This window comes from Chenopodium album, chromosome 1 (assembly GCF_948465745.1).
Source record: "Chenopodium album chromosome 1, dcCheAlbu1.1, whole genome shotgun sequence".
Taxonomy (NCBI): Eukaryota; Viridiplantae; Streptophyta; class Magnoliopsida; order Caryophyllales; family Amaranthaceae; genus Chenopodium; species Chenopodium album.
Window position 1 is genome coordinate 80,781,282 of NC_137834.1, and position 72,089 is coordinate 80,853,370.

At 34.0% G+C, this 72,089-nt stretch overlaps 3 protein-coding genes and 2 long non-coding RNA genes across 6 annotated transcripts; 2 read left to right on the top strand and 3 right to left on the bottom strand.

Moving 5' to 3' along the window:
- Positions 1–18,292: 18,292 nt before the first annotated feature.
- LOC145612074 (F-box/FBD/LRR-repeat protein At1g13570-like) lies at positions 18,293–23,062 on the bottom strand. Of its 2 annotated transcripts, none has more exons than XM_081667548.1 (4): positions 22,936–23,062; positions 19,801–20,659; positions 19,544–19,702; positions 18,293–19,064 (listed from the first exon to the last, which is right to left on the bottom strand). In XM_081667548.1, the coding sequence occupies exons 2-4, from the start codon at positions 20,647–20,649 to the stop codon at positions 18,759–18,761; spliced, it is 1,314 nt and encodes a 437-aa protein (XP_081523674.1). In that variant the 5' UTR covers positions 20,650–20,659; positions 22,936–23,062; the 3' UTR covers positions 18,293–18,758. The 2 variants fall into 2 exon arrangements, with proteins under 2 accessions (XP_081523674.1, XP_081523604.1); XM_081667478.1 differs by having other exon boundaries at positions 22,924–23,057.
- Positions 23,063–25,944: 2,882 nt separating this feature from the next.
- On the bottom strand, positions 25,945–26,475 carry LOC145636640 (F-box/FBD/LRR-repeat protein At1g13570-like). Its single transcript, XM_081688209.1, has one exon. It carries the CDS (start codon positions 26,473–26,475, stop codon positions 25,945–25,947), a length of 531 nt encoding a protein of 176 aa, XP_081544335.1.
- A 10,050-nt stretch (positions 26,476–36,525) lies between these two features.
- Positions 36,526–38,357, bottom strand: LOC145636650 (F-box/FBD/LRR-repeat protein At1g13570-like). Its single transcript, XM_081688217.1, has 4 exons — positions 38,336–38,357; positions 37,195–38,045; positions 36,924–37,094; positions 36,526–36,786 (listed from the first exon to the last, which is right to left on the bottom strand). Exons 1-4 carry the CDS (start codon positions 38,355–38,357, stop codon positions 36,526–36,528), a joined length of 1,305 nt encoding a protein of 434 aa, XP_081544343.1.
- A 9,353-nt stretch (positions 38,358–47,710) lies between these two features.
- LOC145558423 (uncharacterized) lies at positions 47,711–49,977 on the top strand. The gene is made up of 2 exons (XR_014092467.1): positions 47,711–48,606; positions 49,805–49,977. It is a non-coding gene; the product is annotated as an uncharacterized LOC145558423 (long non-coding RNA).
- Positions 49,978–65,378: 15,401 nt separating this feature from the next.
- Positions 65,379–67,000, top strand: LOC145612238 (uncharacterized). Its single transcript, XR_014106563.1, has 3 exons — positions 65,379–65,534; positions 65,886–66,397; positions 66,501–67,000. It is a non-coding gene; the product is annotated as an uncharacterized LOC145612238 (long non-coding RNA).
- The last annotated feature ends 5,089 nt before the right edge of the window (positions 67,001–72,089 follow it).

The window sequence follows — 72,089 nt, forward strand, 5'->3', positions numbered from 1 at the left end:
GATGATGTTTTTTGCAATGAGTCTAGTTTAATTCTCAAAATGGGGGAGGATTGTTGAATAATTTTGAGAATTGGAGACAAAATGACAAGTTAATAACTAATTTACTTAGGCAAAGGTGTTGCATTTTAATTATATAAGAATATTAAAGCAAATAATAGGAAGCTTAGAGTTCTCGGCAACGAGAAACCTCTGTTTATAGAAGACAAAGTTGCTACCCCTGTTTTACGGAAATCTGATTTCTGGAATTTGGGGTTGCTGCCCGATCGGGCCACCACCACCCGATCGGGCGCGAGAGGTTGCGTTTTCTGAAGATTCCCTCAGCCCGGTCGGGCGGTGGCCGGCCCGATCGGGCGCGGTATGGGAAGGAGAAGTTGCGAACGGTTTTCTCTTCGTAAATGCTGTTGGTTCGCTTGCTTTTATGCTTTAATATAAATATGTTCTATGAACATATATTGTCAGTACTTTTAGAAGAAAAAATCAGAAACCTTCTTCTCTTGAAAGAATTTTGCAAGTTTTAATTATCATCATCTCAAATCGAAAGGCTTACTTACATTGATTTGTAATCATCCTACTTGTGATTGCAAATGTTCTTCGTTGTATCTCCTAAGTAAATTTCCGTGAAAACCCGATTGTAGTATAGGGTCGGAATTATACTTTTGGGAAAGTGATTCTGTTCACGCCTCGAAGATTTTCCGGTCTAATTTGTTTGCTATTTTTGTGACCCTTGTTTAAATATACAAAATCCCCAACAGTGGTGAAGCAACCAGCTTCGCTGATGGAGTCGGTGTGGAAGGCCCCTAGTAATGGCTTGTATAAAATTAACACAGATGCTGCCTTTTTTGGTCAGCAGAAGACTGGGTATGGGGGTGTATGTTCTGCGTGACTGCATAGGTGATGTTGTGTTGGCCTGCTGTGCGTGCTCCCATGGGGATTTCGAGGTTGATGTTGGCGAAGCTATGGCGATTAGGCAATGCTTTATGTTGGCTATTGAAGCAGGCTTTCGAGATTTTGTGTTATAAACCGATAACATCAAGCTTTTTCATCATATGAAGAAGAGATTTACTCCCCCAAATGAGTTTGGCATGGTGGTCAAGGATATATTAAAGCTCTCGAAAGAATTTCGAAGGGTATCCTTCTCTTTTGTGATGAGAGCGGGTAATGAAAAAGCGCATTGTTTAGAAAATTTAAGTTGCAATTTAAGTGAGTACCATGTTTGACTCGAAGAGTACCCACTTGAATTACAAGAGGTCATTTGTAATGATATTGCAAACTTGATGCCTTAATAACATTCTACGCTTTTGGTTTGTTTTTTTTATTATTTTTATCTCTTACTAACAATACTTTATATTATAAGTCTAATCTATAATTTTCTTAAACTATAAGCCAAGTGGCCCAAGTCTGCTATTGCAACTAATACGAAACAAAGGGAATATTAACATGCAACTTAACTATTTATAACAATAATTTAAGGGGGACCAGCTTTTTACAATAAAGAAACTTGCATTTGGGCCACGGGGGCTGGGCCTTGCTCCACCCCTCCGGTGGTTTCGCCCTTGGGTCAGGGATTAATTGGTTGGTTAAGAGTTGCTCAGTCAGGGGTTACTAAGTCGGTTATAGGATACTAAGTTGGTCATGGGTTACTTAATCAAGGGTTACTCGGTCTATCAAGGATTACTTAGTAGATTAAGGGTTACACGATTAGAGGTTATTCTTTGATCAAAGTTTACTTGGTGTGTGTTAGCCGCACAAAAAGTTGATGTTTAATAATATATTATTGTATCATTTATAATGTGCAACTAATTTAGAGGTGATCAAGTCCAGGGGCGGATCCAACGAGGTTAGGGGGTTCAACTGAACCCCATTATTAGATCTGGAAAAAAGATGGGAGTTTTACTTACAAAAAAAAATACAAATGCATTCTTAGTTTTACTTTAAAATGGGAGTTTTACTAAAAAAAAAATAGAAACACATTATATTATTGTACAATTTATAATGTGTAGCTAATAAAGAATTTTCAAAACAAATATATACAACGTTAGGCGCGCAGCTCAGTTGGATAAGTTAGTAATTTTTAAACAAAAGGTCCCGGGTTTGAGTACATAGATGCATTCTTAGTTTTTTTTTTTTTTTTTTTTCTTTTTAATTTTATCTGTTTTTCCCCTATCCTTAGGGCCTCTCTTTCTCTTTTATTTTTCACATAGATAAAATTAAAAACCATAGGCAAGTAGTCATCCTCTTAGCGACTTCACTCTTCTCTAAATCTCTGGCCGCCGCACTTAGGGGTGTCCATTATTCGGAGTCTAGTCCGAAATCCAATCTAATCCAATCCAAATAAGCTATTTGGATTGGACTTTTTTTTTTATTTGGATTGGATTTGGACTCTAATTGTTTAAGTCCAAAAAGTCCAATCCATATAGACCGAAATAATAATAATAATAATAATAATAATAATAATAATAATAATAATAATAATAATAATAATAATAATAATAATAATAATAATAATAATAATAATAATAATAATAATAATAATAATAATAATAATAATAATAATAATAATAATAATAATAATAATAATAATAATAATAATAATAACCTCAACCCATATAACATTAGTAAGCCCAAACCCAATAGCCCAAATCCGCTAAATCCCCTAATAAGTCTATTGTAGACCCTGGTCCTTCTAGAGTAGATGGACCACTGGCCCATATGCACTACAAACCTCAAATCTCGCGGCCCAAACACTCTCAAAATTTCTTCATTTTTTTTTTTTTTTTTTTTTTTTTGGCTCCAACAAACATATCTCTCTCCTATGCAATTACTTTCATTTCATTTTGCAATTGCTCAATACTTGTCTATCTCCTCAGCAATTGACGAATCACCATGGAAGAAAACAAGAAAAAGGTCCAGAAAGGTAATTAAATATTTGAACAACTTAAAATTTCTTTAGATTTCTTTAAATTCGTTAATTGATTTCCTTCGAACTTGTTGTAATTTGTTAATATTATTTAAATTTTGGTAATTTGTGTATGATTTCTAAACATTTTTCACATTTTTTCAACAAATTATTCTACAAGTAATGATGAAGATGAATTGTTGAAGCTAATCCGATTGATTTCAAGGCATGCAATGGTGCCTTGCGATTGTTCGGATATATTTACCAATTGTTAAAAATTTGCGATGTTCATATTTTTTTACGAAAAATTCAAAATTTGAAATTGTTAAGATTTTTTTATTAAATGTTCAAAAGTAAAGTCGTGGTACATTGCAATTGTTCAGATATTTTTGCTAAATGTTCAAAATTTACGATGTTCGGATTATTTTACTAAATGTTCAAAATATGCAATCGTTCAAATTTTTTATTAAATATTCAAAAGTATAGGCGTGGTACATTGCGATTTTTCAGATTTTTTTTACTAAATGTTGAAAATTTCCGATGTTCAGTTTGGATTTTTTATACCTAATGTTCAAAATTTGCAATTGTTCAGATTTTTTTACTAAATGTTTAAAAGTATAGGTGTGGTATTGTTCAGATACTTTACTAAATAGTCAAAATTTTTGATGTTTAGTTCATATTTTTTTTACTAAATGTTCAAAATTTGCAGTTGTTCATATTTTTTTTACTAAATGTTCAAAGGTATAGGCGTGGTACATTGCGATTGTTCAGATATTTTTACTAAATGTTCAAAAATTTTAATGTTCAATTCGGATTTTTTTACTAAATGTTCAAAATTTGCAATCGTTCATATTTTTTTAATAAATGTTCAAAAGTATAGGTACATTGCGATTGTTCAGATATTTTTATTAAATGTTCAAAATTTTCGATGTTCAGTTCAGATTTTTTTCTTTTTTACTAAATGTTCAAAATTTGCAATCGTTCAGTTTTTTTTACTAAATGTTCTAAAGTATAGACGTGTTACATTGCGATTGTTCATATATTTTTACTAAAAGTTCAAAATTTTTGATGTCTAGTTTGGAATCTTTTTACTAAATGTTCAAAATTTGCAATCGTTCATATTTTTTTACTAAATGTTCAAAATTTGCAATGTCCAATTTTTTTTTTACTAAATTAATCGATCAAATTAATGATAACAATAAATAATATCAATTAATCGATCGTAATAGATTATGATTGAAATCGATCAGATTAGTTGCAACTAATTCAATTGATATTAAACAATAATTTCATCCACAAATTCATTGCAAAATCAAAAAATTAATTAATATATTTTTTTTTGAATAGAAAAATTAACTAATATTGATCACAGTAAATTCATAATAACTAACATGGATTGATCTATTTAGGAATATCGACAATTTTCATCACGTTAAATGCAGAAAATTAATGAAAAAAATTAATAAAAAAAAATCAAAGAATAGAGGAGAGAGAATATAAGAATTTGAAAAAAAAAAGGAATGAATTAAAATCGAGAAAGAAATAAAAAGAGATCAATTTTTTTTAAATAGAGAGAGAGAGAGGGGGTAGATTTGAGTTGTGTTTTATTTGTAAAGTAGTGTGTTTTAGGAGGTGGTCCATCTAAAATAGATGGACTAGGGTTCACACAATTACAATTTAAGTTTGTTTTGTTTATTAGAGTAATGATTCTTGTGAATTTTTTTGGAATTTTTTTTTTTATTAATAATTCGAATAGGATCGGACTGGATTCGGAGTATAAGATTTTAATTTGGATTGGATTGGATTGGATTGAAAACTTTGAATTTGGATTTGGACTATAAAATGAGAGTCCAAATATATTTCGGATTGGATTGGACTAGGCTTCACTTCAATCCAAAGTCCGAACAGACACCCCTAGCCACACAACCACGACCGACGACTCTGCTACAGCGTCATTGCCGCGGGGCTGTCGGACCCTTACTCGGCTACTCCCCTAGGTAAAGGAAGTCTGCTACTCTCTCTCTCACTCTCTCAATTTCTTAAATATTTTGATATGTTTTTTACTTGTTTAAATCGTAGATTGTTAGTCGTTTTTCTTTTAAGTGATTTTTTTTTCAATCTGTTTTTAAGTTTTTCAATTTCTTAATTGTTAATATGTTGATTGTTTTGTTGTGTTGTTAACTGTTAAATGGGCAGTAGAGTAGTGTAACACTGATTAATTTATTTTAGTTATTGTAGTGTGTGACCACGAAAAGTTTGGAGCATTTTTGGAACAAAATCTTAAAAATCATCAAACTTTTCCTCTCCAAACTCTTAACCTATTAGTGAAGACATAGAGGATGAAGAAGACATCGAGTCAACTAATGTCATTCAACCTCCACTTGAAACCAATCCACAAGCACATGGAGCAAGTACTCAAATGTTGGTATTTATTTCAACACTTTATTTTATACTTCAATACCCGATTTATATCTGTGCATTCAGATATTGGGGGCTTGATGAATTGAAGTTCGAACCCCCTAGATACAATTCCTGGATCCGCCACTAAATCAACATCGGTCTACCCCGATCCGACCCGAAAAAAGGCGGGTTTGGGCAAGTCTAAAAACACATTTTTGTTTAAAAAAACCCAAACCCAACCCGGGTTAAGTCTGCTTTGACCCAACTAGCCCGTTATGTTTTGGTGAGTTTGAGCATGAGGAATTATGTTAAGGCCCGACCCGGCCCGATTTTTTTTTTTTATCACCTCTAAGCTAATTATATTCATGGTTAAAATATAGAGCATTTAGGATTTTAGGAACACAACATTTGAACAAATTTTAAGATTCACCATGGTGCACCTAGAAATAGGTGCACCACGTCTATACTTTTGAACATTTAGTAAAAAAATTTGAACAATTGCAAATTTTGAACATGTATTAAAAATATCTGAACATCACAAATTTTGAACATTTAGTTTAAAAATCTGAACAATCGTAATGCATCACACCTATACTTTTGAACATTTAAAAAAAAAATCTGAACAATCGCGAATTTTGAACATTTAGTAAAAAAATCTGAACATCGCAAATTTTGAACATTTAGTAAAAAAAATCTGAACAATCGCAATGCACCACACATATACTTTTGAACATTTAGTAAAAAAAATATGAACAATAACAAATTTTGACCGTTTAGTAAAAAAATATGAACAATCACAAATTTTGAATTATTGCAAGTCAAACAAATTTTGAAAGAAGTTTGTCTAACTCGTAATAATTCAATAGTTTTGTAATATAAACTGAACATTTACTGTATACAAGTTGAACATTTCTTTATAAAATATGAACATAAAAATTGCATGTTTATGTTCATTTTTTGTGACGTGTTCATATTTTTTTTTAGATGTTCATATCTTTGTAAAATGTTCAAATTTTTTTCACTAAATATTCAAAAGTATAGGAGTGGTGCACCAATACTAATTGGTATTGAAGTCATGTCAATCATGCATCCAATTGGGTTCAATTCGAGTTCAAGTCATGTTAAGTTCGAATCAATTGGCCAGCTTAATTAGTCTAGATTTGATACAGGTTTGTAGCAGGAGGATATTTCATATGTGAGTAAACTTTTAGTTGGGTAGGTTTTGATAAAGTCTTCCCGGATTAGGGCCACTTTGGGTAGAATCATTGTCAAATTGGAGAAAGTTTGGGTTAGGTAAAGTTCACGCTATACTTTTTTCGTCCCAAATGAAAACTCAAGCCATGGATTTCGCCGATAATTAGGAATATGTAAGATTCTTTCTTTTCAATTTTATCTTTTTCCTTTTCATTAACCCTATCTATCCTTTGACTAATTTATTTACCCACAACACATTGACACATAAACTGAGGCCAATTGACCAGATTGGTAAATAAAAAAAACCCTTAGCGACAAGTTGGTAAAAAAACTTACTCCAGCGACAATTTGGTAAAAAAACTTACTCCGGCGACAAATTGGTAAAAAAAACTAACCTTAAGCGACAATTTGGTAAATAAAATAATCTCAGGCGACACTTAACCCAAAAAATACAAAAAAATTCGATAAATTACTCGCGAATCATATAACTAATATATAAAGCTAAACTTTTAGCCAGGTCACGAAATAACGACACTTGGCGTTCCAACTTTTTGCCAAGTGTCACGCCACCTTGAACAGATTTAAATAGACTTCATATAATTAAAAAAAAAAACCGTAAAGTGTTGCGCCACCTTGGATAGATTTCATAAAATAAAAAAAAATTAGGTGAGAATTCTACTTTCAATCAAATTAGGATAGAATTTTAGAATAAGATTATTAGTTTAGAGTTATTTCTTCGATAAAATACAAATAATAAATTTATAATTAGGCCACAAGACAACATCATTTAGTGTTTTAGTTTTTCGCCAAGTATCAATATAGATTGACTTTGTAGCAAAAATAGTTAATTTAGAATTCTATTTTCAATCAAATTGAATCATAATAGTATAATTTTATCTTAAAAGTCCATAAACTACTTGGGCATCGCCGGGGCACAAAACTAGTGCTTAATATAGTTTGTTTTTCTTGTTATTTTACCAACCCTTTTATACGGAAATTACAATTTGCAGAAAAAAAAAACGTTAAGTATCAATTTTCACTTAATTTTCATACCCCTTATTAACGAAATTTTTTTAAAAAGGGGTTAGAAATAAAAAGGGATGACATGTAAATTCAATATTTTAAATGGAAAAAATAAATTTAAGAATACAAAAACAAATTAAAATAGGATTTTTAAAGAGTTTGTCGGGAAAAAAAAATAGATTTTCTGGTCAAAATGTCGCCGGAGTTTATTATTCTTACCAAATTGTCGCACATTGTTAGCTTTTTTTACCAAACTGTCGCCGGATTAAGTTTTTTTTACCAAATTGTCGCTAGAAGTCTTTTTTATTTACCAATCTGGTCAACTGGCCCAAAAACTGATATTACTAACTCCATTTTAAATAAACTGCTTTAGCAATGATTAGTCTCTAACTTATTCATGGTCAGGAATACTACTATTGAGGAATAATCCATGAGTAGTAGGCATCACCTCTACCCCAAGAAAATAAGAGAGCGTACCCAAGTCTTTTAATGAAAATCGACTTGCGAAGTGTGTAATAAACTGATCAATATAAGCAACATCCGGCCCCGTAATAATAATGTCATCCACATACACTATGAGATAAATAGGTGTAGTAGGATGATGTAGAATAAAAAGTGATGTGTCGGAGACACAACGCTTGAAGCTTTTTCCAATCAAGAAATTTGTGAGCTCGGTGTACCATGCCCGTGGTGCTTGCTTTAGACCATAAATTGCCTTCTTAAGCTTGCAAACATGAGTAGGAAATGTTGCATCAACAAAACCGGGAGGTTGAGCCATGTAAACCTCCTCATGTAATGTTCCCTGCAGAAAAGCATTGTTAATGTCAAGTTGACGAAGATGCCAATGTTGAGTGACAGCTAGGCTTAATAAAGTACGGATTGTAGCCGGTTTAACCACCGGGCTAAAAGTCTCTGAATAATCAATGCCCGGACGTTATTGAAAGCCCTTTGCTACCAAACGAGCCTTATAACGTTCTATTGAACCATCTTTGTAATATTTAATTCGAAAAACCCATTTGCACTTGACAATGTTACGAACATCATTGGAGGAAGTTAAATCCCAAGTACCAAGTTTGTGCAAGGAAGCTAGTTCCTCTTCCATGGCTTTTCTCCAAAGAGGATCTTGCAATGCTTGCTTAACAGTAGTAGGTGTTACGGGTTTAGAGGAGACAGTAGTAGAATGTGCATATTTTGGGTTTGGTTTAATAATATTATTCTTGGATCTAGTAATGATGCCAGGAATTGGGTTTGAAGTGGACTGCATATTTTGTGAGTCATATGTGGATGAAATGGGCTGCCCATTTTGTGGGTTTAATGTGGAAGAAGTGGGCTTCCCATTGTGTGGGCCTAATGTGGTATTTTGTGGGTCACATTTAGGTAAAGTGGGTTGCACATTTTGTGGGTCTAATGTGGGATGGTGGGCTTGGTGTATCGTAGGTATAGGAGTGGAATTAATGGAGGATGTTTCATGTGAAGAGTTAGTGGTAGGAGATGAAGAAATTTGTTGGGAGTTGGGTTGGGCAGAAGAAGTGGAAGAGGAGGGAGTGTTTGGGATAGATGTTGGGCCTGGGGAATCAATTTGATCAGGAGTAGGCCTGTGAATTGGATGTTGAAGGATTGGTAAACTAATTGCACACCAAGAATCGGGATGAGGAATGGAAGTAGGCGAGTCGTCTTTGACGATGAGGGAGTAAGGGAATTCAGTTTCAATAAACCGAACATGCCTAGAAACATAAACACGATTAGTGGTAGGATCCAAACAATAATAAGCACTTTGAGTCTTTGAATAACCAATAAATATGCATGGTTTGGATTTTGGATCCAATTTATGAGAATTATATGGCTTAAGCCATGGATAACATAAACACCCAAAACTTCGTAATTTTAGGTAATTAGGAGGAGATCCGAATAAGCAATGATATGGTGATTTATTCGATAAAGTAGGTGTGGGTAGCCTATTTATCAAATAAGAAGCAGTAGAAAAGGCATATGACCAAAAAGTAAGAGGTAATTGAGCATGAGATAAGAGAGATAAACCGGTTTCAACAATGTGTTTGTGACGACGTTCGGCAAAACCGTTATGTTCCGGAGTATGAGGTGGAGTTGTAAGATGAGATACTCCATCAATAGTAAGAAAAGATTCTAAGGACTCATATTCTCCCCCATTATCAGAGTAAAGAATTTTAATCAATCTCCCAAAGAATTTCTCAACTAGAGATTTGAATCTTATAAAAACGGGTTTAGTGTCGGATTTTTTTTAAGAGGATAAAACCATATGTATCTAGTGTAATGATCAACAAAGATCACATAGTATTTGAAACCATCAAGAGAGTGAACCGGAGAGGTCCATAAATCAGTGTAAACAATATCAAGAGGGGATTGTGAGATCAAAGTAGAATGATGAAAAGGAAGTTTGTGACTTTTATTGCATTGACAAGCATTACAATTAAAAGACAACGAACTAGAAACATCAATATTAAACTCCGAAATAATTTTTTTAAATATAGCTAAAGATGGATGGCCAAGTTTGTGATGCCAATTTTCTTGCCGGAGATTTGATAGTGGAAAAAGCTAGAATGGTGGAAGAAGATGGCAACTCATATATCCCATGTCTAGTTGGACCCTTGATAAGATGTGCCCCCGTGAGGCGATCCTTCACATGAAAAGAATCAGAAGAGAATTCAATGAGTATATTATTTTCACAGCATAGTTGAGAAATAGAAATGATATTACGAGCCATAGAAGGAGCACATAAAACATTAGATAGAAGAATATTTTTGGAGGGAGTGGGTATAGAAACAGAGCCTGTATGAGTAATGGGTATACCCATCCCATTACCTATGACAATTTCCTCGGTGCCATCATACGGATGGTGAAGAGAGAGGTTAGATAAATCACGAGTGACATGATGAGAAGCTCCTGTGTCCAAGAGCCAAGGTTCTTGCTGGCCGGTTGCAGCGGATGTAGCCATATGTGCTTGAGGAGGATGTTGAGAGTTGGATGTTGGTGGTAGGGTAGGCTTAGCATTAGGAAACTTTTCTTGAAAAATTGGGCAGCGGTATAGAGAATGTCCAAAGGCATGACACCATTGACACTTGCCTTGATAACCTTGGGGCTTGGTAGTGTTATTTGTGGATTTCTTATAGGGTTGGCCAGATTTATTGTGGTGGTAAGAATTTCGGTTATTGGTGTCATTAGAATAAGTTTGTTGTGGATGAGAACGTGTGGTGGTGGCGTGGGCAGTGACGGGTAGTGGAGTGGGTGTGATAGTCTTGCGTAATTGCACCTCCTTAATAAGGAGTTTCTCATGCAAGTCATCAAAGCTAATCACCGAATCACGAGCATTCACAGAGTCAATTACAGATTGATATTTATCATCCTCTAAGCCTTCAAGTACTCTTTCAATAAGATCATCAGGTTTGTATGGCTCACCAAGAATAGCTAATTGATCTGCACAAATGCGGATCGCATTCATGTAATCAGTAATTGATTGAGAGCCCTTGGTTATAGCCTTCATGTTGGCTTTAATGAGTTTGGCATGACCACGAGAATGACGGGCAAAGGTGTGAGCAAGAATATCCCATGCTTTCTTGGTAGTAGTGGCTCGTGAGACAAGAGGGACAATGTTTGAATGCAAAGTGCCTATGAAAGAACCAAACAAGAGTTTGTCTTGTCTGACCCATGTAGTATGAGCCGGGTTTGGGGAAGATGCACCTTCCTTGGTGATGGTGGCGGGAGGTGCGGGGTGTGAACCATCAAGGAATTTGAAGAGTCCGTAACCGATCAAAGTGGATTCAAGCTGCAACTTCCATGAGAGATAGTTGGCATTGGTGAGTTTGAGGATATTGGTAAGATTAACAACAATCAAAGGTTGGGAGGGCTCAATATCATTGGGAATAGTATTGGCTGCCATAGTGAATGATAGGCGTGTCGCGTACCTAACAAAAATAACCTAACAAGACCACTACTATGTAGACGGGCAAGTAAGGGTCGGATCCCAAGAGACTATGGTTCAACTAATTAAATAGACTCAAATAAATACTAAGCGAGTAACCAATCAATATCAATAGATCAAAACTAGAACAATATTAACTAATAAGCAATAAATAATAATAATATGAAATTAATCAAGAACTAAAAACATCTAAGATTAAGTATCCCCACTAATATGAATCAATGCAATAGAACAATCCCTTTCCCTCAATTAAATCAATAGATATTCCACAGGACAGATGCTCCCTAAAACAATACTAAGAGTTTCTTTCAATCAACTAATAGCTTCCCTAACATGCAATCATACCTATTTTCATGGAATCATGCATATTAAAGACATTGAGAACGACATCCTATAAGTCCTAGCAAGAACAATTAGCTATTTTCATGCATAAAAGCTCCAACTTTTAATTAGGGTTCTAATATCAATTAAGAATCAACTTTCGTTGTAAACCTAATCACATTCAATAATACTATTTCTAGTTAATCATTGATAATAAAAACCAACCCTAACAAAGAGGAATTATAAATTAATTAAATTGGGAATTGGGAAATTAAATAACACATTAATCCATATTAGGGTTCAACCTAACCCTAGATTATGAAACTACTCACACATGATAATAGAAATAACAAGACAAGTAATTAAAGAAAACATAATAACAATAATAAAATAAGAGAATTGAGAAAAGAAATCAATACTTGGAATTAATTATGAAATCTTGAATCTTGAAAGTAGAACCCTAGAAAATAATCCTCAAGAACGTAATACTAAAAAGCTCTAAAATAATGTATGTAAAAGTGTTAGATAAAAGACTATCTAAAACCTATTTATATGCTAGGAAAGTAGTAGCAGTCTTTACATAAGATTAGGACTCCTAATATCCCAAAAATTGGGCTAAATTCGTTGGTAAATAAGTGGCCGCAACTGAGCTGCGGTACAAGGCTGCGAGCCGCAGTGTGGCTGCGGAGTAGGCTGCCAGCCTTGTGTTTCTTGCTCCCTTGAAGTGCGCCACAGGCAAGCTGCGGTAAATCGTGGTGAGCCGCAATCAAGCTGCGGATTAGGCTGCCGTGAAGCTTCGTGGATGCTAGAAACGCTCCATATGAAGATTATCTCGCGTCCAAATTGAATTCCACACAAATCGAGCCCTATTCCTATAAAAACAAAAACAAACAAACCGAGAAGAGCAATATAGAAATAGGAAGAATAATAACTCTAAAAGATTAGGAAAAATGAAGAAAACACAATCAAATATGACCAAATATCACATATAAATCATGTATAATATCGTGTTATTAGTGAAGATGAAGGAAAAAAAAAATTTTTGTTTAGGAATCTTCCTGCTCTGATACCATGAAAGGTTTAAGAGTATATTGCATATATGATAAGAGGCAAGATACAATTATATATACTACACAATTAGAATCACGTAGGACTAGCTAATTAGTAAAGAAATAATATCTTTGACTCAAAGATATTATGTACAATAGTGAGATAATAATTACACAAAAATAGAAGATTACAACTTATATACAAGATCAGTAATTGATATAGTCTAGCTGTTCATGGCATATATGCAGCAAGGATAATATCAAGATATATCTTTGATATTATCTCTAATAAAAGCTAGTACAGAACAAAAATATCTATAGAAGACCTTACATAGTCTTGATTTTTATCTCAGCATTTGGTGAGGATCGACGATATCGCATTGCCTCCGTTGCGAAATTAAACTTTTCTTCAGCTCCTCCTATATTCGTACTGAGCTCAATAGTCATTTCCTCAAGGACTGGAGCATGGGCTAGAATATATTCCAATAGCCGTAGCTCCCTTCTCCAACCTGATATACGACTGAGTTGGACTTTTCTAAGGCTTTGAAAAATGAAAGAGCATTCGATTTGAACATCTTTGTCATTTTTAGTTTCATCAACCTGGATATAAGAGGCGAATCCAATTTGTCACCGAAAAATTAAGTAATAGGACATGGCAATGAACTTGGAAGAGTTGAACTGTTGAAATAGTGTGACTGAGTAGATAAATATTAAAACTTACTTGAATGAATAGGCTCTCTAACTTTGGGGAGCTCGCGAACAAGTATAGAAGAAAAGAAATTTGGGATTGAGTATGTAGATGTATATCTACAATATTCAAAGTTCGTAATAGTCCAAATTCTTTCGGAAAATTTCTTGGAAATTTTTTGCGATAGAAGTTCTGCGGCAAATCCAACATAAAAAAGTGAAGAAAAGTTTGCCTGCTGTACGCTGAAACAAACAAATCAGTTCACTTACCATCCAAATTAATTTTTTTAGAACGAGCATCTCAACATTTGCTAAGGAACTGATGATCTTGTTCATGCTATCAGGATAAACCAAATAAAGATTCAAGACCGATGATTTTATGGGAGTCATCCCTCCTTTTATACATACGCTATTAAGGTAGCCTATCAGGATGAGATCCTTAAGTTTTGGAGCATGTATTGTCAAATTCGCCGGCTCATAAATTTTTAGATTGAGGCTCTCTAGCTGTGGGCATCTTGAAATAACAGATTCCAACATTTTTGTGTCAATACAATTCTCTATACTTTCCAATTCAAGATGGATAAGGCATGGAAAGCCAAACAGATCGTATCCACATGAATGTTTCTCCCGGGAACCAAGAGGGAACATAAAGCACGAACTTAGATATCGGACCAACATGACTAAGAAGAATATTCGAGTAAATCAATGAGATATGTGCAGAATCATTTCTTCCCTCTTGGATGCTCTCACAGAATGATTCATCAAGTCTGTGGAATGGAAGCCCATTGAAACCTCCAATGTTGCGACAACACGCTTGTCTTAGCGGCTTCTTTTAGTGGTAAACGTTCTAGGATTTTATGTGTTAAATTTGGTGGCAAGTTGCTGATTAGTTTAAGCTGATGGTTGAGACCCAGGAATATGTTTTATACTCTATCACGCCCTCTCACACGAGAGCCCGTTTGGGCTAGAAGTGTGGATGCAGCATGGGCCCTCCTCATACCCAGCGCTTAATATTCCACCTGAAAGTGGGGGGTGGATGAGATTCGAACCCGTGACCTTTATGTCACGCTGGCTCCGATACCATGTTAGTGGACCATCTCAACCAAAAGTTTAAGCTGATGGTTGAGACCCAGGAATATGTTTTATACTCTATCATTAATGATATTTAACTAGATAAATAGTCACAGCGTTAGTTTGTCTTGATTCATGTACTAGCCATGAAAATGTGTGATCAATTAATGGAGAACTCCGTATTAAATTAGAGGATGAATGTTTGGTTGATTACATAGTACAGACTACAGAGTAAGTTTGACTCATACTTGCATCATTCGAAAATTACTACGGAGTAGCCATTGCTAAATACTCCGTATTTTGCAACGTTTAATTTTTCATTTCATATGTATAGTACTCTGTATTAAATGGCTAGCTGTAGATTTGGCTAATTTTTTTTTGAAGTTGAAGGGACTACAATAATGTATGTATGTTACTCCGTAAATAGACACTACTCTCTCTGTCCCTTTATTAAAGTCCCTTATTCCTTTTTCGGCAAATCAAAATTAAAGTCCAATTTTTAGAATCTTTTCCTTTTTAGTAAGTGATTTTTTACCATTTTAACCTCATTTTTCTAATTTAATCCCCAAAATATTCTCAACTACTACTAATTTTTTGTGCCAAATTTTTTTTGCATTTAATGTATTGTAAATAACAGCATCTGATTGGTCCTTTTTTTTCTCTCATGCATTGATGTATTCTCTTTTTCTTTTTTCTCACTAATTATTTAATGTAATTTGGACTTTCAATCACATGGTTTAATGAATCAATAATATAATTATATTAATTCCCGTGAAATATGAGAAAAGGGACTTTAAAAAAGATACGAAGGGAGTACTTATCATCGTCTTTAACATAATTCACTCCTCAATTTACATTGATTCTTTTGATACATGGCTTGAAAATGAAAGGATAAAACTTTTGACATTAGATTGTCTGGAGGGAACGAAGAGACCCTCAAACCTGCAAATGAATTACTTTTTTCCTGAGATCGTGGTCGCGATGTTTGTGTAGATTTGACAGGATCTTCTCCTTTGACTCAGTCAGAGCTAGCTATCCGACTTTATTCTTGGACGGGTTGTGGCTGATGCGGCTCATCGGAAGCGGGTTAAGTATGAAGCTTGTTGTTAAACAATTGGATATGGTTTCATTCCCTTCTCATTTTCTTCGCTTAGGGAGTTAGAGAAGGAGACTGTTGCGTTGCTGAAGTGAGTTCAGAGATTCTCGACGACGCAAGACATTAAAGCACGTGCTGCAGCTCATATATTTACTAGGGTAGGTTGTATGACTTTTGTTTTTGAGATATAATAATAATAATAATAATAATAATAATAATAATAATAATAATAATAATAATAATAATAATAATAATAATAATAATAATAATAATAATAATAATAATAATAATAATAATAATAATAATAATAATAATAATAATAATAATAATAATAATAATAATAATAATAATAATAATCCTAGTGAGTCTGTTTTTGAGGATGCGTTGAGTCTGTTTAATGGAACAGTGGAGTCTGACATTTTGAGTAATCCTAGTGAGGTCGCTGCCCCTAAACTCATGAAGAAATTGGCAGATATATATTTCACAAAGATTACCGCTTCTGCAGAATCTGCTTATTCTTTAACTCCTCGACAATCAGCATTATGGAAATCACAGCAGGGTGATCACACCTCTGCTTGGCTTCGGGCGGTTCCTATTTCAGGGTTGGGTCAGACGTTGAACGCCAAGACTTATTGCTATGTGTTGTCCTATCGGTTGGGTGTTCTATTGTTCTCTATCTCGACGTTGTGCTCTACATCTTCGAGGGTTTTTGCTGGAGATATTTTCGGTGATCACGCGGTGTCTTGTGCCGGTATTGTGGGTATTAAACATCGGCATAATGTTGTTCGGGATACCCTTGTTGATGTTTGCTATAGTTCTGGGATTTCAGCAAGAAAAGAGGTTGACATTGGGTTGGCCGGAGGGAACGACGAGGCCCTCAGACCCGCGGATGTGTTACTTTATTCATGGGATCGTGGTCGCGATGTCTGTGTTGATTTGACAGGGTCTTCTCCTTTGACACAGTCAGGGCTATCTGACTTCATTCCTGGGCGGGTTGTGGCTGATGCAGCTCATCGAAAGCGGGTTAAGTATGAAGCTCGATATCAGACGATTGGATATGGTTTCATTCCCTTCTCCTTTTCTTCGCTTGGGGAATTAGAGAAAGAGGTTGTTGCGTTACTGAAGCGGATTCAGAGGTTCTCGACGACGCAAGACATTGGGGCTCGTGATGCAGCTCATATCTTCACTAGGGTAGGATTTACAATAGCTAGAGGAGTGGGGGGCCAGATTGTATTTCGGCTTCCCACTAATTTATTGTAGGTTGTATGACTTTTATAATAATAATAATAATAATAATAATAATAATGTACATTTTACTGTATTATAATGTACATTGTATTATATTCTAATGAACACATATGTTATAATGTTGGTTACATATTTTATGTACATTGTATTATTTGCATCATATAAGTATATGAAAAAAGAACATTTTACTATATTTTAATGTACATTGTATTATTTGGATCTACAACTTTTTCTAAATTTGTCTATTTGCTTGCTTTCTTCTTCCAAAATATATTAATCGGTTGATCTTCTTCAAGAATTTCATTTTATTTCTCATTGCAACAACAAAATTATATCAAAATCGCAATTAATTTTCAATAAAATCAAATATTACAATTTTCAATCAAATTTATAAAAAACAAACACTCAAACTCAAACTCAAAATAAACAAGTATGAATGTCAAATAAACAAGTATAAATGTCGAATTTGGTCTTACTTTTCGTTTTATTTGTCATCTTGAACAATCTTGGGCTCAAAATTTCGAATTTCTTGAAATTTTGTTTGAGGTTTGAGGAATTTAAATGGGTTTGAAATTTTGTTTGGAGAGATAAAGTGAACTTTTGGTAAAAAAAAATTGAAATGATTTGTAATTAATGTATGGTAAAAAAAATTAATTATAGTACTATTTATCTATTTCATTATACAAAATTTCTTTTAAAAAAAATATATATACAAAATTGTTGCATAAAATACTGATGTACATTACAAATGAACACTGTGTTCTTTTATGTATATGTCCATGTACATTAAAAATGACTACTATGTTCTTTTATAGGACCATGTTCATTAGAATATATCTGAATGTTCATTCCGCCTTTTTGTATTTTAGAGCGGATGCACCATGTGGATCGTACATCCGCCTCCACGAACCAACTATTGCATTCAATCACCCAAGTAACCATGAAATGTTCTTTTTGTAAAGATTTACCTTCTTTTGAAAACACATTCAATCACACATTCAAACACATGTTAGTTTGTCAAATTAAACACGGGTATGTTCTTTTTTCGACCATATTTTTTAAAATATGTTTAATGTTCTTTCCGGATCCACTATACTATTTTCATGTATTAAACTAATAATTCATTTTAACAATTCATGCTGGTGAGCACAAGAGATGTTTGTGCTTATATGTCAAGGAACTCAAACCATAGAAAATTGAAAATTAATACATTTTAGCAAATATGCTATTAATTGAAAATTAATTCATTTTAACATTCATGCGAAGTGAAAGCAATGTCTTATAACGCAAGATCTCAATCACAGATTCACAATGGCTTAAGAACTAAGTTTGTGGGCACAAGAGATGAGCAAAAGAGGCAATCCACGGTGCTAGAAATTGTTGCTAGCTTGTTCTATCATATAGAGAGCCTTTAGTGTTTAACGTGTTGCCATACAGTCAAACAGAGATAAGCAGTCCCTGATTACATAAAAGACTACTCTGGATGCCTTCAAATGTTCAAGTAAAAACGGCGAAGTGCATCAAATACAAGCCACAGATCATAAAACACACCTAATACAGCATAAATCTCTACACCACTGAATTTAAGGTACAAATGATTAGCAACATTTGTTCACTAGAGAGGAAAGCAGCTACTTAGATCACAAAAGATCACCAACTAGCCATATTATCCTAATAGTAGCAGTACATTTCCAGGTCATATCCAGATGTTACTAAAGTGTATCAAAAGATCGAAGGCAAACTTAGAACAAACTAATGCACATCAACATACCATTTTAGGGCTTGATGACCTCCTTCAATACAAAACGTTTGTGATGGTTACGATAAAGTGTATAAACAAACTTTCTCTGTGTTGATAATAACCTCGACATCTGCTGAGGCTCGACGATATCTCGTGGTCTCCATGGCAAAATTAAACTTTTCAACAGCTCCTCCCATTTCCTTACTGAGTTCAATTGTCATTTCTTCCAGCGAAGGAGAAAATGCTAGTAGATACTTTATCAGCTGTAACTCACCTATCAGCCCACGGATACCAAAAAGTTGTACATTTTTAAGGCAAGGAAGGATGCAAGAATCTTCAGGCTGAATTGAAGGCAGATCAGAGACTTCCCTTTGCTTTGATGCCTAGATTTCATAGAGATACAAGATTACATATGTCATTAAAGAATGTGTTGAACTAATAAACTTACAAGAAATATAGAAAGAATGAAACAATAATAACACTCTTATTGAATTTATCTACTCAACTTGCAATACTTTACATAATTTATAGAAAAGTAACCAACTAAATATAGGAAGATAATATCATGATCACATGATGAAAATAAATACCTAAATAATCTTTCTACTAACAGCACTAACATATTGACTCCTAACTCTTAGTTAAGCGCGAAACAAGCTAAGTACTAACCATTACATTAGGAACTTAATCAACCATTTCGAAGGAATAAACTCAACAAAATGAATAAGCTGATGAGTGGAAGAAAATTTTTAAAATACTTGACGTATGTATAATGTATTAGCAGAATAAATAAAATTAGAAGATTACTTGAAGGAAATAGGGGACTTGCAAAGAAGCGTGCAGAAAAACTGTGAAAACTTACTTTGATGTATAGTTGCTCTAAGTGAGGGGAGCTCACCAATAAGCAAAGAGCAAGAGATATTGCTGACTGATAATAAAGTGGTATCCCTTCTAGTTTGAGAGTTCGCAGCCGATCCAATTCCTTTGGAAATTGTGTGGGAAATTCAGAACTCTCAATACGCTGCAAATTAAACATAAGATTCTTAAACAGCCTATATAACAATTAAAGAAAATTTAATAATTTGTTGCTACATACACTTTTAAGATCATTTTACCTACCCTCCAAAAGCTGTTGCTTAACACAAGCTTCTCAACATTAGTCAAGCAAATGAAGATCTCATTCATGTGTCTGTTGTGTTCGAATGTTTGAATATCCAGGGTCAGTGAGGTTAACACTTTGGTTCCTTTCAGATATAATTTAGAAACCAGGCCTTTCAGACATAGGTCCTTCATATTTGGAGCATGAATAGTCAAATTAGCTTGTGGCTCAAGGATATACAAGTAGAGGCTTTGAAGTTGTGGGCATTTAGAAATAAGAGTTTCCAAAACTTTGACTGCTACACAAGTGACTGAAGAATAATAGCTGAACTCCATCTTTAGACTAATAAGGCTTGGAAAACCTTTAAATGTTGGAGGAAGAGCGAGTAGTTTGCATTCCTTAAGTGTCAAATGTGTCAAGCCCACACAAGAGAACAAACTAGTAGGTAAGAACTTTTCTGGACCTCGATCATCCACTAGAGTGAAATCCTGAACACCATGAGCTCGAACATACCTTATCCATTGGCACAAGTCTGTTTCTTTTGGAAACCAAGCAGGAAGGTAAAGAACAAACTTCCATATTGGTCCAACATGATTGAGTAGAATATCATTGACAGTTTTTGAGTATACCAATGAAATGTCAGCAGTTTTGGTTTTAAGCTTCAGGATGCTAGAAAAAAATCTCTTATCAAGTATAAGCTGTGAAATCGAAGACCATTTTTGCCTCCAATGACTAGATAGGATGCTCATTCTTGCTGCCTCTTCCAGAGGTAAGCATTCTAGGATCTGTTGTGTTACATTTTGAGGCAAGTTGCTGATTCTATCAGTAGTAATTTTGATGCGCTTTCTTGGTAACCGAACTGCTGACATGTTGATGAACCTAAGACATACACAGGTGTGGTAAACAATGTAAAAATAAATTAGAAGTGGGATTTCAAAGCATAATAATTTTAGAGTAACAGAGTAAGGATCACATTTAATGAAGTAACAAGCACAGAGTAATATCGCTCGCCTCTTCTTATTACGGGGCTTCAATGTTTAACCAATTCAGGCTCCTTGAATCCTTAAATATAACAGAAATTAGTCAAACTACTCACCTTAAGAAAGGTAAAGTATCTTTCAATTTCCTCTTTCCTATACAATGCTCCTCTTTAAAAAATTCTAACATGATCTACGGTCTACCTAAGATTCTTTCAAATTTAGCTTATATTTTCTGAAATTGAAAAGGAAACAGTAGGTGTTACAAGTACATTATTGTCCATCTCTTTATATCAACTACCTAGTTCACAGCATTCTCTCACCACCAAATTCTGTTTTTTCCTTCAATCCTTCCCAAAAAACTACATATTTAAAATTTTAGAAGACTTGATAAGTTAATTGTTCCTTAGCTTGATGAAACAAGAACACAATTAAGGTTTCCCACTGGTCCACTGCATCAATGACAAACTTTCTCTATTTTAAATATGAAGACCTGGTAGGAACTCTAGAAATCTAAAATTAATACCACCCTCCTGATTGTTGCAATACTGAAAAGATAATATATCTAAGTTTAATACGACTCTTGAAGGCAAGAAAACCACGAGATGACTGCTTTGTGATCGATAGATGGTAATGAACATTTATGATGACGAGGTATTTATTGAAGAAATTTTATTAACATTGTAATGAGCATGGTTTCCATAAAAAATTACACAGAGATCCATTACTTCCCTGATAATTAATGACTGCTTACCAATGACACTTTAAGATCATTCCCAGCTTTAACTGTGATAAAAATATACTGTCACTCAGCCCAACAACAGATCCCTAGTCTTCACCAACAATACCCCCCCTCCTCACACACACTGACACACACAGAAGGAAAAAAAAAAAAGCTAATTAATTAAAAAGAAATTGATTTTCAAATTGGTTACTACTAGTGTTATAATCAACTAATATAGCTACATTCATAAGGCAATACATTCTCATGCTGATATACTTTTACCCGCATATTCATACAAGATGTAAATGAACCAATGAGGTCTTTGGACAAAGATAGTGGATTGTGTTTAATAGATCATAGGTTGAACTGCCTGTCATTTTGTAATTTGTACCTTGTTATATACTGACATTTATAAAACCAGTGTATACCCAAATCCGATTAAGATAAATACGAGTATATGATACAACTGATACCCCGATTCGAATTAGACTGACATTCACTACTTTCTGAAATAAATATCTCAACACTTTACAGTAAAAATAATCTTTAATCAGCCAATCCAAATTTAACAGACCACCATCAACCAAAAGGCAGTATCAACTTGACAAATATTAGTAAAATCCTTCAGTTCCAGCAGTAGAAAAACTCAGAGCCCCAATATTAGAAAATTTCAAGGACAAAATTCACCAAAGTTTATTTTAAATCATCACAACACATAATTTTTATCTTAATTACTTCGTATATGACAAACATAGACTACGGCCATGTTTGGTAAATGGCTTTTTGGTGGCTTTTTGGCTTTTTTATGAGGTCAAACAGCTAAAAAAATGTGTTTGGTAATTGGCTTTTTAGCCAGTGAAAAAGCTGGCTTTTAAGCCAAAATGAAAAAGCTGCTTTGAGTAGCTTTTTTGTTGGCTTTTGGCTTGTTGGCCCACAAATTATCTAATAAACAGCCAACTACCAACAATTAATTTACCAAACACTTTTATAAACAGCCAGCTTTAACAGCCAATTTCAAAAGTCATTATAAACAGCCAAACATACCAGCTGGTCAAACAAGCCAAGTGAACCAGCCAACAATCAACCGCCAACAGCCACTTGCCAAACAAGGCTTACGTCAAACACTCAAAAAAAATTAAATTAAACTAAAAACACCAAATTTCTACCATAATTAGCAAGATCAAAACTTTAACAAAAGAGCCCAAGTTATGGGTATGAAAGCATTTTACTTTATTACGGCAAAAAAAAAAAAAAAAAAAATCAATTCAGGGTTAAAACAAATTGGTAATCACTCAAAATTGAAGCCCAAAAATGGAAGTTAAGTCAAAATAAAAGCAAAATTATCAATTCAAAGTTGAAACAAAAATGGTAATCACTCAAAATTGAAGCCCTAGGAATGGAAAATAACTCAAAATTAAAGCAAAATTGAGGAAAAATATTACCGAGAGACGTACTGTCGTAGTGTTGTGCAGCTAGCAATTGGCTATTTGGCGAAATCGATCAAAGAAGGATAGACGAAATCAGCTGATAAAGTAAAAGAGTAACCGTGGCAACGAAGAGAAACAACAAACTTCAAGAAGCCATTTATTAGAGAAGTGTCTAGAATATAGAGAGATCTAAGCTTTTATAGTACCTCTACATTTTTACTATCTCCGTTACAGATTATGTGCAACGATCAGACATTTTTCCTCTCTGCTTTATGTCAAATAGTTGCATATAATTTGTAATAGTGGTAGTATTTTTATTTTTGGACAGATTCACATCCATTTCTCATTAATTTATTCCTTTTTTTTTTTTTTACCTTCAACTAACACAACAATTCCCTTTAAAAAAAAACAAATTTTGACAAGATAAAAGTATAATTGTCTTAAGTTAAAAGTATTGTAATATTGTAATTATGGTGAAAACAAAGAATAAAGTACAAATATGGTCCCTAAACTATTGTATATGTACATTTTTTGTCTTTTCACTATCTCGAGTGTAATTTTAGTCCCTCAACTTGTTAACCACCCGTTGTGGTGTTTCTAACCAAATATTTTAGGGATTAATTTAGTAATTCTAGCTAGTCAGCAATGGATTAGGGAGGAGGGCTAAAATCAAGATGGGGAAAGGGGACGGAGGAGGGCTCAAATCGAAACGGGAAATGGAAGGGTGGTTGGGACGGGCTAGGGGCCAAGATCATATACATACCCTTGTTAATCTGATGATTATTAATTTCGTCAATCACTACGGTTAATTATGAACCGAAACCACACTAAATATATTCCTTTATCCCTGAAATCACCCACATTTCTTTTTTCCACTCCCAAAACCACTCTAAATTTCCTTTTTCCATCCTCAAAATAAACATACGAATATGATTAAGGAACTTTAGAGTGGTTTCGGAGACTTGGAAAAATGAGAGGAGTGGTTTGAGATGAGGAGGAAAGATCTAAGGTGGTTTCGAGCGATGTATAATTAACTAAATTTCACTCATCTTATTTTCATTAGGGGTATATGATTAATTTTTGTAACAACTTAGGGGTATATGGTGAATTTGAAAAATTTCATAGGTATATGGTGAATAAACAAAAAAAACTCAAGACTATATGGTGAAAAATTCGTAAATAATAAAAAATGAGATTATTTTAGGCAGATGAGCCAAATTTCGAATTGTTTTGAGCAATTTTTCTAAAAAAAAAGAAACATTAATTAATCAACATTGAATTACGTAAACAAAACCAGGTATATGTGTTAAAGAAAATCGTGCAAGTAGGAGAAAATACAAGTTTATCAATATGATAAACAAAATTTGTTTATCAAATGGCAAAATTGTAAATAAATCAACAACTTTTTATTAAATATAGGTCTCACTGTTGTTGATATATTTTCGAAAATGCCCTGATTACTGGGTATTTATGTTGTTTTATATACCATTTTGCCATTTGATAAACAAATTTTGTTTATCAAATTGATTAACTGGGGCTTCCTCGTGCAAGTAGTACTTGTATTAGGTAGGTGGGGTTAGAATTAATAATTAATAATAAAAATTAAATAATAAATTGTATACGGAGTAAAAGTAATAAAGTGATAGTGGATAAAAGTAATGAATATGAGAGAAGATGAATATTAAAGATGTGAGTGGGGTAAAAGTGAGGCCCATGTGAGGTAAAAAATGTAATAAAATAACTAGTTATTAGCCCGGGCGATACCCCGATACATCGTAAATTTATAATTAAATTTGATCAAAATTAATAAAAAGGATTAATGTTAAACAATACGGATTATTAATAAGTGAGTGAAATATATACGGAGTAATAATCTATATGAACTTTCATTAATATATATTTAAAATAAGCATGACAAATTTAAATTTGGATGTTATGCATATGAAGAGTTTTTGATGAAAATTAAACATTATTTTATACATATGAAGAGTTTTTTTTATATATATAATTAAAGTTATGGAGTTTTAATTAATGCCGATGGAATCAATTTATATTGGGGAAAGACTTGACACGTAGGATTCCACCTCACACACATATGTCACCTAGTCATGTTGAGGGAAGGGTGACACATGGTGCGACCATGTTGTTCCCTTGGGTTTTAATAATATTATAATTATAGATGTGAGGCATCTATACTTATTACCTCATATTATTATACTTTTTAAATACTAAAAATTATTCCTAAAATAGTTTATGTGTCACGTCATTCTTTCCTTAATAAACATTGTGCCCTGGGTTTCGAACACTAAACCTTAAGGAAACAAGATTAAACACTTTGCCATCTTAGCCGCCAATAATAAATCATTTCATCTTTATAAATAAATACTTCCTCCGTTCTTTTATTATTGCACCACTTGCCTTTTTAGGAAGTTTCACAAATATTGCACCATTTCCTCTTTAGGAAAAAAATTATTTGTGTTCACACTACAAATACCCAACATACCCTTGCTTTTTCACACTTACTTTTTAGTTTATCAATATGTCACATGGGCAATTTTGTATTTTTATCTTTCTCTCTCTTACTTTTTTCCACTAGCAAAATATTTGACCCGCCAACGAATTACAGGACAACTACCGGGCTACACAGCTGAACACACAAAAGAGGACTTTCGATAAATAGGCTCACTAGATCACCAAACTTCGAGGACACATGAGGGAACCTGTCCCACACATAACACCTGTATTGTCCCAGCCGAACCGTCCGCTCTGATACCACTTGTTAAGGCCGCCGCATAAGTTTACACACCCACTATGATGATATTGTCCGCTTTGGGCTGACCAAGCCCGCAAGGATTGTTTTTGGACACAATCCAAAAGGCCTCATACTAGTGTAGTGAACATCTCATTAATAAGGAGCTCTCCTCCTCCTTATTTCTTCCATATGGGACTCGGGATGCATATTTCCAACAATGCAATGAACAAGCCACCTAATTGAGCATAGATCTCTACAAAACTAAAGGTTACAACCGTCTATTTTCAAAGAAGAAATTCACAAAATGATTCCACGGGTTCCAATAATGTTCCTTCTTTTAATTCACGAGTCAAATGTGTCAACATTGAACATGAGAACAAACACGAAGGCGAATTCTTCCGCAGAATGGCATGAAGCTCCAGAGAGAATTCCTTGACACCATTAGCACAAACATATCGTATCCACGTGTATGTTTCTCGCGAGAACCAAGAGGGAACATAAAACACAAACTTATGAATCGGTCCAACGTGATTAAGAAGTATATTGTTGACAGCATTTGTGTAAATCGATGAGATATCTGCTGGTTCATTTCTTCCCTCTGTAATGCTGTTACAGAATGACTCGTCAAGTATAAGCTGTGGAATGGAAGCCCATATAAACCTCCAATGTTGCGCCAACACGCTTGTCTTAGCGGCTTCTTGTAGTGTTAAACATTCTAGGATTCTATGCGTTAATTCCAGAGGCAAGTTGCTGATTCGATCAGCAACTATCTCACAGCTTTTCTTCTTTATAGCAGCCCCAACAACCACAGACATACTATCAATTGATTTTAGAAATGATGATTGTAGTTAAGCAAAGAAAACTTTTTTTTTGACGAGTAACTAAAGAGAATTTTTTTTTTGAAGGAAAACTAAAGAGAACTTAATAAAAGGATGTTGTGAGATTATTGCTAGAGTTAGAAAAATTGAAGGGTTTGAGTTATGTATGGACTATTTCCAATAAATTGGAGTAGTGTTCACGATTACCATTAGTTAAATAGTCACACCTTTTCTCTTCAGTCTTCACTCATACTTGGCTTGAAAAAGTGTGATTATTTATTTTATGGAGCATTAAATTAAGGATAAACGTTTGGATGATTGCATAGTAAGTTTGACTCATAATTGCATCATTTGACAATACTACGAAGTACTCCCTCCGTCCCAAAAAGAACGACCCATTTGACCAAAACTTTGTCCCAAAAAGAATGACCCATTTGCATTAAAACACCACCAATTTGCAACAATATTTGTGCAAAATTAGCTTCCCCATATAAAAATTTCATTTTCCATGTTATTTTTGTTAGGGGTCCAGCCCAAGTTATGGTAAAATGTTCATTATTTTGGTCTTCATGAATGGCCCAAATTGCATTACATTTTACTTAATATTATGAGTCCATCTTGGGGCTTATTTTTTGGTGGCTTGTTTAGCAAGCTTGTCAAGGGTAATTCTTGCTAAGAGTGGCCAGCAAGTGCAGTAGGAGCACTAGAACAAAACACACACAAAAGTGAGGGTTTTGAGGGAAGGTGGTCTTCGGATTTTCAGGGACAGCTTTCAGAGATTTGTCCGTCACCGGAAATTCCACCGTTGGATCGTCTCCAAATTTTGACAGCTTACTCCTGACATAAAGGGCTTCATTTTGGACGGTTGGATCGTCGTTTTAAGGTCTGGTTTGGTCAGAATCTGCTTCGGACAGAACTGCTATTTTTTTGGGTGAATTCTACTCTTTTGCTCTCTAATTTTGATCTCTTGTTGTTTGTTGTTGTTGGTGGGTTGTTAAACCTTTTGTAGACTGATTTGGGTTTATTTTACCCTCAATTATCAATAAGAGAAGCTAGGGTGGACTCCTTAAACGGTCCCGTGGTTTTTATCCTTCACATCGAAGGGGTTTTCCACGTATAATCTGTGTGTGTTGATTCTTGTTGTTTCTTCCGATTATTGTTCGTATTGTTGTTCATTTGCTACTGCCCTATTGCTGTCTTGGTGTTGCTATATTGGTTTTGTGAGTAATTGGTTTGATTGGATTGAATTTGAGTTGATTGTCTTGTGTGTGACATAGTGGGTGTCGTAGTGACCCCTTTCCGATCCTTACAACTTGGTATCAGAGCCGGAATTTAATTTGTCACAGTATGGAGTCGACTAGTGGTAGTTCGATGGTTAAATTGACATCAACCAATTATTCAATTTGGAGACCTATGATGGAAGATTTGTTATATTGTAAAGACTTACATGAACCAATAGAAACAACCACAAAGACTAATGGTAGCATTGTTAAACCAACAAAACCTGAAAAGATGGATGATAAAGATTGGGTAAATTTGAAAAGGAAGACTTTAGGGACTATTAGACAATGGATTGATATTAGCATATTCAACCATGTGTCACAAGAGTCCGACCCATATGATTTGTGGAAGAAACTTGAAGGTCTTTATGAGAGGAAGACCGCTCATAACAAAGCTTCATTGATTAAGAAACTTGTTAATTTGAAATTGAAGGGTGGAAAGTCAGTTTCTGAGCATCTTAATGACTTCCAGGATATTATTAACAAGTTGACTACTATGAAGATTGTTCTTGATGATGAATTGCAAGCTTTGTTCTTATTGAGTTCTTTGCCAGATAGCTGGGAAACTTTGGTTGTGACTATTAGTAACTCTGCTCCGAAGGGTGTGATATCATTGGATGTGATCAAAGAGAGCATGTTCAATGAAGAAATCAGAAGAAAGGAGATGGGAGTTGATAATTCACAAGCTCTTGTTATTGAGAACAGAGGAAGAGGCAAGAGTAGGGGTCCCAAAGGTCGTGATAACTCAAAGAGTAGGTCCAAATCCAGTGATGGAAGAAATGTGACTACGTGCAACTACTGCAAGAAGCCTGGTCATATCAAGAAGTATTGTTTCCGTTTGAAAAAGGAACAAAGAAAGAAGAATGATTCACAGAAAGAGGGAGATGATAAAAACACTGCAGCAACAACTTCTAAGAGTGATGATGAGGTCACTTTGATTTGTGCAACTAGTGAGTGTCATCATGTTGATAGTTCAGACACAGAGTGGCTCGTAGATACAGGGGCTTCATACCATTGTGTTCCCAGGAGAGAGTACTTCATAAACTACAAGTCTGGTGACTTTGGTAGTGTGAAGATGGGAAATCAGAGCTCAGCAAGCATTGTTGGGTTAGGTGATATTCGTGTGAAGACAAGTCTTGGGTGTGTGCTTACATTGAGGAATGTGCACCATATTCCAGATCTACGCCTTAATTTGTTGTCTGCTAATTTTCTTGATTTAGAGGGCTTCCAACATACTTTTGGTGATGGTAAGTGGAAGTTGTCTAAGGGTTCGATGGCAGTTGCTCGAGGCGAGTTGTGTTGCTCTTTGTATAAGACATACTTGACTGTATGTTCTGGTGAGCTGAATGCAGTTGAAGAGAAGAATTCTCCTAATCTGTGGCATCGAAGATTAGGACATATGAGTGACAAGGGATTGAAACTTTTAGCAGGTAAAGCATTGATTCCTGTTGATAAAACTGTTTCTCTTGACCCTTATGATCATTGTTTAGCAGGAAAGCAACATAAAGCTTCTTTTTTCTAGGAAGTCTACTAGAAAGCAAGCCAAGTTGGAGTTAGTACACTCCGATGTTTGTGGTCCCATTGAAGTTGAATCTCTTGGTGGCAATAGATATTTTGTCACTTTCATTGATGATGCTACTCGAAGAACTTGGGTGTATATGTTGAAGACAAAAGGCTAAGTGTTCGAGGTCTTCCAGAAATTTCATGCCATGGTAGAAAGAGAGACAGAAAGAAAGCTGAAGCGTCTCCGAACTGATAATGGTGGTGAGTATACTTCGAAAGAGTTCAAGCATTATTGCTCACAGCATGGCATTAGACATGAGAAGACAGAGCCCGGTACACCACAACACAATGGAGTTGCAGAAAGGATGAACAGAACCATTGTGGAGAAAGTGAGATGTATGCTTAGAATGTCTGATCTTCCTAAGACATTCTGGGCTGAAGCAGTTCAGTGTGCCGTGTATTTGATCAACCGTTCTCCATCAGTTCCTCTTGGTCTTGACATTCCAGATAGAGCATGGAAGGGGTGTGATCCTTCATATTCACACTTAAGAGTCTTTGGATGCAAGGCATTCATGCATGTGCCGAAAGATCAGAGATCGAAGCTTGATTCCAAAACCAACCCATGTGTTTTTGTTGGCTATGGTGATGAAGAGTATGGTTTCAGACTATATGATCCTGAAAAGAAGAAGGTTGTGAGAAGCAGAGATGTAGTATTCTTTGAGCATGAGAAGGGTGCAGATCTTCTGAGTACAAGGTATACTCCTACTTCAGAATTGACTTTTGATACTACTGATGATGTTTCTTCTCCTATACCTCCTGTAAATCAACCAGCATATGAGAATGTTAAGGAGAATCATGAAGATGTTGGTGAGGTACAACCTGATGGTGATGTACCAGTTCATGATGAGGATGGTGTTCATGATGATGGTGGTGGTGTTGATCTTGACGAGTCTTCATCAAATGAGGAAGAAGTTCATGAAGAAGAGGTTCATGAGCAGGGGGAGCAGCCTACCCTTCAAGTTGAGGATACACAGGTTCGAAGGTCAACTAGAGAGCGTAAACCTTCAACAAAGTATCCAAGCTCAGAGTTCATTCTACTCACTGAGGATGGAGAGCCAGAAAACTATCAAGAAGTGTTGTCTCTTGAAGAGAAAGATCTGTGTCTCGATGCAATGAAGGAAGAAATGGAGTCCTTACAGAAGAATGAAACTTATGAGTTGGTGATGCCTCCCAAGGGAAAGAAAGTCTTGAAAAACAGGTGGGTTTTCAAGAACAAGAAAGATGGTGAGAAGATAGTGAAGCGCAAAGCCAGATTGGTGGTAAAGGGATGCAACCAGAAAAAGGGCATTGACTTTGATGAGATCTTCTCTCCTGTTGTCAAAATGACTTCTATCAGAACTGTGCTGGGATTAGCTGCAAGTCTTGATCTTGAGTTGGAGCAACTTGATGTTAAAACTGCTTTTCTACATGGTGACTTGCATGAAGAAATCTACATGGAGCAACCTGAAGGATTTGAAGAGAAAGGGAAAGAAAAGTTTGTTTGCAAACTGAAAAAGAGTCTTTATGGGCTTAAACAGGCACCAAGGCAATGGTACAAGAAATTTGATTCGTTTATGACTAGTAATGGTTATAAACGAACTTTGGCAGATCCTTGTGTGTATATTAGAAAGTTCCCTGGAGGTAACTTCATCATCCTTCTTTTATATGTGGATGATATGCTGATAGTTGGACAAGATGCAGGAATGATTCAAAGTTTGAAGAAAGACTTGTCCAAGTCATTTGACATGAAAGACTTGGGTCCTGCAAAGCAAATCTTAGGCATGGAGATTGCTCGTGACAGGAAGGCTGGAAAGCTGTGGCTTTCACAAGAAAAGTATATTGAACGGGTGCTTGAAAGGTCCAATATGAAGCATGCCAAGCCTGTTAGTACTCCACTAGCAACACATTTCAAGCTAAGTAAGAGAGCTTGTCCTACAACAGAGAAGGAGAAAGAAAGTATGTCATCCATTCCTTACTCTTTTGCTGTTGGTTCTTTGATGTATGCTATGGTGTGTACTAGGCCAGATATCGCACATTCTGTGGGTTTAGTGAGCAGATACCTATCTAATCCGGGTAAGGCTCACTAGGAAGCAGGGAAGTGGATCTTCAGATACTTGCGTGGCACCTCCAAACTTTGCTTGTGTTATGGAGGTGGTAAACCTATTCTTGAAGGCTATACAGATGCTGACATGGCAGGTGATCTTGATAACAGAAAATCTACCTCAAGTTATGTGTTTACATTTTCAGGGGGAGCCATTTCATGGCAATCCAAGCTACAAAAATGTGTAGCATTGTCAACAACTAAGGCAGAGTACATTGCAGCTGTGGAAGCGGGTAAAGAGATGCTATGGCTTAAGAGGTTCCTTCGAGAGCTGGGTTTGAAGCAAGGAGAATATGTAGTACTTTGTGACAGTCAAAGTGCTATGGATTTGAGTAAAAATGCTATGTACCATGCTCGTACCAAGCATATTGATGTTCGATATCATTGGTTACGAGATGTGATTGAAGAGAAGCATTTGAAACTGGAGAAAGTCCACACTGACAAGAATGGTGCAGATATGTTAACAAAAGTAGTTCCCGGGAGCAAGCTTGATGTTTGTAGCAAGCTTGTGGGAATGAGCTTCATATGATGATTGAAGCGTGTTAGTCTTCCCCGTGTTGGGCTGGAGGGGGAGATTGTTAGGGGTCCAGCCCAAGTTATGGTAAAATGTTCATTATTTTGGTCTTCATGAATGGCCCAAATTGCATTATATTTTACTTACTATTATGAGTCCATCTTGGGGCTTATTTTTTGGTGGCTTATTTAGCAAGCTTGTCAAGGGTAATTCTTGCTAAGAGTGGCCAGCAAGTGCAGTAGGAGCAGTAGAACAAAACACACACAAAAGTGAGGGTTTTGAGTGAAGGTGGTCTTCGGATTTTCAGGGACAGCTTTCAGAGATTTGTCCGTCACCGAAAATTCCACCGTTGGATCGTCCCCAAATTTTGACAGCATACTCCTGACATCAAGGGATTCATTTTGGACAGTTGGATCGTTGTTTTGAGGTCTGGTTTGGTCAGAATCTGTTTCGGACAGAACTGCTATTTTTTTTGGGTGAATTCTACTCTTTTGCTCTCTAATTTTGATCTCTTGTTGTTTGTTGTTGTTGGTGGGTTGTTAAACCTTTTGTAGACTGATTTGGGTTTATTTTACAATCAATTATCAATAAGAGAAGCTAGGGTGGACTCCTTAAACGGTCCCGTGGTTTTTATCCTTCACATCGAAGGGGTTTTCCACGTATAATCTGTGTGTGTTGATTCTTGTTGTTTCTTCCGATTATTGTTGGTATTGTTGTTCATTTGCTACTGCCCTATTGCTTTCTTGGTGTTGCTATATTGGTTTTGTGAGTAATTGGTTTGATTGGATTGAATTTGAGTTGATTGTCTTGTGTGTGACATAGTGGGTGTCGTAGTGACCCCTTTCCGATCCTTACAATTTTATTACTTTCTCTCTCTATTTTTTTTACGAACCCCATGTAAATTTATCTTTCCAACATACTTTTACTTCTTTTTACTTAACTTCTTTAATACCCGCGTAATCAACCCAAATGGGTCGTTCTTTTTTGGACGAAGGGAGTACATAGTAAGTACTATAGCCTATAGGGTTAATTAACTACTCCATTCATTTCCAAAAGAAGGTTAATGGTTATTTTAAATGAATATTTCCTTCATAGAGTAGATATTTTACATGAAATTATCTCCAATTGGTAAAATATTTGCATATTCCCAAAAACATTTACTACATACTCCTCTACAATGCCTTAGTACTTGATAACTTGATATATGTGACATCTTTTAATCGTTGTTTTCCGGCTTTTCCCCTTTCTTATTTTCTTATTGTGTCAAACCATCAAATATGACCTTTTGAAAACAGAGGGAATATGAGTCAATTTAACACCTAATCTATAATTAAGCCTACGTTGGGTAAAAAAAGCACAATAGTCATCTATACAATATATAAAAAGATTCCATCCTAAAATTGTCCGTACATACAAAAAAAATTGAACACCAAACCTCATTACCATCTTAACTAGAAATAAATTACTTCCACCGTCCCCAAATATTTTTCCCACAGAAATTAAGTTTTTATGGAAAAGTAGTGAAAGTACATTAGAAAAGATAAAACTCAATAATTTGTAAGGAAAGTAGGGAGAGAATGTAAAAAAGTACATTAGTAAAAATAAAACCCCAATTATTATTGCAAAAGTATGTACTCGTAGTAAATTAAGAAAAAGTACATAGGGAAAGATAAACTTTAATTATAATTTAAGATGAAAAAAGTGAAATAAGAACATTTATGTTTTTAGGGCACTAAAAATAGCAAATGGGAAAATTATTTGGAGACAATGGGACCTCCATCCCCTTTTGATAGTCCCTTATAGACAAATTTTAGTCCCAAAATGTTTACCTCATTAGCTTTTTCCAACAACCATTAATATTAATTTTGTACTAGAATTCCCTCCAATTTGCTACAATACTTTTGCAAATTTAAATTTCTCATGTAAATTCTGTTTTCCCATGTACTTTTATTACTTTTCTCAATACTTTTTTGCATACCCAATGCAATTTACTTTTTCAATGTACTTTTACTATTCTTATTTGTGTTTATTAATTTTCGTGAAAATTGCCCATAAGAGACTATCAAAAGGGGACGGAAGGAGTATTAATCAACATTTATATATAAAAATACATGCAAGTATTATAATATACGAAATACAACAAAGTCAAACTAAAAATCCAAATTATGTTGTTGTCATTTTATTCTAATTTACTTACATTTAAAAAAAAAAAAAAAATCAACAAAACTAATGAAAGTGCCACATATTAGTTTTTAATCAGAAAATCGAAAAGGGGGGCAATGAGAGATTTCACAATAAACCAATAAAATTTACGGAATATTTTGTAATTTATGAACACTATGCAATTAACTAAACATTTACGAGGGAAGTTATTTCCAATTGATGTAGCCAAGGAGTCAAGGGCAATGATTTGACTATCCATCGAATGATAATAACGACGTGCCATTAATACTAGTAAACTATAATCCATACTTAAATTAGACTCTTCAATTTTTATTAAAATTAAAACCTATGGAGTTTTTTTTTCTATCCCCAACAATTTTACAAGCTATAATATATATTCACATTCCACTTCCTCTAATCATCAATTTTCATCACTTAAACCAATTGATAGCTTAATTGCCATTTGTGCTTTCTAATTTTTTTTTTTAAAAAAAGATTTAGAATGGAATTTGATCGAATCAGCAACTTGCCACTGGATTTAACATACAAAATCCTAGAATGCCTATCCTTACAAGAAGCCGCTAAGACAAGTGTATTGTCGAAATATTGGAGATTTAAATGAGCGTCGACTCCACAACTTATACTAGATATGCCATTTTTTAATAGCATCCATAAAAAAAATGAATATGTGGACATTTCATCGACATACTCTAATGCTGTCAACAACATACTTCTTAATCGTGTTGAGCCGATTTCGAAGTTTATGCTTTATATTCCCTATTGGTTTCCAAGAGAAACATACAAGTGGGTAAGGTATGTTTGTGCTAACGATGTCAAGGAACTCACTCTTAAGTATTGTATCACTCTGAGAAAGAATTTGCCTGAATGTTTGTTCACATGTTCGGGCTTGACTCAATTGACTCTCATCCAATGCACACTCCTCTCTCTTCCTACATCTTTTAAGGGCTTTCCATGTCTTATTTATCTTTATTTGGAAGCCCGCTTGGTCTAGACAAAACTTGTGTAGATGCAAATGTGCTAGAAACTCTTATTTCAAAATGCCCAAAACTTGAGATCCTCCGACTTGTGATTTCTGAAAACGGATGTTTGACAATTCATGCTCCAAAACTAAAGAAATTGTTTGTGAGTGGTTACCTTGATAGTTTACGCTTGAAAGGAACTACGGCTTTGAACACACTAGGCCTGGCTATTGACTTAGCTTTCGGCAGGAATGAGATCTTCAATTGCTTTGCCAACATTGAGAATCTCGTTCTAATAGGCTCTTTTGGGGTGGTAAGTAAACTGAACTTAAGGTTATAACAGTACATATTGCAGCGTCCTATATCATTCACTTTTGTGAACTGTTGGTTTTGCAGGAATTCATTATTCAATACATGTGTACTAAAACAATTCCGAAAGAATTTGGACAGTTGTGAACTTTGAATTTGGAATGTATACAACTAAATTCTTACAACATGTCGTTTGTTCTGAACTTGCTTACAAGCTCCTCACTGTTGGAGAGACTATCCATTAAAGTAAGTTGTAAGAGTTATTAGTCATATGATCTGTTCACTGTGTTGTTAATTTCAATGTGACATTTGATTATTTAACTCTTGATGACTTTTATTATTTTTCTCTGTTCTTATAAATAGGCTAAAGAAAATACAGAAGTAACTGATGACCACTCACTTCAGATTGAATGTTGTTACATCCTTGAGTGCCTTAGATATGCACAACTCCTTGATATCTCTGGGTCGAGTGGCGAGTTACAGCTATTGAAATATATTCTAGCCCATTCTCCTGTCCTAGAGGAAATGACTATTGAGCTCAGTACAAATCTACGCACTAAAGAGAAATTCAAATTTGCAACAGAGGCAATGAGGTATCGTCGAGCCTCACCAAATGCAGAGATAATAATCAAGGCTGAGTAATGTCTTCAATAGATATTTGTTCTGTACTGTCCTATTTACACAACTCTAAAAAATTATATTTCTGATTGTAATTCTGCTGTTTCTTTTACCTGTTACATTTGGACTTTTACATAATTCAGATATTCTGCCTTCCCCAAGTTTGATAATTTAATAGTCAATGTGATGATTGTAATCCTGTTATATTCTTAACAATGTCATAAAATAAAATTGTTATGATATCGTAGTTAAAGATATATATGATCAGAATAATATATTGGAAAGTATATAAGAATTGTTGCAACTAAAAAGAAATTGAAAAAAAATTAAATTACTACCTTCGTTATATAGAATTTGAATTCCATTAAAGCTGATGAAGTCTTAAACTGTGTATGACAAATCATAGTTTGAAATATTAAAATACATAAAACATAAAATTAGTAGATCAACTTGGAGTAACATCCTTGTTATATTCTCCATAACATGCATCTTTTCTTATACTACGCAGTACGCACCTTATTGAGTTGTAGTCTCAGGGCTTCAGAATAATCTCTGCATTTGGCGAAGCTCGGCCATATCGCACAACTCCTTTGCTATTTCTAACTTTTCTTCAGCGGATAAAGTCTCACTAAGCACAATAGTCATTACCTCAAGAGCGGGAGAGCATGCGAGTAGAAGTTTTATCAGCTCTAACTCCACACTCGCCTTAAAGACAAATTCAACATGTTTAAGACAGGGAAGTGTGAAGTTTCCCTTGTTCTGAACACTCTTCTTCAGAGAACATATCTCACATGATGTAGCCTGAATGTTTTAAGTATTTATTTAAGTAACAAAGGTTAGCTTACTCAGAACTCAAGTAAGATTTAAATAAGTATTTAAGTATGTTAAAAAAAAACAGGTGAGCATGATAATATGATATAAGCTTTGAGGACACTTACATTGATGAATAGCTGTTGTAAATGAGGAGAGCTTCGAAATAAGCAGAGGATAAAAGGGACTGAGTAATTGCAATCCAATGGTACTTCCAAAAGTTTAAGAATTTGTAAAGCTTCCAATTCTTTTCCGAACTTTTTAGGATGTACAAGATCATAGTAACGTTTACATTTCTGCTGCAAAAGAATAACATCTACAAATAAGGACAAAGGAAACAATAGCAAAGACTTGTTTTCCAAAATCAACAGCAAATTAAGTCTTTAAAATCATATTTACCCAGGGTAGCCAGAAAATTTTGTCAAGAACAAGCATCTGACAACTGAGCAAGCAACCGAAGAGTTCTCTCATGCTGCTCTTCAATCCAGCAACATTCAAAAGTACCGCATCCACTGCTATACTTTTTATGTTTCTAGTTGCATTCAGAGATAGACTACAGATGATGCCTTTCAAAACTAGTTCTTGAAGTTCTGGAGCACAAATTGTTAAGCCAAGCATCTTGATACATAATTTAAGGTATTGTAGTCGTGAGCAAAGGGAAATAAGATTTTCCAACATCTGTGTTTCTAAGGCTTTAAGAGGTACTTTATTGTGCACTTCTAGTTCCATGAATTTAAGGTGAGGAAATCCTTTGAATGTTGGAGGCAGATTTAGATCATGGCAATCGAAGAGTGTCAACTGCGTCAAGGTCTCAAAAGAATACAGACAAGAAGGCAGCTTTGGTGATAGACTGTGATTATTGTTAACCAGAGCAAATTCTTTGATGCCATGACGAGAAACAAATTGTAACCATTGACTTAAGTCTGCTTTTAATGGAAACCAAGAGGGGATAAAAAGAACAAATTTATCAATACGGCCAATGTGACGAAGTAAAATATTGCTAATGATATCTGAATATGCTTGTGAAGCCTCAGAAATTCTATTTATAAACCTGTTCAGGACATATTCAAAGAACTTTTGGTCAAGTGTTATATGTGGAAGCATAACCCATTTATACCTCCAATATCTGGATAAGATGCTCATCCTCACAGCATGATGAAAAGGTAAGTGTTCTAGTATATAATCTGTTACTTCTAGCGGCAAATTGCTGATAATATCATTGCTCTCTTTGCAAAGCTGCTTGCTGTTTCCTGCAACATAAATATCAAGTATATCAGCATTCAGCAAATCAAGTACTAAAAGAAATTGCTAAACTGCTCCTTCTTCATAAGAAATCATTTAGCAGATCACAGATATTGTAATTTAAAGTTTGACAGTACTAATACGCACTATAAACTCCACATAAATCAGGCCAATCATTGAGGAGTATGAGGAGGCAATAATCTAACAGGTGCACAGAGATTTTACGCCCAAGTCTTAATTATTGAGTGATTTACCACCTACAGATCTAAAGTACATCACACATTCACACATGGCATACCCGTAGGGCAGTACAAATACATCCTATTCTGCCTTAGTTTAGAGGTGATCAATGGACAGGGCGGGCCGGGCCGGGCCGAGAGCAAAAAAATAAGTCATTCCTGGGGCCGGGACGGAATATATGTGCCCAAACTACCCGGACCATACAGGCTTTTCGGGCCCGGTAAAAAAAAAACTAAAACTGCATTGAATTGATTTCCCTAGTCCACCCAATTTTTTAAAAATTTTCGGGCCAGGCCATTTCGGGCGGAAAAAAACTTTCCAAAACCCGCCAAAATCAGGTTGCGCTCTACTTGATCAGGTCTAAAACATAAACTTAAATGTACATAGTATGTAACACATGGTTAAAACATATACTTGAATGTACGTAGCACGTAATTTAACAATAATTTTGGGTGAACTCAAAAGTTGATTTTTATTTGTTAATGTAAGACTTCTTGATTAAAACATAGATCAGGGTGTATAAAATGATTCCCAATTTGGGTATACCTAATAAGTTATATTTGGGCATACCTAAAACACAGTGGTTCAATACTTTTTTTAAACAAAATACAGAAATATAAAGTTATTTCAAATAAACAAATCTGTTTTTAGCACTCTTGACTAGATTTATTACAGCTCTATCTAATCAAGGTCTCATTAGCTTAATAACAGTTCTTATTCAAATAAAAAGACTTATTTTAAATGCTAAAAATAGTTGCTTGGCTAACATTATTACCTATTACATAACGATCATTGTTTAGATTGAGATCCACTTATCTTAAATTTATTTAGGGATATGCGAAAATATATATCGTACTTATTATTGAATGTAAGTATGTAGTATGTAACAAAGAACAAAATTAGGCGGTCCCAAACAACAGCTAGTTAGTCCCAAAATAAATCGCTAAAGATTAGTTTGATTTTAATTGAATGATAGTTTTCAAAATTGATACACACAAGAATCCTATCAATTTCGATTATTAGTCTAATTGTTCGCAACGGATTAATCTTGTATAGGAAAAAACTCACCACCCCTACAACAGAAATAAATTTTCTTTTAGATAACCCAATTGGATTTTAGGCATACCCAAAATTCGAATGTAATAACTAGTCAATCAGGACGATTGACAAAGATAAGAATTGAATAACACATAGGGCATGTTCCGATTTATTGAATACAACTCGATTGAACTGAACTGAACTGAATTTAATGGAGCTGAACAAAACACACCCATAGATTACGATATTAAATATTTCCCAAATTTGGGTATACTTAAGTTATATTTGGATGTACCAAAAACGAAGTGGTTCAATTCTTTCCTTTTCTTTTTCTTTAATTTTTTTTTACAAATTATAGAAATATATGAATATTTTGTATAATCACATCCATAATAGTACTCTTGACTAGATTTAATGTCACTCTATCCAACCAAGATCTAATTTGTATAATCATGGTTCTTATTATTAAAGTAGAAATCCCAAATTAAATTTAAATACTGGAAATAGTTACTCGCTAAAAACATTACCTTACACAACGATCCTTGTATAGATTGAGATTTTAAATTGGAGTAAATATTAAAAAAAAAAAAATCATATGTAAACTTAACTACTTAAAGGATAATTTGCATAATTCAAAAGTTAATTAGGCACCAACATTTTCACTATATCATATACGAAAGTGGTATAAAAAATGTTAAAAAATGAGAAAATTTATAATTGAATTGTCAAAATTAATTAATAATTCATGTATTTAAAATTCTATATATGAGAAATTCAAAAATTCTATTATAAATGTCGCATACTGTTGTGTACCACTAAAGCAGCGTACTGCAGCATAGAGCTGTCAAATCGGGTATTCAAGTCTGGTTCAGGTCGGGTCATGTCAGGTTTTAGGTCAAATTCAAGTCGGATCATGTTGATTATTTTTACTTACAAGTCGGGTTGGGTCAAGTTCGATTCGGATTATGATAGACTTTATATATTTTCGGCTGCAGTTCGTGTTTGATTCGAGTCAATTTTGGGTCGGGTAAGGTTTTGGGTTCTGTTTGTGTCAAGTCGAGTTACAAACAAGTTTGCAGCAGGTAAATTTTGGCGGATGAAATTCAGGTCTGGTCAGACTTGGGTCAAATTTTAGTCAGGTAGGGTAAAATCAAGTCGGATTTTAATTTCAAACTTGAGTCACGCTAAATTATTAGGTCCATACGAGTCAAAATATGAATAGGATATTTTTTCGGGTCAATTTCAGATCGGGTCAGTCGGGTTAGGTTTTGACGTCTCTAGGCTCGTGTGAAATATGAGTCATGTTTGGTTAACTAGAACACAATAACAAAACAAGAATACCTTAAGCCAGATTGGGTCAAATCGAGGTTTGATAAACTAAATAACGAATGTGGATAAATTTTAATAGATTAAACCACAGTTAGATCATACTAAGTCAATTCTTGATTAGTTAAATAAATTATTTATTTTTTGTATTTTTTAAAACATTTTTAAACTTTAGCTAACACAACAAAAATTCGCGTACGATGTTGTATTATTTATTGAATTAATAAGACTATTCGATTGACCTTGGCTAAATATATATTAGCATAATCGGATACTATACATGTATTCCTTTGTCATTGAAGACATATATGTTATTTTGCAACTTAACATTTGTTTGTTATTAGGGCCGGTTCACATTTATTAAATTTCAGTTCAGTTCAGCTCCAATCAGTTCATTTCAGCTCTAATCAGTTCAGTTCAGCTCCTAATTTCGCCTCTCTCATAAAATATTCATTTCAGCTCAATTCAGTTCAGTTCAGTTCAGCTCAGCTCTAATCAGTTTAGTTCAGCTCCAATCAGTTCAGTTCAGTAAATGTGAACAGACCCTAAAGTGATTTCAATTTTCCCATAAAAAAAAAGTGATTTCAATTAGTTGCCTTTTGAATTATTTCATTTATTTTTAAAAATATTTCATCAATATTTTCATCAATATTTTAAAATTTAAACTATAAGGCAAGCTATAACTTTATAAGCTCAAAATGACACTATTTATACACTGCAATAATTATGGAACCACTAATATATGATCAGTCATATTGAGAAAGTTGAGATACACATAGTACATTTTTTATTTACCAAATATGAAAATGTATTCAAGTAAATAAGCATATTATATTTTCGGGCTAGTAAAAATTATAAATAAGAAAATATCTTAAAAATAACTATCCAACTAGTAATTTTTGTAAGTGAAAAATTACCCAATTTTTTTTTTTTTAAAACTACCCATCTTAAAAAAGGGATTTTTTTTTGAAAGAACTAAAAAAAAAAAGGGATTTAAAATAAATGTAGAATTGAAAAAAAAAAAAAAAACAACGACGTTTTTTTTAAAAAAAATAAGTGAAATAAAAAACTGATTAAAATAATATAAATAAATGATTCTATGAATATTCAAATACATATTTGTAAAAAAAAACATTTATACATGCTCAAAAAGTATGACATATAATTATTTATAACAGTACAAGTGTATTTTGTGGTAAAAATATCCAATTAACATAATTATAAGATTTTAACAAAATTTTGTAGGTATTGATATTTTTTGTGAAAATATCTTAAGTATAGATAAATGAAGATAAAATTTATCAAAAATAAAATAAAAAAACCTAAATTACGCCTAACTTCCTTAAAAAAAATAAAAAAAGAAAAAAAATCCCTCAATTCCTCAATTTACGTCTAACTAACTACAATATTTTTTTTCCCTTTTTTACCTCATTTCCCCGTTTTTTTTTTTTTTTAGAGATTTAAAGTCCTTCATCAATGGTGATTATGATTAAAAAAACCCATCAAGTACAGTTTTGGACTAATGATTATTGTACATGAACATGATACATTGCCTAAAGAATCTTATTTAACTTTAAATTATATTTGCCTAAAATAGGTACTCGTAATTAAATGTTTCAAAAAAAAAAAAACTTTTTGTTTGACAAGATTATTATTTAACAAAATAGTTGAACGTGAGATCCTATATTTAGGAATACAAAAGAATCAATATTAAAGCCTAGCTACTTGTCTACTTCACGTACAAAAAAAGAAATACAAAATAATATTTTGATATCCTATTATATTTTCCTTTAAATTAATTATACAAAGTCTAATAATTATCTAATAATTGAGCATTATTACATGTATAGGGAAATAGGGAATATCTATTTCCCTAAAAAAATGCACCTAATAAAGGATTTTTGTAAAATAATAAAATATAACAATATTATTCATCTTCAACCTATAGTCATCTTCAACCTTTAGTCATCTTCAACTTAACATTTAACAATGGTGGATTGCTATTAAAAAAAAAAATCGGATGAATCATGAAATTATATCAAAATCAAGCACAATATAATTTTGACTAATTAATATTGAAATAATTATTATTCGAATCTTTAAATAAATTACTTTAACTTGATTATTATTATAACTTTGAAGTTTTTATTGACGAATTCATCTTACAAAATTAAGTGACGAAATCAAATTAAGTGATTTTTTATACAATGACACAACTAATTAAATTGATTATAATATATGAAATTAAACTAAATATAAGAATTTAATTAATTTGAATCAGAAGAATGAATATGGTAGGTTGAACATAAAGGTTTTAGATGATACAGGTTGAAGATGAATATTTATTATTTGGAAGATATTATTCAATTTTATAAAAGAGAAAAAAAAAAAAAAACAAGCGTTTGAACAAATTAATTTAATCAAACAAGACTTAATGACTTGATGACTGTTTTTTTGAGGTGTCGAATTGAACGCCTAGGATTAGTCAATTAACAAATAAGCAGTTGAGATTTAATCTCTTATTATAGTCGACCATAGTCGTCCGTAGTTGATGACTACGCTAGAATTTTTATCCTTTTTCTATATATCGTCTCACGAATTGCCAATCTAATCTCTTATCCTTTTTTTTTTTTTAGTTTTCTTAATCTCTGATAAAGTTAAATGTAGAAGCGTAGAGCTACACATGAATAATTTTTTTTTTTTTTGGTGTTTAGAGAGCCACAAAGGCAGGGATGGGAATCGATCCCAGGATTTCCTTAAATAGAAAAGGAAGCTATAACCACTTAGGCTATCCCTTATTTACACATGATTAAATAATAACCATATAAAGTACATTCTATGCCCTGATTTACTAACTATATTGTCTAGGGAAAAAAAAACTTTTAATTTGGACTAACTATTTTGATTTATAAAAAATTAAAAATAATAATTCCAACTTTCATGAAGTTTGCTAGAATAATCCCAACTTTAGATTATTTACTAACTATATTGTCTATAAAAAAAATTAAAAAAAAAAAAACTACTTTTGGATTAACTAGGTTGGTTATCAATAATATATTAGTTAGTCTGTGACCCAATTTACTAACTAGATTATCTAGAAAAATCATTTCCTTTATTTACTAATAATTTTTGGATAAATCATTGAAAGACAACTAGATTGGGGAATTAATGGTGGATCGGAGCTAATGATAATATGCATCATTAAGTCATTACTATAAAAAATGGCAAAGAGACCCGTTAAAATATGCTTGAGAGACCGCCTTACAACGGGTCTCTATCTCAGGGGTCTGTTTGATAAAGAGACCCGTTCCTTAAAAGGGGTCTGTTTGCGAGGACAAAGAGACCCGTCATTAGTGATAGCGGGTCTGTTACATAAGTTTGAAAATTGATAATTTAGAAGGAAAAAAACTAATAGAAAACTGTTGTTTTTCGACGGAAAACTCCCTCGAAAACAGCTTGTTTTCTGTTGGGAATGGGGTTTCCGACGGATAATTTGTCGTCGGAAAATGCTTTGTAGGAAAATCGACTTTTTCCGACGAACTTTCTGTCAGAAAAGTTTTCCCGACGGAATCCTTTCGTCGAAACTGATTTTTCGGTACCAGAAAAGTCCGTCAAAAATTTCCGACGAACACAAATCCGCCGGAAAATTCGGACAAAATTTCCGTCGGAAACTGAGTTAATGAAATTTAAAAAAAAAAACGTCGTGCCACCACCGGCGCGGCGTATCACCACCTCAGAACACCACCAGCCCTTAACTAAGCCTAAGCTCAAACCGCCACTCCCCAAACTAACCAAGATCCAACCGCCATCACCACCGAACCCTAACCCAAAACCACCCAAATCAGCCACCATCACCGAACCCTAACCCAGATTCACCAACCACCACCACTGAAAACTAACCCTGATCCACCAACCACAACCACCGCACCCTAAGCCAGATCCTCCCAAATCCTAAACCCACCTAACCCTGACCCACTAAACCAACCCAGATCCACTAAAATCCTAACCCAAACCCTGACCAAACCCACACCCAATCTGACCCGCCATAAACCATCATCATGAACGAATAAACCAAACACCACAACAATATACTCTAATAAAAAAATTCAAAAACAAAAATGAAAAACATTAAAACGACCTTAAAAATCGAATTAGCTTTATATTTCACCTCGAACTTGGTTTACTAAGGCCAAATTCGACCATGAAAGCTCTAGATAAAGCATTTTCATGGTCGAATTTGACCTTAAAAACCATCAAAGTGTTATAAACAATCACCATTTTTGGCTCCAAATTTGATGAGTTTTGAGGTGGTGATAAGAGAAGAGGACATGAGAAGAGAAGAGGGAAGAGGACGTGAGAAGAGAAGAGGGAAGAGGAGGGCATGAAAAGAGCAGAGGGAAGAGGACGTGAGAAGAGCAGAGGGAAGAGGACGTGAGAAGAGAAGAGGGAAGAGGAGGGCATGAAAAGAGCAGAGGGAAGAGGAGAGGAGAGAGAAACAGAAGGCGTGAGAAGAGAAGAGGGAAGAGGCCAGGAGAGAGAAAGAGAAGAAGAGAGGAGAGAGACAGAAAATAGGCGGAGAGAGAAGAGAGAGAAATGAAAGGGGGAGGGGAATATTATTTATGTTTTTATTATGTTTTTTTAATTCATAAATCTGTCGAAAAGGCTTTAAATTTCTAACAGAATTTAATTCCGTCGAAAATTTTTGAGGGAATTAATTTCCGTTGGAAAATATAACATTTCCTACGGAATTTCCGTCGAAAATAAAGAATTTTCCGACAGATTAAAATTTCGTCGGAAATTTCCGAAGGATGTTCGAGAGAAATAAAATCCGTCGGAAATTTTGCACTTTCCGACTGATTTTCGTGTCCGTCAGAACCGTTTCGTCGAAATTTGAATACTCCCTCCGTATTTTAATAAGTGTTACACTGACCAAATCCGGCCGTGTTTTAATAAGTGTTACACTTCCTTTTTTTTGGCAAAAAGCTATATTAAAATATTATATCTCTCTCCTCTCATGGTCCCCACCTAAAACCACTACTACTTTTTTATTATATCTTTCTTCTCACATTCATTACTTTTCAATAAACTATTAACCTCACTATCTTTATTTTACAATTTTTTAATACTCCAACTACCCCACTTACCTCTTATTTTATTTTAGTCAATCAAATTTCCTAAAACTATGTGCCAGTCAAACTGTAACACTTAAAAAAACACGGAGGGAGTATTTTCTAGTAGTAAGACCCGTTGATTGAGACAAGGGGTCTGTTTGGTGGTATGAGATAGACCTGTCATGTCAATTAACGAGTTTCTTCTTTGTTCTTTGTTTTTATAAAAAAAAATAGAAATTTATAAAAGGCTTGAGTATTATTACTCATCACCATGATAAGGGGGTCATATTTGTTTCTCTTGTGGTTTTGAGGTGGAATCTCAATTAGATTTGTGGGGGCCTTACAAGACCAAGTCGTCTTGTGGTACTCATTATTTTTTAACTATCGTAGATGATTATTCTAGAGGTGTGTGGACTTATTTGATTAGAAATAAAACGGAAGTTGAGTTTATGTTTTACAATTTTTTGGCTATAGTTCAGCGTCAATTCTCTCAAGAAATTAAAAAAGTCCGTAGTGATAATGGTACGGAATTTAATTCCTTGAAAGATTATTTCTTTAAAAAAGGGATACTTTTTGAGACCTCGTGTGTGGGCACGCCTCAACAAAATAGGCGTGTTGAACGGAAGCATCAACATATTTTGAATGTCGCTAGGGCCTTATGGTTTCAAGCAAACTTGCCTCTAAAATTTTGGAGGGAGTGTGTGGAAGCGGCTTGTCATTTGATCAATAGAACTCCATCTCGATTGCTTGATTAAAAGACTCCTTTTGAAATTTTATTTGGCAAACAACCTATTCATATGAGCATATTCGGGTGTTTGGGAGCTTGTGTTATGCATACAATCAAAGAATTAAGGGTGATAAATTCTCTAGTAGAAGTAAAAAATGCGTGTTTTTAGGATATCCTTTTGGGGAAAAGGGATAGAGAATGTATGATTTGGAGACACGAGAAATATTTGTTTCGAGGGATGTGAATTTTTTGGGGAATGAATTTCCGTTTATTACACCTATTGAGATATCATTACTGAGGCAGGTTTACTAGATGCTAAACCTGTAGAGTTCCCTATGGAGCAAAATCACAGGTTGGCTTAGGCTCAGGGAGAGTTTTTTCATGATGTGGAGAAATGTCTTCGTCTCATAGGCCGACTGATCTATTTGTCTGTTACGAGACCAGATTTAGCATATTTTGTTCATATTTTATCACAGTTTATGAAAAATCCCAAGATTGATCATTGGCAAGCAGCTCTGCGAGTTGTAAGATATTTGAAGAAGAGTCTGGGACAGGGAATTTTATTAAGATCTGATAGTGCTTTACAGTTGGAAGGTTGGTGTGATTCAGATTGGGCAGGTTGTCCTCTCTCTAGACGATCCTTGAGTGGTTGGTTTGTGCTTCTTGGTTTGTCCCCCAGTGTCATGGAAAACTAAGAAACAATCTATTGTTGCTCTTTCTTAATTGGAAAGCAGAATATCGTTGTATGAATGCAATGACTTGTGAATTAAAGTGCGTGGTTGAAACGACTTCTTGGTGACTTGGTTGTAAAACATGAGAATGGGATGCACCTTTATTGTGAAAGTCAGTCAGCGTTATATATTGTGCATAATCCAGTGTTTCATGGACGAACTAAACATATTGAATCAGATTGTCATTTTGTTCGGGATGCAATTACAGATGGGATGATTATACCTTCGTATGTACCTACGACGGTATAATTGGCTGACATTTTTCCAAAGGCTTTGGGAAAAACTGTAATACCCCATATTTTTAAGCCTATTTAATTAATTTTAATGATATTTATTAGATTTAGATATGTTTTAATTTGGGTTTAATTAATTTCCCTCATAATTAAGTTATTTTCTTAAAAGATTTTCACCTTTATTTATTCAAATTATATTATACACTTTATTTTAAGGTGTGTTCCCTAAGATATTTTGAGTTATTTATTTATAAATAGTTTCTAAAATTTTGTGATTTCAAAGTGATTTATTAAGCATATTATATTTTGCTAAACTTTATTTATAAAGTTATTATTTTAAGACTTTAAAGTGATAAAAAAATTTATGAGTCTAAACCCTTTTCTAAACCATGAGGTCCATGACCATAGTTATTAGGCCAATGAATTACTATAATTTTCTCTAGCCCATAAGAATACTTTGAAATCCATTTTACACATAACCCAAATCATATTTTTGTAGCCACAAAATTAAAGAAAAAAGAAAATAGAAACCCACTCCATATTTCCCAATCAACAACATCAACGTATGATGTTCATACACCATAAGTATGGAAGATTCTTTCAATTTACCTCCCCAAATGCTACCTCCCCTAGTCTATTAATCTAATGGTAAAAATATATTCTTACACTTTGAGTTCATCCACTCCATCACCATTATCAAGTTATTCTCAACCATTAGATGCACCACCCAAATCAACCAATCAACATTGAAGCTTAATTTGATTTCTTCACCATTTTCACCTATAAATAGAGCATATGAAACCAAGCTAATTTTATCTCAATTTTAATTGTAAGAATACCCACAAAATTTTAGCAATTAAACCCAATTATAAAACCCCAAAAATTTCCCCTTTCTCTCTCCTCTGTGCCTCCTTGGCTGCGCACCACCACCTCTAGGCCGCACGCCCTAGCCGCCACCACCACCCCTAGCCGACGCCTGCTGCCCAACCACGGTCGAGCCACTACTAGGCACCCACCTCTTTCCTCCTCTATTCTTTCGTCCTTCTCCAAACCAAGACCAAAGTTTGGTTTTGGTATTCTGTAAAAACCAAATAGCAACAATGCAATGTATCCTTGAAACCCACTAATATAAATTTATTCTAATGATATTTGACCCATTAAGAGTAAGTGAGCCCAATCTTTATACTTATGTTACTTTTATTGGTTTAAATTATGTACTTTCATGTTTATTATTATTATTATTATTATTATTATTATTATTATTATTATTATTATTATTATTATTATTATTATTATTATTATTATTATTATTATTATTATTATTATTATTATTATTATTATTATTATTATTATTATTATTATTATTATTATTATTATTATTATTATTATTATTATTATTATTATTATTATTATTATTATTATTATTATTATTATTATTATTATTATTATTATTATTATTATTATTATCATCTAACAATGATAAAGTTTAAAGATTAGTTTACAAAAAACAAGTATTAATTTTATAAAAGGGTTGAAGAAATTTTTCATGCACAATTAGTTTGAGTCAATATTTAATATCTTTTGTTCAAAGAGTATTGATTAGGATCATTGGTTTATTGAAGGGAAGTGTCAATTTTGTTGTTAGAGGTTTTATATGATTGTATGAAAGATTAAGGTACGTATTCGTGGCTAGATCTTTAAATATGTGATTTTATTCATAAATGTGTTTTATGTTTTGAATGATAAATTATGTTTAAATGTTGACAATGATTTATGAATGTTTATAAAATAAATAGTGTATGCTTATTTCAATAAAAACGATTGTTTGATATTTAAATGCTTTATAAGCTTGGTTGTAAACTTACTTGTTTTACTCAATTGTTTAAAAAGGAAATGTTATTATTTTAATCATCCTATACATGGGAATTGGAAGATTGATTTATCATAGGCGTTTATTGGATTTTTCTTGACTCCCAGTATGCAGAGATAAATGATAAGAATATGTGCTTTGTATGATCTAATCTTTCCTCTAGTATAGACTATGTAAATGAGTTACTAGCTTGAGGGGTGTGCACACTTAGGTTGGGAAAATGGTTTACGAAAAGGTTGATCTTTCATTTCTATTGGAATCTACTTTTGAAAAGTTGTTGATTTTGGAGTGTTTCTAAATATGGAATTTCTATTTATGAAAGGTTTGAATAATGATCGATTATTTACAAAATGCGAAATGTTACGTAAGCGTGTTTAATTAAATAAATTGATGATTTACGTATCTAGCATTGTTATGTACTTAGCATTTTTGCTAACGTGTATTTCTCTTTTGTTTTTGGCTTGGCCCTACTTATCACTTATGGTAAGTAGATAGGTGACGATGATGAGTCGACGTAATATAAATGTTGCATTGGGAATAAAGAGACGATAATCGCTTAGGCCAGATTTATTGGTTAACAATTTGTATGAAGAGTTCTTGTGTGGTTCAGTTTTAAAAACTATTATTGTTTAATAAAAGTTAAGTATGTATTTTTCTGCTGCAAGTATTTGTATTTTGAAAATCCTTACGTAATCATGTTGCGGTAATGGTCCTAAAATACTCTCTTAATCAGGTTTTGCATTATTATTATTATTAGAGAGTAATTTGGGGGTGTTACAAAAACTAAGTTCGAGTTTCTACTTCGCAAGTTGGGCATTTGTGACCCATATGCTCCAACTTGCGGGGGATATTGGGATATATTTTAGGAAACAAGATAATTGTGAATATTATGAAAATATATCCTAGAGAATATTGTGAGCTATCTTAGGTTATTTTCTTTAAATCGGATCGGGCTTCTTGTATATTTATCAATCACATTGTATCTAGGTTTTGTTTGGTATTGGGCCAACAGTTGAACCTTAACAAATCCTTCATAAAGTTCAGTCCAAATACATCAGAGGAAAATCAGTGCAAATTCAAGAACGTGTTTGGAATGACACAGGTTGAGGTTTTTGGAGAAAATTATCAAGTACGCATTTTACGTATTTTATTGACAAGGTTATGAAGAAAATTATATCATGGAATTCAGTTTTCCTATCACAGGTTCAGAAACTAGTTTTGATGTCCTGGTATCTATGGTCTCACATGTCTTTTCAGCAGTGGATATTCTGGTTTCTATTTTATCGAAGATTGATGCTCTGATTATCAAGTTCTTTTGGGCTAAGCAAGGGGAAAGGGGTATGCATTGGGTACGAAAAGGAATTTTTCATAAACCTAAGGGAATGGGAGGTCTGGGTATCCATAGTCTGCAGGTCCTCTATACATCCTTTAGAATGAAACAGGTTCGGAGAATGCATCGTAATCCGAATTCATTGATGTCAAGGATATACACAGCGAAACACCCCTTTTCATTGAATACAGGTACACAAGCTTTACTGAGAGGTAAAGTTCGTGGAAGGGTGTGCGTGGAAAATTGGGGATGGTCACAAGGTTACAGCGGGTACAGGGAAGTGGGTGCAAGGCTATACTCCAAACTTTGCTTCATTAGTTACGCTTGCACAGGCTGCTACTTGGAAAGCCACGGACTTCATATTCACCCCTTCTTATTACTGGAATCTTCCCCTGATCCAGCAATCCTTCGATTTCAAGGATGCTAGGTCGATCATCTCGATAAACTTCCTGATCACCCTAAACCTGATTGTATGTACTGGATAGGTCATTCGTCAGGTAATATTTCAATTAAATTTGCGTATTGTTTTCTTCAAAATTCATTTGCTGATGACCTTGAGCAAGGAGATAGACATAGTAAGAATGGTTTTTACAACATTCTTTGGCGCCTTAATACTTTTCCAAAGTGGAAACTCTTCATTTGGAAACTTTCACATGAAGGTTTAGCAGTCAGATCTCAGCTTCGGAGTAGGGGTTTGGATATTGGGACATCGTGTGAGGGTTGCGGGGTAGAGTCTGAATCAGTGGACCATATTTTTTTTATTTTGTGAGATTGCAAGACGGGTTTGGAGTAATGGTCAATTGAGTATTCACTCAGAAATTAATGGGGAGCTACCCTTCTGGGATTGGCTTTCTAGTTATATCCAGCTTTTTTATAGCATGAATGGTATTAAGAGTATAAGGTTAATTTACTTTCTAATTACCTTGTGGGAAATATGGTCAGCGCGTATGATATGGTCTTTTGAGGGACCTCTTCCTCTGAAAGTGTTGTCCAATCTAGAATATTGTCCTCGTTGCATTCGCATAAAGTTTTTCAAGGTGAGGATGATTCGTTATTAGCTTTTCTCCATCCTCCAGAACTTTTTTCCTCCCCTCCACCAGGTTTTCACTTGATAAGCCTGGGTTTGGAGAGGAGTTCGGTTCCACACCATATTATTATCTCGGATGCTGCTTGGAAGGATGATGGGAATCGCGTGGGTTTGGGTTGGTATTTGCTCAAAACAACGCACAATGACAATGTTGGGAAGGGGGGATATGATTTTGGGTAGGCAATTTCGGCAGTCCATGCGGAGGCTATATATGGCTTGTTTGAAAAGCCTCAAATGGGCGTTAAAGGTTCATTTATTTTCTATTGAAGTTTACACTGATTCCTTTAACTTGGTTAGTATATTACAAGATGATTTCTCACAAGATATTCGGCTTGTCTGGACGCTTTAGGAGATACGCAATAGGGGCAAGTTGTTTACATCTTGTACTATTCGGAAGGTGGACAGGGATATGGTGGTCGATGCTCATAATAAAGCTGAGTTAGCCATTAGGCTGGCTTTATCCTTTGAAGATATATCTGTAATTTAGTTAGTTTTCTCTTTTCTTGTTTATTTACATGTTGTCAAAAAAAAAAAAAGATAAATTTGCGGCATCTATGTTGGAATCAAAAAGTCAAATTCATTCTAATTCCTTTGATGGTGATAATTTGGATGCAAATATTCTCACATAATATTTCAATAATATTAATTGCATTGACAATGTTGTATCCTCAATTATGTTCTTTGATCATTCGATTGAAGCTTGTGGTGTATTCAATGTTGTGACGTTTAAGCATGGCGCGGCTGGATGGACTAGACATAATAATCTTCAGTGCCTTTTTGGTGTAGCAGGCCACACAGTGTGGCATGCTGCCAACTTAGTGAAAAATAACAGAGTTTGACGTGTCTAACAGAGTCTGACATTCACGCGCAAATTCAAGTAACCTCCAATTTCAAGTAACCCCTAATTTCAAATAGTAACCCCTAATTTCAAGAAATAACCCTTAATTTCAAGCAACCCTTGATTTCAAGTAACCCATATTATAAGTAACCCTAATACCCAAAACATAAGACAAAAATAAGTAACCCATATTATGAGTAATACCTTTTTTTTTTAACAAAATTAACCCCTAATTTCAAGTAACCCATATTATAAATATCCCCTAATTTCAAGTAATCAATACTTATCTGTAATTTAACCCCTCAACATTTAACCCATATTATAAGCAACCCCTTTTCTTCATCTTGTTCTTTAATACTACGTAGATCTCCTTCGAAGCTACTTCAATGGCTCTAAAGAAGATGACGACAACGAACAACCCCAGCTCCACTAAATCAACCCAGAAACCTAACAATCCTGTTTTTACGCTTTTGTTGCGGAATTGCTTGAGAATTTTGGATAAAATCCCATGAAACACCCTAAAAATCGAATTGGGGGTTTTCAAATTACTTGCTCTTTGTGTAAATTTCTTGCATGAATTTGTTTGTATGTTGTATCAATAACCCTTATCGAAGGTAGGAGAGAGAAATCATCCTCATGTAAGTTAGGAGAGATAAAAGCGTGAGAAGAGCTAGGAATAACAAAGAGTGAGAAGTGCGAAAAAAAAAAATTGTGGCTGGCCACTAGGGATGTCAATGGGGCGGGTCGGGGCGGGTGTTGGCCTTCCCATCTCGATCCCCACCTAACATTTTCATCCTCATCCTCATCCCCGCCCTGGCAGGTACAACTCTAAAACCATCCTGCCCCACCCCCACTTCGATATCCATCCCCACTTAATCCCCACCAAAGACCCGCCTACTCCCCACCCAAGATCACTAGTAGAAAAATTGCATTTGGCAGCGGTTCAAACCCGGTCTAAGGCACCGGTTTGAACCGCTGCCTATGTGAGGGGTGCCAAAAACATGGTTTTTGGCACCGGTTCAAAACTGGTGCCATAGGGTGTAATAGGCACCGGTTAACCGGTGCCTAAAACTGCTCTCCCGCCATTTTTTTTTTGGTGGTGGATAGTTTAGGCACCGATTGCTGCCTAAACGGTGCCTATGATGTAATTTTTTTTTTTTGGTTTATTTTTTTTTCCATCGTGCAATAATATTTTTTAAAAAAAACCTGCAATAATAATAACCTGTAATTCTAGCAATTATATTAAATATAATAATTAATAATTTTATTATTATAATAACTAATAATAATATTATTAATTATTATATACAAAAATAATATTAGAAACAAGAATTCAATTATATATATAGATATAAATATTCCCAAACGCAATACAAAAAAAAAAATAAAAAAGTTGCTTACATATACAAATAATAGTAAGTACACATATATAATGAATAATAAGTTATATAGTTCAAAACTTAACATAAATAATATACAATTACAATGCCATTTACATGTTGAAGGTGATAAAAGACGCCAACATGTCACGAACTTCATTAAGCTCCTTGATTGTCAACGGACCATCCTTTTGGACCTTGCAAAACTTGAAATACAAAAACATTATTTTAAAAACAATTAATTAGGCAAACAATATGTATTTTATCAAATATTACCTATATGACTTCTATATAGCCCATTTACTACATTACTTATCAAATGAACTATTATTTCTTTCTCATAACATGTCAATATTGGATAGTTGTATGTGTGTAAGCCCTAAAAATGTATAGGAGAGCATTTTGTTAAGGTTTATGACGCTTTTTACCCAAAATGGCCCGAATATGGCCTATATGACCTTACTTTGCCCATTTCCTACATTTCTTATTAAATGAACTTTATTTATCTCATAACATGTCAATATTATTTAGTTATAGGTGTATAAGGAAAGAAATCACATCAAAAGAGCATATTAACACAAAATGGCCCTAATATGGCCCCATATGACTTCTATTCAGCCCATTTTCTACCTTTCTTGTGAAATAGCCTTTTTGTTTCTCATAACATGTCATTGTTGGATAATATTAGGTGTCTAAGGCTAGAAATCACATCAATATAGCATTTCAAGAAGTTTAACAACGCATTTTACTCAACATGGCCCAAATAGGGCTTATATGACTTCTATGTAGCCCATTTTCTACATTACTTATCAAATGAACTATTTCTTTCTCATAACATGTCAATGTTGGGTAGTTGTATGTGTGTAAGCCCTAAAATTGTATAGGAGAGCATTTTGTTAAGGTTTATGACGCTTTTTACCCAAAATGGCCCGAATATGGCCTATATGACCTTACTTTGCCCATTTCCTACATTTCTTATTAAATGAACTTTATTTATCTCATAACATGTCAATATTATCTAGTTATATGTGTATAAGGAAAGAAATCACATCAAAAGAGCATATTAACACAAAATGGCCCTAACATGGCCCATATGACTTCTATTCAGCCCATTTTCTACCTTTCTTGTGAAATAACTTTTTTGTTTCTCATAACATGCCATTGTTGGGTAATATTAGGTGTCTAAGGCGTGAAATCACATCAATATAGCATTTCAAGAAGTTTTAGGACTTACCTCATCAAGCTGTTGAGTGTCCGTACAATGAGTCACAATGTCAAGCATGAATCTCATCACATACAAAGCACAATCAAGTCCATTCTCTTGTTGTGCGCACTAGCATATGACAAACAAATCACATCAGTGAAACATGCAAAGGAAATGAGCAAATATTTACTACCATAGATTTTCAAGATAATCACAATATCATGTAAATTACCAACGGTGTCTTCCATGTTGGACCCTTTGGAGCACGACAATGTAGCTTCTTCATAACACTGTAGTATAAAAAAGTACATTCAAATTTGATTAGTCGTATGATTACTAAATTAGTTATTATTAGCAATAATCATCACTATAGGTTGCTATATATATTTACTTTTGCAATATAGACTTCACGAGCCACTTCTCCGATGATCGAGCTGAATCAAGGTGATAAATTGTGTTGGTGGAATTACAAATCACCATGAGGCTCCAATGCTCCCTACATAAGTTCACAATAGACAAGGTAATTAATATTTAGGAGTCAACATATAATGAGGCCAAATCGATTGAATTTGACATGGTTAGACTTACTCTCTATAACATGGGGCGAATATGAACTTGTCTCCCGCACGCGCTGATTCCCTTATACTCTGTTCAACATAGTACAACATGTCATGGGGGTTGCCTATGATTTTAGTAGTGGATAACTGCTCGGGGCATAACCACCCAACTTTATAAGGAGAATCAGTGTCAGTTAAGTGCTCCTGTAGTGCTCTACGTGCATGAACATTGAATAATTTATCAGATGTAGGATAATCACCATCAATTTGAATAACTTGAAAAAAGTATAGATTATGTGGGCATTGAAGTACCTCATGAATGTTTGAATGAGGGAAATGTTAAGATTTGCACCACGCAAAAATTCCTTCACGTCTTCTTTGCTGATCCATGCAATTGCATCCTCATCATAGTGGAACATTGCCTTAGGAAGTGCAACTTCCATGGGATCGATCAAATGACAAGCACGGTTGTGAAGAAAGGTCATGTCAGTAGAGAGCGATTGAAGAACAATGTCTTCAACAAGTGGAGTAGGTGGCATGGGTGAACCTTTCGAAGAGTGCAACTTCGACGCTTGTTCACTCTTGGACTGTTGTTCACTTAGCTTCTTCTTAGGTTGATCAATTCTTTTAGGCTTCTCCACCCTCTTTCTCTTTGAAGTTTTGCTTCCATTGGAAATCTGAAATAGTTTGAGAAATAATAAGTTTCAACTCACAATAACTTATAAATATGTAATTATGATATGGTTTGAGAATGTATAAGTTTAGTAGTTGAGAAATGAAGAAAATAGTCAAGTGAGTAGACATTTCGGCTCAAAATGGCTTTATTTTGATGAATTGGACCCAAAAACTTAGAACTTGGCGATTTTTATGTAATTTCAAATGACAAACACTTATAAATATGTGATTATGAGTTGTTTTAAGATGCAAGGAGTTTATAAGTTGAGAAATGAAGAAAATAGTCAAGTGAGTAGCCATTTCGGCTCAAAATGGCTTTATTTTGATGAATTGGACCCAAAAACTTAGAACTTGGCGATTTTTATGTAATTTCAAATGACAAACACTTATAAATATGTGATTATGAGTTGTTTTGAGATGCAAGGAGTTTATAAGTTGAGAAATGAAGAAAATAGTCAAGTGAGTAGCCATTTCGGCTCAAAATGGCTTTATTTTGATGAATTGGACCCAAAAACTTAGAACTTGGCGATTTTTATGTAATTTCAAATGACAAACACTTATAAATATGTGATCATGAGTTGTTTTGAGATGCAAGGAGTTTATAAGTTGAGAAATAAAGAAAATAGCCAAGTGAGTAGCCATTTCGGCTCAAAATGGCTTTATTGATGAATTGGACCCAAAAACTTAGAACTTGGCGATTTTTATGTAATTTCAAATGACAAACACTTATAAATATGTGATTATGAGTTGTTTTGAGATGCAAGGAGTTTATAAGTTGAGAAATGAAGAAAATAGGCAAGTAAGTAGCCATTTCGGCTCAAAATGGCTTTATTTTGATGAAATGATGAAAATTGCTTAAATTTGTTTTTTTTAAATGCAACGGCAGCCGCACCGGGACACCCGAGGGAGCCGCCCCCGCTGCCGGAACAGCGAAGGCAGCCCGTGCCGAGGCCACAGCAGCCCCGACAGGTGGCTGCCAAGGCTGTAGCAGCCACGGCAGGTGGCTGCCAGTCTGCTGCAGCCTGGGCTGCTGCTGCCTCGACAGGCGGCTGCCATGGCTGTAGCAGCACAGGCAGCACCTGCCGAGGCTGCAGCAGCCATGGCAGCCGCCTGTCGAGGCTGCAGCAACCCAGGCAGGCTGCTGCCAAGGCTGCAGCAGACTGGCAGCCACCTGCCGTGGCTGCTACAGCCTTGGCAGCCACCTGTCGGGGCTGCTGTGGCCTCGGCGCGGGCTGCCTTTGCTGGTCCGGCAGCGGGGGCGGCTCCCTCGGGTGTCCCGGTGCGGCGGAAGTTGCTTGTTTTAAAAAAAAAAAAATTTGAACTTGGCGATTTGTATGTAATTTCAAATGACAAACACTTATAAATATGTGATTATGAGTTTTTTTGAGATCCAAGGAGTTTGTAAGTTGAGAAATGAAGAAAATAGCCAAGTGAGTAGCCATTTCGGCTCAAAATGGCTTTCTTTTGATGAATTGGACCCAAAAACTAATAACTTGGCGATTTTTATGTAATTTCAAATGACAAACACTTATAAATATGTGATTATGAGTTGTTTTGAGATGCAAGGAGTTTATAAGTTGAGAAATGAAGAAAATAGCCAAGTAAGTAGCCATTTCGGCTCGAATTGGGTTTATTTTGATGAAATGCGCCAAAAACATTAGAAGTTTGCTTCTTTTATGCAATTTCATGTCACAATCACTTATACATATGTAATTATGATATGGTTTGAGAATGTATAAGTTTATTAGTTGAGAAATGAAGAAAATAGGCAAGTGAGTAGCCATTTCGGCTCAAAGTGGCTTTAGTTTGATGAATTGGACCCAAAACCTTAGAACTTAGCGATTTTAATGTAATTTCAAATGACAAACACTTATAAATATGCGATTTTAACCCAAAACCCAATGTATCGCGTCTACCATACATCCAACCACGATCCTTCTCTATTTAGTAAATTGTCTCTAAACATATATATAGCACCATATAATTATAATGTGTAAGTGCTACATATTTTATGTAAATCAAATTCAAGTACAAAACGTGAATATACCATTCATATAGTGAAAAAATGCATGTTTCCAAAGGGTCCTTATCACTCCAACCTAACCCATCCTTGAATGTCTACTCTCACTAGTGAATGTATGTCAACTTTCCAATTTTAAGGAAAATCCGGCAGCATTTCCCCCTAGTTCTCCAAGTACACGATGTAGATAATTAATTACCCACATATGTACCCAGAGAACATAGTGAGGAAATGGTAAGCCAAGATGTTCCTTAAAATCGAAAAGAAAACATACATTCACCACCTAAGTGAGAGTACACATTCAAGAACAGTCCCAACCGGGGACTATTCAAGACTTTCTCCTAATGAGAAAGCCTTGAACGGGTATCTAGGCATATGATGATGCAATTCAAGTATTCTATATATATTGTTGTATTTATTTGCAATTAAACAATACACAAGTTGCAATTTCATGAATAAACTTTTATTAAATGGATGAATAGAAAGAAATATAGCTAAGTAAAGTTTAGTAGCCATACCAATATAGCAACTACCCACTTGAGCTCAATATGTAGTCCTCAAGCTAATTAAACTCTTGCTTCAATTCACATATGAATCTATATATTAAAAAAACAAAAATTAGCAACGTCACTAATTCTCTAATATATTCACAAATCTCTAATGTATTCACAATTCTCTAATTTATTCACAACTAATTAAGTGGCAATATCACTATTTCTCTAATTTATGCACAATTCTCTAATTTAATCACAATTCTCTAAATTATTCACAAATCTATAATGTAATCACAATTCTCTAATTTATTCACAATTTTCTAATTTATTCACAACTAATTAGAAGCAAGGTCACTAATATACACATTAAAACATACAAAAACTCAACTAAGGAACAAGGCAATGAAAAATTACTAATATATTCAATCGAGGATCAAGAGTCAAAGCATTCAATCACAATAATTTGACTAAGAAATCACCATCTGGAACAAAAAGAAAAGTGCATGGAGAAAAATAAACTCACTCTTTTTCACCAAGCTTCACTGTAGTTCCTCCGTATTCACGGTATCCCCTTCTTTGACAGCAACAGGAATATGATTCCCCGTCTTGTCACGAAGGCCAGGTCCAACAGCAAGAACTTTTCTAGAATTCAGCTGAAATCGAATCCAAGCAACAAAATTCAGTAATAAATCCTTAAACTGATTCAATTATCAAAAACCAAACTCCCCAAAACAAGGCATCATAAACAAATTTCACAGCCAGCAATGTAGCACAAACATACAATTTCAATCCCAACAGTGTAGCACAATTTTAATCTAAAATAAGATGAACCCATTAATTTTCTTTGCATTTCATATACAATCTAAGCACAATTTTAATCTAAAATAAGATGAACCCATTAACTTGAAAAGATGGACTTACCCTAAATTAGTTGGAGGTGGAAGAAGCTAAGGGGATGAGAGAATGAAAAGACCCACGCTGGTGGAGGTGGAGGCGGTGCGCGCTGCTGTTGTTGTTAATTGTGTCGCACAGAGAAAGGCGGTGGAGGCCGGCCGTGAAAGACAGAGAAGGGCAGGGCAGGGAGATTCACGGCGGTGGTTTTCGACACCTGAAAGCGCCGGTGAAGGTGGCGGCTGTGGTGGAGGGAAAAGGTGGAGGCATGACTTCAAATACTCTAAGTGAGAACGAAAGAAAGGATGAACGAATGAAGGGAAGGAAAGAGAAAGAGAGGAAGAAAAGAGGAAAAGACGCGGTTTTTTTTTTTTAATTTGGCACCGGTTTGAATGGCACCGGTTCAAACCGGTGCCTTTTTGATTTTTGGCACCGGTTCAGGCTGAACCGGTGCCTTTTCTCTTTTGGTAAAAACCCGCCCAATTCTAGACCGGTTTTGGGCACCGGTTTAGGCTGAACCGGTGCCATATAGGGGGTGCCTAATGCTTTTTTTCTACAAGTGGATCCACTTAATCTCCGTCTCTCAAATACACAATCCTACATGATTAATACTCCGTACGGATTATAATAATAAAACATTCTTAATATTATACAATTTTTTTAAAAATGTAAGTGTAGTACAAAGTATTATTTATTTCACATAATTATTTTATAAAATAGTATAAAAGTATATAATTTTGCTTTTAAAAATATATAGACGTGGACATGAGGTGGGGATGGGGCGGGTACAACTTAAAATCCATCCCCGCCCCCATCACCCATGGCGGGTATGGTTTTTATCCCCATCCCCGCCCACCATCCGCCAAACCGAGACCCATCCCCGCCCCACTGACATCCCTACTAGCCACAACCACATATAAAAATTTGGCAATAATCTTAATTTTATTTAGTTCTTGATTGAATGATTTGAAATTTATAAAGTTTTTCGTAAGCTTGTTCTTGTATATTCTTGGCCTTGTTAAGGTTTGAAGCTTGTGTAGCTTAGTGTAATTTGGCCAAAATTCAAAATCCCAAATCTTTCAATTGCGATTGAAGATTATATTCATTAAAATCCACATCAGGGTACAAGAGTAGTGATTTTCTCTCAGCAATTTAATATTAACTATTTTTTTTTTTTTTTTTTTTTTTTTTTTTTTTTTTGCAAAAATGAGAATAGTTTTATGAATACCTATTACTTCCTCAGTCCCCTATTTTTTGCCCCATTGCAAATAACTGGATCAACCATTAAAAACTTTAACTATAAAAACCCATTATTCAATAAAAGATAATATAGTGATATGGGGTTTTGTTAGATTATTCGTCTCAATATATATTTTACTAAATCGGTAATTGTTTTGTACAGGCGCGCGGGTGTACCATGCGCATGGTATACCAGGAAGAACATTACCCTATGAATAAAAGAAAATTACCTATAAATAAAAGAACATTACATATAAATAAAGAACATTACATATAAATTAAAGAACGTTACCTATATAAAAAAAGTAAAAAAAAAAAAATCGTAGTTATAATAATTTATTATACATTATAAACGAACGTAAGTACATAAAAAAGAACGTTACATATAAAATAAAGAACATTACATGTAATAAAAGAACATAACTTATAAATAAAATAACATTATATCTTTCTGAAAAAGAACATTATATATAAATAATGGAAAAATTCTACTACCCAAACTCATAGAAGAAGATGATGAACAACAATGGTAGTGCCAAAAATTCAAACAATCAAATAATTTCATGATAATAAAGCTTCATATGAACAACAAACATTATCACAAAACACAAAGTATAGGTAAAAATAACAAGCAAAGATCGTTCACCATTGAAGTAAAACCTAGGGTTTCATATTCATGAAATAGAACAAAGATGAACAAAGAAAGAGAAATCATACCTCAAATGAGTAGAAAACCCTTGTAAAGTGAATTAATAATAGAAATGAAGCAAGTACAACACTCAATTGCAAGTTCTTTAGGGCAAAATTAATACCAAAAATTCTATCATAAGAATCCAAAAATTTAGCTGTGAAATTCGGAATTTAGAGTGTAAAATTCAGTAAAAATGTATTTGTGAGTGATGAATTCATCACATAAAATCTATAAAAATCAAGAAATAAATGAAAGAATAAGTTAGAGGGAGAGGAGAGAGAGTATTGAAGAGAGAGAAAAATGAAGGGGTGAAATGAACATTACATAAATAAAGAACATTATATATAAAGTTTTTTCAAAAAAAAAAAGAACATTACATATTAATAAAACAATATTAAATTTGTCCCCATCTTTTATATCTAATGTACTACGGGGTGTACCATGCACCATACACATGGTACACCCCCCTCTAGCATACTATTTATAATTTTATCCATATGAATATGAAATTATATACATTTTAAGACATGTCTTGAACACCATAAAAATCAAATAGGACAAAAAAAATAGAGACATAAAGAGTATATTTTAATTATTATATGTAATAATAACTATGGGAAGCTCCGATCCGCTATTAATTCACACATCAATATCGTTGTTCCTTCAATATTTCATACCTTAAAAAGTACAAGATTATTATTATGAAGATTATCGTGTTTCTAATTATCCTCTTCAAAATATATATATATACATATCTACCCTCAATCTCTCATTAATATGCACAATTTTATTTTTTTTACATATTTTTTTTTCTTTCATTAATGTAGCCAACAACTAAAAAACACTCAAACATGAATAAGTGGTCCGTACGTTATACAATACAAGAACATATTATCTAAGTTAAAAGAACATGATTTATATTATTGAAACCCAAAGAACATTAATCTATACATTAAAGAACATTGTTTGTAATGTAAAGAACATATAGCTTATATTTAAAGAACCACTAGTAGAAAAACGTACATTTGCATCGCCATATTTACGTCACTCATTAGAAAGAACGAAGCAAATGTTAAATTTTACCATCCTGAAAAGTTATTTGCGTCGCATATTTATCAAGAAGCGACGCAAATAACTGTTGTATTGCAGATTTTTATTATTTGCGTCGCTCTTATTTATTGAAGCGACGCATATATAATCTTATTTGCGTCACTCATTTATTGAAAAGTGACGCAAATGAGTGAGTGAATAAATTGCGTCACTCTTTTAATAAATGAGCGACGCAAATGACTACAACATTATGTTTTTGTTATTTGCGTCGCATTTTAATAATGAAGTGACGCAAATATATCTTTTGCATTTAGGTTATTTCAGAATTTTGACCTTAGTTTTTCACGCCTACCTTCCACTAAACAAAAAGAAAAAACAAGTTGCAACTCCAGTGAATTTCTACAGCCAAAACACCCACAAATTCGACCCTTAAATCCAACAAATTCGGCCAAAAAAACACCGATTCCTCAGCAAATTCAACATTCAAAATCGCAATCAAGTTGAAGACCTATAATCGGCAGCAAATTGAGCAATTTCGAGCAAAAATTTGGATTAAAAACCCTAAGAAATCCGAACCCATAAACCCCAGAAAAATTGAGCATTTCCCACAAAAATTCCCCCATTTTGAGCAAAAAATCTACTCAAAACCATAGGAATTCGAACCCTAGAAACCCCTAAAAATTCAATTAAAAATCCTAGCCTCACATTCGAGCAATGACTAAAAGTTTCGACTGGAAAAATCGATTAATTTCACCCCCAAAAACACCGGGGAAGTTCTAGCAAATTACAGCAACAATAATTGAAGTTTGATTAGTGTAGCAGTTCGACATTTTTGAATTTGTTGAGTTTATTTCACCTAAGGTAAGATTTCTTGTATTAGTGAAGTTCACTAGTAGAAAAATGTACATTTGCGTCGCCATATTTGCGTCACTCATTCTAAGGAGCGAAGCAAATGTTTATTTTTACCATCCTGTTAAGTTATTTGCGTCGCATGTTATTCGAGAAGCGACGCAAAACTCAAGTGCATTTCAGCTTTCTCTCATTTGCGTCGCTCTTATTTATTAAAGCGACGCAATTAATAAACTTATTTGCGTCACTCATTTGTTAACAAGCGACGCAAATAAGTGATTAAGTAATTTGCGTCACGCTTTTACTACATGAGCGACGCATATGAGCTGTTTACAATATCATAAACAAGGTTATTTGCGTCGCTTTTTTATAATAAAGTGACGCAAATAACTCTTTTGGCTTTAGGTTTTCTGCGTTTTTTTACCTTAGTTTTTCATCACATACGCCTACATTCACTAAACAAAAAGAAAAAAAAACAAGAGTTCTTCAATTCCAGTGAATTGCTACAGCAAAACACCCACAAATTCGTCTCTGAAATCCAACAAATTAGGCCAAAAAACTGCGATTCCCAGCAAATTTAACTTCTAAATTAAAATTGCAGTCAAGTTGAAGCAAATCCGAGCAATTTCGAGCAAAAATTTAGACCAAAAACCCTAAGAAATTCGAACCCTTAAACCCAGAAAAATTGATTGTTTCCGACCAAAAATCCCCCATTTCGAGCAAAAATCAACTCAAAAGCATACGAATTCGAACCCAGAAACCCCAAAAAATTCCTTTTTTAAGATTCATCTGATTTGTGCTTTCTGGAATCCTGATTCATGTTTTTCTTTGGCGTCCTAGAAATTTTGAGCGAAATTCTGACGGTTACTACAGTAATTCAACTGGAAAGTTCTGGATTTACAGGTATAAACTCAACTATTTCTGGAATTTTACCTGAATTTCTTAAATTGAGTTAAATTAATTAATTAGCTTAAAACTTCAATGATGTTTTTTATATGTGTGTTTTTTTTTTAATATTGATTACTCGGTCTATGAAGTATTTTCTGGATTGTAATATTTTACTTGTTTTTTCAATGTGAATAATATTTAAAAGTAAGTGATATTTAATAAAATAAAATAAATAAATAAATAAAAAAACCTAGGTGAAGTCATTTAGAAGTAAAATTGAAGTTTCTGTCTATCTGAATTGACTGCTTTTTAGTTCTAGCAGTTTTTACATTTACTCCCTTTGTCCGGATGATCGGATTTGGTTGTCATGACTTATGAGCATATAGTCCAATTACGCTATCAACATGACTATTAATTTGGTGATTGGAGTCGGTGAGTATTGGATAATTGTTTTCTTTTTGTTCGCATCGGAGAAGTATGGAAAATCTCATGTGAAGTATGTTTGGGTTTATCTATGGCACCGATCTCGAATACTGCATAGGGAGACAATAGACAATTACAAAAAAGAATAACTCACTTTTGTCATGCTCAAGCTGTTTTATTGAGTACTAAAATCATACGGAGTGGTATTTCTATTGATTGATTTGGCTGCTTGTGTCGCGTTACGTGGCAACACATGATGTTTGTCAAACTAAGTACACCAGTCAAATATTTTGTTTACAATATACAGAAAACTTATGATCCATATTGAATTTCAGATTATTTTAAGTTGGACTATGATATCCAGATCATTTGGCGAATATGTTTGTTTATATATGTGTTTTTTGGGACTCGCTGATGCATGTCCAATGGTTTTATAAAATTTGAATTTTATAATATATATTGCGAGTTCACTTCAAGTTCAATTTTCTGTGGTGATACTATGAAATCTTGTTGCCTGACCATTGTAATTGTATTAGCTTTGTTGTGCTGTTGATTGAAAAGAGAGATGAAGAAGGGCAATTACAAGTATTATCAGCTGCACTTGAGGTAAAATACTAAAATCCTCTGGTTCCTTTCAACTGCCCTTTGTATTAAGTTTCTGTCTTATGTGTTGATGCAATTAAAACTATAGCAATCTTATAATGCTTGCTCAGATTCAACTGTTCAATGGGATCATTTTGCATTTATGTTTGAGAATGTAGGAATATATTAGTAAATTTTGATTGAATACAGTGGCCAACAATTACTAAATCTATTTGGAAAACTTAAAAGATAATTTAAAATCGAGGAGTATTTGCGATGCTCATGGATTGAGCTTACAAATTGTTTAAGTATAATAATGCAGAAGTGCTACTTTTATTTGCTGGGTAAAAAGTTTGATTTATTCTCTGGTTGCAGATTGCTGAAGCAGAGAGTATTGATCTAGATTCAAAATTTCGTGCCCTGGTTGCTATTGGATCATTGGTATGTTGTCTTCTTATATCTGTTGTGTTATGAGAATGCCACAGCCCACTGGGTAATGTCAAGAGATACTTTCAAGTATAAAGAGGCTGTTTTTAACTTTGATGGCAATAAAACATTAGCTTTGCAGCTGTTATAAGGTTGCTAATTCATTGGACTGAAAATTTCACATACTTTAGGCGAAAAAAAAGGTACTTCCCATCCGTTGGACCTAGCTAAGGTGACCTTCAATCAGTCATCAAGTTAAAAAAAACTATAAATCAATATCCCATCCATTAAACAACCACCTTGTTCAACCCTTAATTAAAAAAAATATTTCAAAATAACAACTAGCATTTATTTCACATGGCAGATTAAGTTGGACCTAGCATTTAACACTCGTTTTTGTTTGATAAATACAAACAAAAACGAGTAGTGAAGATCACCATAGCAGTGAAGATCTTATTCAGGTATGAGTTGTCAAATATTTCATTTTTGTTTGATAAATACAATTTGATGTTAGCTACAATCTTGAATTAAAACTTTCCACTTGTATATTTGTTGTGTTGATAGGATTTTTCAAGAACTACACCGTACACCGAGGAGGAGATAAATGAGATCCGAGATATTTGGGCAGAGTATTTTATATGTAATGTTGAACTTTAGATTTACCACTTAGCGCATGTTTGACTCTTGTTTTGGATTATAGGCTTGAAATGAAGTAATTTGGTTAATTGGTGTTGGGATGATGAGTATAATGTCTATGATATTGAGATGTAAATTATTGGACAGGTTGTTAATATAATGCCGTCATTCCCAATTTTATGGGTAGGCCAAATTACAAAGGAGACTCTGCCGAAATTTACATTTGCATTATTCAATAATATTGCATTTTAATTTCAATTATATTAGCGTTAGCATATTACTTTATACCTAGGAAAACAGGTACTACAAACATATACAAGGCAATTATTATATTATAATTAAAAAAAAAAAAATTCACCTCATTTGCGTCACTCATTAAACATACAAGTGACGCAAATACAGCAATTTTGTATTGTCTACTCAGTCATTTGCGTCACTCCTATATAAACAAGTGACACAAATAATAAAAAATAAGTTTATTGGAAGAGTCATTTGCGTCGCTTGTTTATAAAGGAGCGACGCAAATAACAAAAAAGTTTATCTGAAGAGTCATTTGCGTCGCTTGTTTATAAAGGAACGACGCAAATGACTAAAAATAAGTTTATCAGAAAAGTCATTTGCGTTGCTCTTTTATAAAGGAGTGACGCAAATAACAAAAAATAAGTTTATCTGAAGAGTTATTTGCGTCGCTCCTTTATAAAAGAGTGACACAAATAACAAAAAATAAGTTTATCAGAAGAGTCATTTGCGTCGCTTATTTATAAAGGAGCGACGCAAATGACAAAAAATAAGTTTATCAGAAAAGTCATTTGCGTCGCTTATTTATAAAGGAGCGACGCAAATGAAAAAAAATAAGTTTATCAGAAAAGTCATTTGCGTCGCTCTTTTATAAAGGAGCGACGCAAATGACTCTTATTTGCGTCGTGCCTAGGAGCGACGCAAATGACTTAAAAGTCATTTGCGTCGCGAGCAGTTGCGTCGCTCATAGAAGCGACGCAAATACACTATAAATGAGCGACGCAAATAAGCCTTTTTCTACTAGTGGTTGTATTTTTTTTCGTCCAATTCATTAGTTCTGTTCTAGGGTTTTTTTATTTTTGATTTATGTTTCTGTAATGCGAAAACATTTCATGAAATTGAAGTCATAATTGCTATAGAACTCAGAATATGGTTTGAGGGAATGGCTCATTCATTTAGTTTAAAATGCAATTTATAATTTCTGAAAATGGTTTGCAGTTTTGTTCTCTGAAAATGTGTTGAAAATGTCAATGAAAATGTCAAAAAGTATTGAGAATGTTACAAAAGTTAAGTTATAACTTATCAGAATAGAATCTGATGAAGAGACTAGAAAACGCTTACTTATTTTGATCTTAGTCAGAACACTCATAAGAGATCAGAATCTATAGATTGAAACAGTCATCATCGCGATCAGCTGAAGTTAGCTTCTGTCATTCTGATCTCAAGCTGACTAATAATGATACAAGTATATATGTACATATAGTCTATATCCTCTGCTAGATTATTGTTATGTATGACTCCGATTTATTGGGTTTCGCCGAAGCTTTAAAGAATATGGCATCCTTATGATCATTGGCAGCTTTGATCATCCAACTTAGCTATGTTTGAGTTAGTACTTGAAGGCGTTGAAGCTAAGGATCAAATGAGCAAATTGCTAAATGATGCATGGAGCTTTTGTTAACTATGTTGGTTTAATTCTCTAAAAGAAAAAAAAAAAATATGTTGGTTTAATATATGTAATTTTTTATGGCAGATTCATAATTATGCGGAAGTGAATTCCACAAGTTGCTCGAGGTTCTGGTTGTGGACAAACGATTAAGGCGGTAGTACGCATACGAGATTGTCTTCACTTGTGGTAACTTATCTGAAGAGTTATTTGCGTCGCTCCTTTATAAAGGAGTGACGCAAATAACAAACAAGAAGTTTATCAGAAGAGTAATTTGCGTCGCTCCTTTATAAAGGAGTGACGCAAATAAGAGTCATTTGCGTCGCTCTTTTATAAAGGAGCGACGCAAATGACTTTTAAGTCATTTGCTTCGCGAGCTGTTGCGTCGCTCATAGAAGCGACACAAATACACTATAAATGAGCGACGCAAATGAGCCTTTTTCTACTAGTGAACATAGACTCAAAGAACATCTTTCATTCCAATAAAAAAAAAATGAATATTGATCCTGATTGAAATGATAAAAGAAAATTATCATAATATGAAGAACATCATCTTCAAACTCAAAAAATAACACGGTACAAAATAAAGGAAAAATATATATAAGAAAAATTAAAAAATACCCGTTCTTCAACAACGAATTAATCAATTATATCATTAAGAGTTTCTTTGGAACGGTAAAATCAACTACATTAACATTGAATCACTTTGAAATTCAAAATTTACCATGGTTTCTCTCTCTAAATTCAATTACTTTCTCTTAACAAAAAGAATAAAATTTTATTCACCAAAATTAATCTATATACTAATATGAAATAATAATCCCAACTTTCATGAAATTTGCTAGAAAAATCCCAAACTTTGGTTTATTCTAGAATAATCCGAACTTTAGGGGTTCCTCTTTTTCTTCAATCCCTAACTAGTCAACAAAAGTCAATGACCTATTATAACAGGTCACTTGACACGTGCTAAATTCTGATTGGTCCAAAAAATAAAAAATTAAAAAAAAATAAATAAATTAAAAAAAATCAACAGCTTCCCCCACCAGTCCACCCTAACGTCCACCATCACAGCCAAGACCGCCGCCCCTCCCCTCGTCGGAACGCCGCGCCACCCCCACCCCTTGCGTCGCCGTTTCCTCGCCTTCCCGAAACCCCCTTCCATTACCCCACGCAGCCATCGAAACCCCAAATCCCAGCCACGAAACCTACAATCCCAGCCACGAATCTCCAAAATGGTAGCCACCAACCACAAAAATGGAGGTTTCAGGGGAGGGTTAGGTGTTTTCGAAAGTAGGGGAGGGGTTTTAAAGGAGGTTCATGACCGGCTGGCGTACAGGTGGGCGAATTTCATGGCTTGGGTCAATAGAGAGGAGAGAGAAAATGGAAAGGGGTATTATGGACAGGGCCAATTAGCCGGTGGGAAGAAGGAAATAGTTATTAGTGACGGTGGCGAGAGGTTTTCTGGGGGAAACCGGCACATTTGAGCGGCCGGACGGCGTCATGGGGTGGCTGGTGTCAAGGTTTTCATTTATTAAAATTTTTTTAACGAATTTAACTTGTGACACGTGTCACTTTGTAAAATAAAAAAAAAAATCATTTAATCGGTTTACCGGTTTTTGGGATTGGAAAGAAGAGTAACCCCAAAAGTTTGAATTATTTCAAAATAATCCAAAGTTGGGAATATTCTAACAAACTTCATGAAAGTTGGGATTATTATTTCTAATTTTTTCCTAAATCAAAATAGTTAGTCCAAAAGTTTTTTTTTTTTTTAAGTACAATATAGTTAGTAAATCAGGGCATAGAACGTACTATGTATGGTTATTATTTAATCATATGTAGCTCTACGCTTCTACATTTAACTTTATCAGAGATTAAGAGAACTAAAAAAAAAAAAAAAAAGGATAAGAGATTAGATTGGCAATTCGTGAGACGATATATAGAAAAAGGAATAACGAATAACGTTCATTCATTTGATTACGAACACTTTTTAGCCACAATTAACATTTATAAAATAAAACTCCTATAGGATTGGAGCTTATTCATTTATAGTGGATAATTAAGCAGAACGAGATTACATAATTAATTATCAGGCCATTTTTGAATAAGTTGGAGCATCAAGGAGTTTTAACTCCAACAACAGGGGCAGCGCGAACCTTCCGAGCTTGGGGAAGATCAGTAGCATTAGCAGATGGGTGGGCAACCTGCATCTCGGCATCGCCGCAGTAAGCGGGTCCAAGACCACAGTACCCATACTTGCTGCAGCAATAGCCTGCAGGGCATCTGCCATACATGTTGCATTCGCCGCTCGCCATTGATGTGCCCACCATTAGGGACATCATCACCATCATGATAACAAAGCTCTTCATCATTTTTTTTTGAACTCTTTTGTTATTGTTGTAATATTTTTTTGTGTGATTAGTTTTGTTAAGAATGAACGGTATTTATTGAGTTATGATAAGGGTCATTTTGGACATTTCGTGCATGGAAGATATTATTATTTTCTAAGTATTATGTTGAATTTTCTTATGGCTAGGATGGATCAACATCAATTTCGTTTATTAATTAATTTCGTTTTCTTAAATGAAAGTATCATAGGATCAACGATGGAAACAATAATCAAGTTGAGATCGATTACTATCTATCTAATTGCCAGCTTTTATTTTCTATTATTCTTTTTTTAAAAGAAATAATTTTGGTGGAAGAGAATTGATCTTATCGTAGACATGAACTTAAATGGCAATTTAGACTATTCTATACTATACATCACTATTACTTGACATGAAACAATAATACTTGCTACATGAGTATTAATTTATTCTCAGAAATTTATTATACCAAACTACAAATAATAATAATGTAAATTGTAAAACTTTATAGGAAATTTTTATGTGATTCATTCTACATAATGAATATTTAAATAAAAGGTGGCAATAATGACCTTAGCAATTTAAGGTTATGAGTTAGAAACCTTACTCAATTTTCCGGGATCAAAAATTGACTACCAGAGTTTGGCATTGAGCAGCATGTTATATTGATTCTTGATTTGCAAGCCGGAAAATTAAATGTTCCATTAAGGTTTTGGCCCATTTTGGACATTGCATGCATGTTGGTGCATCAAAGAAAATTTTAATTGTACTCGTAATTTATTTTTATATTTAATGAAAATACCATAGGATCAAGGATGGAAACAATCAAGTTTCTGTAAAAAAAAAAATGATGGAAACAATCAAGTTAAGATTACAATCAATTGATCTTACCCTATAGATTTATAATAGCTGTCAAGAACTTAAATGCCATTTTAGACTATTCTAAACATCAATATTACTTGACGTGGAACAATACTTGCTACATGAGTAATTAAAATAAATGATTAAAATGAACATATATATTTTTAATAATTAAAATAAATTATTAATTAAAATGAACAAATTATATCATAACACGTGTCAAAATTAGGAGTGGGTATTGTTGGCATCTATTACAATTTTTCTCAAGAGTGGAAATGAGGTTTCATTACGAAATCAACCATGGAAGATGCTAACTTTGCTGAATATCCTGCACAAAGCTTATAGTGTAAATGTCGACTACGGACGACTAGGTTTCATTATGAAGGTTATTTAAACTTGAAGATGATATATTTTGAAAATTGCTATTTTTATTTTAGTATAAATAAATTCCATGGGTGTAAAAATAATTATTTAGCAACCAAACAAGCTCTTGATGACTGTGTAAGTGTGTAGCATAGGTGCTGGAATAATGGATGGCTAGGATTAGCTAAATAAATATCAACGGTATAGATTTAATCTCTTATCGTAGTCGAACATAGTAGTGCC

Excerpts from the sequence above, each read along its gene's own strand:
- LOC145612074 (XM_081667548.1), bottom strand. The coding sequence starts at position 20,649 with ATGTCAGCAGTTCGGTTACCAAGAAAGCGCATCAAAATTACTACTGAT. Across the intron at positions 19,703-19,800 it reads TAAGCAACAGCTTTTGGAGG|CGTATTGAGAGTTCTGAATT; the intron begins GTAGGTAAAATG and ends TTTAATTTGCAG. Across the intron at positions 19,065-19,543 it reads TAGAGCAACTATACATCAAA|GCATCAAAGCAAAGGGAAGT; the intron begins GTAAGTTTTCAC and ends TATGAAATCTAG.
- LOC145636640 (XM_081688209.1), bottom strand. The coding sequence starts at position 26,475 with ATGTCTGTGGTTGTTGGGGCTGCTATAAAGAAGAAAAGCTGTGAGATA.
- LOC145636650 (XM_081688217.1), bottom strand. The coding sequence starts at position 38,357 with ATGTATTTGTACTGCCCTACGG. Across the intron at positions 38,046-38,335 it reads GTATTTGTACTGCCCTACGG|GAAACAGCAAGCAGCTTTGC; the intron begins GTATGCCATGTG and ends TTTATGTTGCAG. Across the intron at positions 37,095-37,194 it reads AAATTTTCTGGCTACCCTGG|CAGAAATGTAAACGTTACTA; the intron begins GTAAATATGATT and ends ATTCTTTTGCAG.